The 72,089-nt window shown below is 44.5% G+C and overlaps 1 protein-coding gene across 11 annotated transcripts; it reads right to left on the bottom strand.

Moving 5' to 3' along the window:
• Window positions 1–37,680: 37,680 nt before the first annotated feature.
• On the bottom strand, window positions 37,681–63,027 carry LOC144374626 (uncharacterized). Of its 11 annotated transcripts, none has more exons than XM_078037389.1 (14): window positions 62,514–63,027; window positions 60,927–61,140; window positions 57,279–57,491; window positions 51,771–51,958; window positions 50,094–50,287; window positions 49,652–49,857; window positions 48,465–48,579; window positions 47,038–47,153; window positions 46,641–46,871; window positions 45,452–45,566; window positions 43,053–43,150; window positions 42,771–42,887; window positions 41,684–41,798; window positions 37,681–39,762 (listed from the first exon to the last, which is right to left on the bottom strand). In XM_078037389.1, exons 3-14 carry the CDS (start codon window positions 57,318–57,320, stop codon window positions 39,557–39,559), a joined length of 1,743 nt encoding a protein of 580 aa, XP_077893515.1. In that variant the 5' UTR covers window positions 57,321–57,491; window positions 60,927–61,140; window positions 62,514–63,027; the 3' UTR covers window positions 37,681–39,556. The 11 variants fall into 11 exon arrangements, 10 of the variants coding, with proteins under 10 accessions (XP_077893515.1, XP_077893512.1, XP_077893513.1 ...); XM_078037386.1 differs by lacking the exon at window positions 62,514–63,027 and adding an exon at window positions 62,247–62,363; XM_078037387.1 differs by lacking the exon at window positions 62,514–63,027 and adding an exon at window positions 62,247–62,363 and having other exon boundaries at window positions 57,279–57,404.
• Window positions 63,028–72,089: the final 9,062 nt, after the last annotated feature.

Genomic DNA, 72,089 nt, shown 5'->3' with positions numbered 1-72,089 from the left:
TTCAGGCTCAATCTTATTCTTGAGCATATTAAACTACTATTTGGATTCCTGTTAGCATCTCAAATTCAACTCATCTAAAACAGAACTCATCACTTTGGACTATAAAATGTATTTTGCTTGGTTTCCTATTTTATCAAATACACCATCAGTTTCCAAGGCAAAACATCTTCCTCTCTTTTCCACAGTACATCACCAATACTTTTACCTCCTTAATATTTCATAAACCCTCCTGCTTCCTTCTATTCAAACTGAGTGGTGCCTAGTTGTTATCATAGCCAGCATCGATTTCCTCTTCATTCTTCCTAATTGAATAGAATTCTAGAGTTCACCTTTCTCCACAAACCTTTTGTACCTCAGAGGAAATGGAACTCAACCCCAGTTCCAGGAATTAGCCTGACTGCTTCAGAATAAATTCACTCTTCTGAGCAGTTGTCAGGGTAGGAACAGGCATTGACTATCCTTTAGACAGTAAGGGCTGAGAACAGGCAAGCTGAGAATTCAGACCTGTAGAACATTTCTCACTCTCCTGGGATGACTTCAAGAAATCATCATATCACTTCCTCTGAAAGTCTAAATTGCAATTTTAGATAGGAAGGTGTCACAACAATTGCCAAAACAAGGAATAAGGTGCATTTATTGGGTAAATACCTATTATGTACAAAGCACTGTGGGGGGGGGCTAGTCCACATTGAAAGAAACATCAAAGAGGACAGTCATTGCTTTCAGGATCCCAAGTGCCACTTACCTTGGGAATTTCTTGATATTATTAGGAATTATCATATTCCTCAAATGAAACCAAGATTTTTTAAATACCTAGACAGGCATGGTGGCACACACCTGTAATCCCAGCAACTCAGGAGGCTGAGGCAGGAGGACAGTCCTGTCCCAAATTAAAATATAAAATGCACTTCAGGTGTAGCTCAGTGGTTAAGTGCCCTTAGGTTTAACCCCTAGGAAAAAATAATAAAAAAATATACAGAAATATTACAAGTATGTAGTTTGTTTTATACTAAAATTATATGTGCATTATTAGAACAATAAATTTCTCTATACTACTAAAGGCAAACTGTGATCAAAGAGGCCAATAGTATTTTAAAGAAACAAGTCCCATGCTCCTACCATTAGGAGTTCCAAAATATTAAAAGTTGGAGTTCATGTATTTCCTTCATTTTGAGCCAGGACACAGGAATGTACTTGGTCTTAGTTGAAAAATACCCAAAACACTGCATGTGCAATTCTTGCTCTCCTAGGTCACAGAATACAGTGAAGGGCAATCAGAGAACAGGAGCGGCAATACTCAGAGGAAGTGAAAAAGTATTGTCTTGGACCACTTAATTACTCAGTGACTTTGTGTAAGGGACTTTATCTTCTCAGAGACTGTTTGCTCATCTTTAATATATGAATAAGAATGGTGATCAAGAATCTCCATACAGCCAGATCAATTTTATAGCAGCACAATTCACAATAGCTAAACTGTGGAACCAACCTAGATGTCCTTCAGTAGATGAATGGATTAAAAAATGTGGCATATATACACAATGGAATATTACTCAGCAATAAAAGAAAATAAAATCATGGCATTTGCAGGTAAATGGATGGCATTGGAGAAGATAAAGCTAAGTGAAGTTAGCCAATCCGAAAATAAACAAATGCAAAATGTTTTATCTGATATACGGAGGCTGATTCATAGTGGGATAGGGAGAGGGGGGCATGGGAGGAATAGATGAATTCTAGATAGGACAGAAGGGTGGGAGGGGAAGGGAGGGAGAAGGGACTTAGCAAGGAATGTGGAATGTGATAGACATCATTATACAAAGTACATGTATGAAAACACAAATTGGTTTGAACATACTTTATATACAACCAGAGGTATGAAAAAATGTGCTGTGTATGTGTAATAAGAATTGTAATGCATTCTGCTGTCATTTCTTTTTTAAAAATGAATTAAAATTTTTTTGAAAAAGAATATAGGTCCTGACAAATACTGAAGTATCTTAGAATAAAATGATCAAATTTGCTATTTGCACTAAATTATTTCAGGTTAAAAAAAATGACATTCACAGTTCAGTGGGAAACAACAGTAAAAATAAGACCAGCCACAAGTTAGTAACTATTGAAGAGGGGTGGTTGAGTACTAGAAATGCAAGATTTGTGTGTATCTGGAAGTCTTAGATAATAAAAAGTTAAAATAATTATACAACACTTAAAATATCAATGCAGTTTCTGGAGTTGGGCTGGATTTTATTTCTAGCTTTTCTGTTTGTAAGCTTCATGATCTTAAGCATGTTCCACAGTCTCTCTAAATTAAAGTGTCCCCTTTTGTAAAAGGAATATATCAATAATATATGCTTATCTTTTATAATAAATAAATGGAATGAAATAATAAGCATAGACTCAAATGCCTAGAAAGCATCAATTACTCAGAAGTTGTCATTCACAGGGCACAGTGGCACATGACTGTAATTCCAGTGACTCAGGAGACTGAGGGGTGCAAGCTCCAGGCCAACCTGGGCAATTTAGTGAGATCCTGTGTCAAAACAAAAAGTAAAAAGGATTGTGATATAACTTCGTGGTAGAGTGCCCCTAGGTTCAATTCTCAGTACACAAAAAAGTCATTTAAAAAAGACACATTTATTTTTCCTCCCCCAAACTCTTACCAGAGTTTACTAGTATTGATTGTGTCCATTTCTCCTTCTTTCTCTGACTTCACCTACAGCTGCTTTCTTACAAACCTGGGCTTTATCATTTGACTTTCCATAGGTGCCTCAATCAACATACTGAAAACTCACTTTTAAAATCATTTTCTATGCCTGCTCTCTGACTATAAAATTGCACAGCATCCCCTCCTGTCTTTGAGTTGTTAAGATTTGTTTAAAATTATGATGTTCATTTCAGAACTGTCATCTATCTATCCTCATTTGGAAACTTGCTGACCCTGTGTATCCCCCATTTATCAACTCTCCAAACTTCTCACAATAACTGTTTCAGGCGTTTTCCACTTACTATGAGAATCAAACTTATTCTAAGGAGATGACCTTGCTCCCATTTTATTGAAATCAAAACACTACAAACACCCATCACCTATTTTCTAGAAGGGGTCTAGATAGCCCCTAAACTTGAGACACATACTCAACTGCTTTCTTGGCCTCTCCATTTGTATTTAAGGGGTACATATGCAATGTCCTATATAATCACCAATTTTCTGAATGGGTTCTACTGCCCTTCTTATTCCTTGGGGGAAGAGAGTAACCCGACAGTTAACTATCCACAAGGCAAAGCCCTCTTCCCTAGTCCTGCTCTTCCTCCAGCTTTTGCTGATCCTATTACATGGGCCAGTGACTATTCCATGAGTACTGTTTTCAACATGTCCCTGCTGTGCACACATGCATACTGAGCAGGTTCTTGATGCAAGGGGATTTTGGAGAAGCTCTAGGACAAGAAGTAAGAAGTATGAAAACCACCTCCTGGCAACATGCTATGAAGAGAGAGCTTAGGTCTGCTTGATACTGGGCACCGCACTAGGGACCAAGGAAAAGTGAGGAAAAAGGGTTTTGAGTTACATGTGTCAAAAATTGAGGCTTAAGATTTTTGTCCTATTTGCAGTTAATCCTGCCATAGTTTAAGGGATGCTGGCAGAAGGCACCAGACTCTGGGGTCAGAGACAAAGAACATTTTACACATAAAAAGAGCAGTAGTAAGTAGAAGAGCATTTTCCTAAAAGTCGATTCCCATGGAAAATGAAAAGACTAATTCTTAGCAGTGTACTGCATTAGAATAAAGGACTATGAGCTTACCAGCCTCTAATTTTTAGTAATGATCAGTAAGTCTGTCTCTTCTTAAGAAAGAGACATTGTCTTCTAAAGCCAGAACAAATCCAGACTTGTGTTCTAAAGTCCAGGACAAATGCAGACTTCTTGTAAGAGGGTAGAACCATAGAGATCCACGGAAAATTGTATCACAGCAGTGTAAAGAAAGTAACCTATAAAATTAGTAAAATTTGATATGTACCCTAGCTCCTATCTTTTACTCTGGGGGAAGAGACTGTGTTTCTTTATTCTCTGAATATCCTAACAATAATTAGTTAAATGTAAAACTTAATCTGTGAATTGTAGCACTCTATGCACACACACACATCTCAAAACAACAACAAAAAAACCTTAATCTCAGACTACACAAAACACAGCTGGCCGATTACCTCTGAAAAGTGAAGGATCATGTCTATTTTATATATCAGAATGTTGAACAGCATCTGGCACCTAGTAGGACCTCAAAATATATTGGCTTATCGTATGCGTGAGTGAGGTCTAGTGTGGGAGGCCAAACTAGCATGTGACCCTGTCTGTCTCCCCTGCTGATTGATGCAGCATCATAGATCACTCTGTGATCTGGTTGCCTAGGTACCCAGACAACAGCCCTGATCTTTAGGGTGTGGGTGATTGGGTCTTCCTGCATGGGCGTGCCTTTCTACAGCCCCGTGGGTCAAACTACGCTCACCTATTCCTTTGTGATATTAACCCTTCTCCTGTTTGGGACAGAATATTCCATGGAAACATCCTTTATGTGTCTCCTTCTCTTACTCTGCCCTTGGGTGTGGCCTTCCTAGAGGTCAGTCAACCTGCTGACAGCAGACATCATGAACCTAGACTCAGCCCCCCTAAACCTGACCCCTTGCCTCATTTAAATATCTTCTCCTCAATAAAAGGGGACAGCATGTGTGGGCGCTCTCTCTCTCTCTCTCCCCCTCTGGACCCTTAAGGTCAGAGGAGCCATCACAGTACCCCCAAAGAAAAAGGTATTTCTGTCTCATGTGGTTATTTCTGGGGGAAGAGATTGTGTTTTTTTATTCTCTGAATATCCTAACAATAATTAGTTAAACATAAAACTTAATCTGTGAATTGTGACACTCTATGCACACACACACACCTCAAAACAAACAACAACAACAAAAAACCCTGGAGTGACCCCTGAATGTTTTAGTCACAAGCAATAGGGCAGTGTAGAACAAGAGAAATTATTGTCTATCCTTCTTAGTGCTCAGATCAAATCTAGAGTACTGTGTTTAGCTGGATGCATCATTCAAAGAGAGATTTTCAATCTATGAAACTATGAAACGTTATAAATGCTGAAAGCCAAGGAAACATGTAACATGAACAGAATTTAAAATACAAATAAATGCGGTATCATGTATGTTAGGCCTACAATGAGAATCTCCAGAAATGAAAAAAAAAATTGACCAAGAGCCCCAGTCTCCTCTGCCTGAGTCCCACTTTCCCAAAAGGACCCCTCATTCTGCTTCCCACTGCCTCAACCACAGTGATCCCATGAACGTGCTCCTTCCCTTCACAACACTGGCTCAGCTTCCTACCAAAACTCCTCCTTTGCACCTACTGATCCCAGCTGAGACAAGCTTCAGTGTTTAAAAAGAGTAAAAATGACTAAGAAAAAAGTCTTGTGCAATTACCATTTGTTTCCACACTGCTACTTAATCCTGTGGGTCCCTGGCTCTCACAGTAGCCACACTCCAGACACACGAGTTCCCAGCTCCTGTTGGTACTCACCAGCTGAGCAGTTCCTTTCTATGAAGAGAGCTTTTGATACAGTCACGGCCTCATTTTACAGTACTAAGCACTTTTTACTAAGCTACTTAAGCCAGCTGATTTTTCTCTCCATGACAGTCTAGTCAACATATTTATCGAATTCTATTTCATGCAAAGCACTCTCCTAGGCACTTAAGATATAACCAAAAACCAAAACAGGCAGAACTACTTTATCCTAATGATCTGTTTTGTGTCCTGGAAAACATCAAGGAAACACAACAGTGTTAAGCATTGCTTTGGATTTTTTTGTTTTTCATATTTGTAAGTACACCCGTGTGTGCACATGAGTAATAATGTGAAATTCTATTTCTTGATACGGACTGAGGCTTAAATTTTTGCGAACCAGTAAAGCACAAAGTGCAGGGAGTAAAGTAGCATTGAAATACTAAATAGAAGGATTTTGATGAAGGATTTTGGTGGGATAGTGAATGGCATTTCACTAAAGTTTGTAGATTGTATACTCCTAAGGTCAATGTTGATCTCAGGCTACACAAAAGACAGCTGGCATTGTGAATACGTAAGTTAATGTCTTTTTTGAGGAAATATAGTGAAGTATTAGGGATCAATGAGCATGTCTGTAAATTACTCTTCATACTACAGAAAAGAACATGGCAAACACCAAGAAAGGATGATAAAGCAAATTAGTAAATTGGGCATTTGGATGAAAGGCATATAAAAATTCTTTACTGTTTTTACAAATTTTCTTTTAAGTCTGAAGGACTTAGTAAAATGGTGGATTATGGTGCAGGAAGAAAAATCTTCCATTTGTGAATTTCAAGTCACAGCAGAGAAAAAAGCTCACTAAAACACCAAATTACCATATTCAGTCATTAGGGTAGACCCTTATCCCATATAGAGGGAGAAAAAAGGGAGAAGTTTGGCCATAGAAATATGCCAAGGGAAATATCACCTTTTACAGGCCAAGAACAGATCCTTCCTTCACAGCCTCTGAGACAACCCAGTCTGCAAATATTTTTGGACTTCTGGTCCCTAGAATTGCGAGACAACGCATGTCTTTGGTCTGCGCCATCCATTCTGTGGTGTTTTATTACAGAAGCCCTAGAAAACTAATAAACCTATAACTTGACACAGTAAACACAGAGAAGCCCATCACAACTTAAAGAGGAAAACAGAATTGACCACCATGAACATCTGAGAATCATAGATATTTGTGTTCAAAATTGTTATAAAATTTTACTCAATAAACTAAAATATAATGCTGACTGGCTATAGCATGTTCATGTTACTCTAGAGAAAAATACCAGAAAGCTAATTTTTTTTTTTTTTTGGTCATGAAAACGAAAGGACTGTTTTGAGAGTCAGATGTCCTTAGTTCTGGTACTGTCTCTGCCACTGGCCATTTCGGACTTTAGCAAGTACCTTAAATTCTGGTTTCAGTTTCTTATGAGGTATAAAGGTCCGGTGGTTGGCACAGATAAACCAAACTCGATTCACTTCTATTCTAAGCATTATGTTTATCAAAAACATTTAAAATATATAATGTGGCTAAGCCACATCAATTCATGCACACTGGACTTTATTCATGCTTACATTAAAAGTTGTAACTAAAGCTATACCTTTATAGAGAGCCAAGGATTCAGTTTTCTATATAAAATTTACTACCATATTCACAACAAAAAAAGATCAGGCATCTTCCTGGACCCTCCCTAAGTAACAGGTGCATTCTAATAAACCTCTGCTGGAGATGATGGACCATACATACCACGCTGATATCTGTACCTATCTAGGGCTTCATAATTTCCTCAATTTACATTTTTTATAATATTGTATTTTGGGGGGACTGTTTGTTAACATAGAGCAGTCTCCATCTCTCAAAACAATGTGCTCAGTACCTCAGTACATATTATTGCACATTCACTGGCCCTATGTTTTGTTTCCATAACATGTTCAAGGTGATTTTTATTATCTTTTTGATATTTTTCCTAATAAAATATAGATATTCTTCCATAAATCTGTGTTACTTTTATGATTGTAAGGAAACATTCATTAAATAAATCTTATATAGATGTGTTAAGCTAACATATTATAAAACCAGAAGCTAATAGCCAGTTGATAGGATGTGAAATATAGAGAAGATAATATTTCTAAAATCAAAATAAGGTCTTTCAGGTTTGGTGGTGCACACCTGTAATCCCAGTGTCTCAGGAGGCTGAGGCAGAATTGTGAGATCAAAACTAGCCTCAGCAACGTAGTGAGGCCCTAAGCAACTTAGCAAGACCCTGCATCAAAAACCAAAACCAAAAATGGCTGGGTGGTCTTGGATGCTTAATAAAGAAATCAAGTGTCTCCCAGTCACAAAAAGGAGGAGGAGGAAGAGAAGGAGAGGGAAAAGAAGAAGAGAAAGAAGGAGAAGAACAAAGAAGAAGAAGAATCCAAAATCAGAACCAAAGAGGGAAAAAGAAAACTAAACAAGAGTCAGAGCCAACGTCCACTTCAAACCAGCTGCAAAAGCCACTGTGTCTGCCACCCAGAGAGGTGGGTCTTTGGCCCTTGGCAGAGGAGTTACATTGGGCATCATCAGGGGGACAGAGGAAAAGTGACATCCTAGGAGCCACCGGGCAAGAGGAAGAAGAGACACAGAGAGGCAAGAGAGACAGCTGTCCCGTGTGGCTTGAGGCTGGGGCGCCAGCAGTGGGACTGGAACCAAGTGCAGCGACCTGCCAAGGAGGAAGCTGCAGACATCAGTGGGCGGCAGGTGAGAGGACAGCTCTGCTCCAGAGCTGGCCCCGTGGCCTCCTGCCCAAGCTCCTTGCCAGCCCTCCTGGCTCTGCAGGGCCCGGGGCACACCCCTGCAGCCTTCCAGGGAGGCTCCAGGTGCCCCTCTAAAGACCCCATCTTCTCCCTCCTTCTCACATCTCTCTGGTCCTCTGGCTTGGAGGCTCCAGTTGGGTGGGGGAGCTGTTCCACCAAGGCTTCTCTCCTTACATTTTTTTTCCTTCACCCTCTACTGCACTCCTAACTTTTCTCCCAGTCTGTTTCTTGCCTCTGGAGCAAAGTTGGATTGAGGATTTGGGGTGCAGAGTAGGGAGATGCCTGCTCCACCCTGCATTCCACTGCTTGCTCAGTGCCTGTGGCTTCTGGCCTCCAGGGACAGAGTCCAGTGGGCCTTGGGGTGCTGAAGTGTGAGGCATGCCCAAACCTGGGCAGCAGGCTGTCTGTGGGGCAGGCCACTGGAGTTCAGCTTGACAACCAAGGTGGATAAAGCATCTCAGGAAATAGATGAAGTATTGTTTCTAAAAGGATCCCCTTCTGGAAATCTAATAAACCTCTCCCTTATTTTAATAAAAACCATAGAAATTAATGCCTTTCAGTATTTTCTTCCCTTAGACAGAGTTGCAAACTTTGTGAGTTGATTAGTGGGATGGAAACTATTACCAGTCAGGCCTCCTTCCATCTTCGGAGGGAAATGACTCTGGATTCATGGGAGAGGCCCCAGAAACCTCAACCAACTGGGAGAGGAGGGGACTGGCAGTTCGGGTACAGTTGACCTTTAATTCACTGGTGGGGCAGGATTCAAGAGAAGAGAAATCCAGGAAGTATCCCTACCCTGATGCTCTCGCTTTGTCTAAACCTCCTTTAGAGAGACAAATTCATAGTTTGAACATTTAAATGTCTCATACTTATCCAAACAGTATGATTTTAAGATAAATTGAGGGGAAAATAAAAACACACTCACACAGACATAATAAAGCACCCACAACACAAACTATTTTGGCTGTACTTGTTATTTAAGGGGGAACCCTGGAAAAGGAAGGACAGGTACCTAGAAGGCTCTTCACGGTGCAGTGTTTTGGATTGAGATCAACTGTTTAAGTGGCCTTTTGCCCCTGCCTTCCTGACTGCCTTCTCCCACCCCTCACCTTACCCTTTAGACCCAGATTGAATGGGACATCTCAAAAGCCCATCTGCTTTAGGCATTTATTGATCTCATTTTTAATCTGCCATATCAGGACATAATACATTAGCCCTCCCAGCAGATCGCAAGTGACAGGGAGTTCTTGTGGACACTAGGTAAGGGAGAGGGCTCTGGGAAACTTCTGGATAGTGCAGTCTCTGAGGCTGGAGGGTTAGATATTGGATGCTCTTTTTCAGGAGGGTAGAAGAGACTTCAGAGATACCTACTATTCTTTTCCTGCCATTTTATGTTTCTATTTCTCTTCTGGTCACCTCATTTCTTATTGCTACACCTGGGGAAAATTCACACAGAGATCTCCTTTGAATCTTCAGGATATCTGAAGCATCTCGACCTGTGTTGCACTCTCCACCAAAAGTCTTAGGTTCTTGTTTCATGCCTGCTGACTTCCCATTCACTGGAGGCCATCTCTACAGCTTGCTAATACCTGGATTGGTTTAATTCTCCTCCCAGAGGTTTGGGAATTGTGCTCTCAAGTTAGCAGGTTTTAAAGAGAACAGACATTACTTAAGGCCAAGGAAATGATGAACTTCTGCTCATCCCTGCAGTTTAGATTAGGAAAAGGAGCCAAGAACAAAAGTGAGGCCCTGTTCCTGTTTGTGCTGGCTCTGCAATTAGCTGAACAGGTCAACGTCCAGAGTCGAGTTTCCTGTCCATCACACTGTTTGTGCTCCTTTTTCTGTAGCAAGGCCGTAGTTTGGGAAAACTCAGGGACTAATGAAAAGACAAGGCTTTCATTACACAAGTCCCCTTTTGCCTAACAAATTTTAGATGAAGACGAGGCATGCACACAGTATCATTTTTGTTCGATGCCAAGTCAATTGCAAATACATTACATTAACACAGAATCTTGCAAGGGGATTCCCTGAAGCAGCATTTTTTCATTGCATATTTAATTACCATCAAATTGAAAAACTTTCAGGAAAAAAAATCACAGCAGTACTAAAAGAAGCTTGGCACACAAATAATTTTATTGCATTGCAAGTTGAGAACACTGTTTTTTAATATTTTTCACTTCTTCCAGATTTTTTTTTATTTTCTAATGTTATAAATGCAGAATGTCTTTGACAGCAGTCTCTAATCAGAGAAAGCACAAGTTCTACCTTCATGGATTCTGCTCACCCTAGAAGAGGGTTTTATAACCACTTTTCAGTAATTTTTAAAAAAATGTTTAAGTTTCACAAGTTCCATTTAAAGTGGGGGATTCTCATGTTCCATTGGGTGAGCTCTGGCAAGCAGCTCTTCATTATGAAGGGGCTCATCATTCCATCCACTTAAAAAAAATCACCTCCCCGAGAGAGCTGGCTTGATTACCTGGATATTCTATGAATAAAAACACCACATATTCACAGACTCCTATCTCATGATACTTTTTATTAGATTTATAATTTCTTATTTTTTTCCTACTCACTTGTTTCAGAACCTTTGTTTTCAGGAGAAATAATAGATATGTCGTTCAAATGGCTTTTAAGGCACACCAGGTTTTTAAGAAATGGTAATAAAAATCAGATATTTCAGAGTCCACTGTCCTTGCTGGACTCTGTCTGCAAACTACTTGGAAGGCACATCTGTGGATCCTGTCCCCTTTAATGACTATTTAGGGAGTGAGAGTCAGGAGCTGGTGCCTGTGTTCACTGGTTCATTTTTGTTCTAGAAATGATCTTGAGGACATCCAACTCAGGTCTGTTCTGGGAACATTTTGTATTCACACAAGCATGCAGAAAACAATGCAAAATCCAAGTGGGAACTGCTGATATGTTTCCAAAGCAAACTCCATAAATGAGATGATGAAATAATTTGAAGCTATTTGAAAGTCATTAAAATGGCCATCTGGAATCTCCAATTGTTGCCTCTCTCAATCTTTTGCATTATCTTTATAAAAAAAAAAGATGTCCCCTAGGTATCCTCAAATATTCTCAGACACCAAAGTAATGCCTAAAAATATTTGAAATTTTAGAAAGTAAAATTAACAACAGGCACAGCTGGATAATCCTACTAATAATACATCAATAATATTTTGAATGCCTAACAACAGGAAAACATATAATGCAAAAGTTTTAGAGCTAAGAGCTTAGAGAAATTACACAAGAAAAAAAATACGTGGATCACTTCTAAAAGCATTTGTCTTGGATTTTTCTCACCTAAATAAGAATACCCTTGCCATCTGTTTATTTTATAAATAATAATAATTAAATGCCCTGTATCTTCTCCCTCAGCCTGAAATTGAATCTAATAAGCTCTTTCTGGATCCACAAAGATTATAATGTATAACCTTTAAATTTAATTTTAGATAATGAAAGTGGGCATATGAACCCAAAGGAAACCATCCAGAAGCTGCAGGAGCTATCTTAGGGTCCAACATCAAAAACGTTATATCAGCAGCATAAGGAGAAAATAACATTGCATTTTAACAACACATTTCCTCTTGGCAAATAATAAGCACAGAAGCAGAAAAGATTTTTAAGGAGTTTTTAGGTCTTCTGCATCTCTTTTCAAAGACTATGCTAATTGAAAAGGTATATAATGTCCATTTATGCTAAAGGAAAGGTCTCATGTTTACACAAAGCTACAAGACACTAAAGTGGGTTAAAAAGAGGGAGGAGAGGGACAGCATTCTGCAGCTTCTGTTACCAAAAAACTCAGATCACTGAGCTGAATTAGTTGTGCTTTCAGAACTGAATGAATTCACTGAACTCATACCTGAACTTTCTTCTTAAAGCCCATCTAAGGCATTTCTATGGAAATAATATAATTTAGATATTAAGATGGCAGAACACAGTTATTGTTTATAATGAAAATAGTTACAAAGGGAAACAAGAGATAAAAATAGAGTTGGCAGCAGCCATTCTGCCTGTAATGAGTTTGCAAGGAACTTTCATATTCCTTGACTGGATCATGAAAAATCCGTGATATTAGACACACAAAAATGAGACAAGGGTCAAGGTTATCTATAGGGTAAAAAACATTGTGTAAACAAGAACAGCAGCATATAAATGATTCTATATAAAGTAAGCATGGGGCTTACTTTAAATCACTTCCATTGATCAGATCTTTGGAATTTTCTGTGTAATTAGGGGGCTTTCTCTTACACCCCCGGGAGATATGAATGTAGCTTCTGGGCTAGATGATGCTGTAGAGCTAAATCTGGTCCATGCGTTTGTTCCCATTTGGTATAGAAGAAATGTCCAAATGAAAAGCACAAAGTGGGCTTTATATCAAAATTGCCCTCAGGTATTTTTCTTTATTGGAAAGTTGGGTACACTGCTTTGCGTGTCTTCCTGTTTCCTCCTTGGGATTAACTTTTAGATTGTGGTTGGAAAGTTGAATAAGAGGAAGTGACTGAGGTTCTCGTTGCAACTTTGCATCATGCTGGAAGGTAGCCCCAAGCAAGCTCTGAAGATGAGCCTCACAGGAGAGCCATGAGGAACACAAGTCAGGCTGGTCCAAGTCAGATCTCTAGGTTCTGTCTCCTCATTGGCTGGGTCAGCTCAGTCAGCCAACTCAAATCTCTACCTCTACCTTTTAATCTATAAAACTGGGCCAGTGGTAGTTTTTTTTATGTCCCAGGTTTGTTGAAAGGGTTGTATGAGACTGGGTCTGAGAAAGTACTCAGAACCCAGTTGATCCCATGTGGATAGGAGGGAAAGTGCATTTTTACTCTAAATAGCCAGACCTTGGAAATTTCATACCAGATGGGAAATGAGCTACACAGCAATTATCATAGACCCAGGAGTCTAGGGAACTGAAGGAAATCAGGCATGGGTGCACTGGGGGTTTTAAAATTAGCAATACAATGGCTGAGAGATTTGGGAGCCTCTGGACTGGGACAGGCTTATGCTGGGCTGTCTGGAGCCCTGCAGCAGCTCAGGAAAACTTTCTTCAGGAACAGGAATTACAGTGCTCCCAACAGTCTAAAAAATAGAAATAATGACACCTGCTGAGACAACAGTTCTCGTGATATACCAGCACTGTCCCAACTGCTTTAACATTGACTTTACTCATTTAAATAGCTATTACTTCTTGAGTTCCTACTCTGTGCCAGGTCCTATTCTAATAGCTGGGGCCTGGGAGTGGACAGTATGGCTCTGATCCTGGCAGACTTGCCTTTCCGTTGAGGAGGCAGGAGAATATCCATGTAATGGTATAAAGAAAAAGGTAATTTTCATATAGAAAAATACATCATGATAACAATCATTTCATATAAACAAAATTATGAGAGCAGAAATTGGGACAACATAAGTGTGGGCAGTCAGGGGGGACCTCTCATTGGTGGGGAGACCTCACTGGGTCTTGGTCCTTATACCTTCCTATGCACACATGCAGATATGATCCCTGTTTTGCTGACAGGGGTGTGGATAACATGAGAGACAACTCATTTTAATCAAGCTGGGTTTGAAACTCAGCACTCCCTCTTTCCAAGGCCCAAGTTGCTCATCTGTTCTGATTCTTTATCTAGACTGGCCATGGCAACTTACCAGGAAGGACCCTTTTTTGCATCCATTGTGATGTCTACACCTGTGCAGGGGGTGAGGGATATGGACCTTTCTGACCAACTACTGTCATGAATGCACAAAGTTTATTTCTTTAATGTTTTTTCATGTATGTAAACATGTATTCATGCATTCATTCCTTCATCCAGCAAACAGTGATGGTGCACCTACTAGGAACCAGGCATCATTCTCAATGCTGAGGATATAGCATTGGGGAGGGGAGAAGAAACAATATCCCTTCCCTGGCACAGCTAATATTCTTGCGAGTCTAAAAAAATCTAATGCACAAAAAAGTTCAACAATGACTAAATATATTTATTGAAAAGTGCTAATTGCATTTCACAAAAGTAAACCAGAATTATTGGATTTTAGAGAGAGAGAGCTGGGAAGATTTTCTTTTAAATAGAGTAGTCAAGAGTGGAATTTCTCCAGTGGTGATTGTCAGAACTGAAAAAGTGAGAGTCTAGCAATCCACCGAGCTGGTAGAAGCATCTAGGGCAGAGAGAGCAGTAGATACCAACGACCTGAGTCCAGAATGGACTCGCTTGTCTGAGACCACTGGAACTGAATGGGTGAAGATGGGAGAGAGTGTTAAGGATGAGACAGGGGCAGAGTGAGGACAGCCTTCTAGATTCCATTCTAAGTGTGGTGGGATTCCACAGAGTGGTTCCAGAAGAAGAGCAATGCAGTCTGGTGGGGATATTACTGGAATATTTGCCTGCATTCCTAAGGTGCAATGAACCTGGGTATGTGTAGAAGCTGTTGTAGGACCAGCCTCCCAGGGAAGGTGAATGGACGAATGGATATATGGCAGGATGTGTAGGTGGATGGATGGATGGAAGGATACATGGCAGCATGGAGGGCAGGATGGAAGGATGGGTGGGTGGGTGGGTGGTGGATGGATGACTATGTGGCAGGCTGGCTGGATGAAAGGATGGGTAGATGGCAGGCTGGATGATGCCTGGCTAAAATGAAGGGTGAAAGAATCAATGGGTGAGTGAAGATGATCCACGGCTGTCCAGGAACTAGGGCTCATTGTGTATGTTTGTTTCCTAATCTAAGTGTTGATTTCCTGTGTCAACAATGGTGAGCAGTAATGTGCTGTGAAGCTCTCTTCATTTTCAGTTGGCCTTTTTTACTCCTCACTGAGGGTACTAATGGGGCCTCTGTGTTTCTGTGCCTTCCTTCCCTTTCCTTCCCTCTCAGAAACTGTCCTCATGAGACGTGCTGACATTTCCAGAAAACCCACTCTGTGCCAGGCATTGTCCCAAATGCCTTGGTGCACCTGACCTCCTTTGGTCTTCCTCTCAATAGGGAGTGGACACACAATGATCTGATATTCCAGATAAGAAAGAAACAAGGCTGAGGTCTCCTAAGTAATGTGCTAATACAGTAAACAGGGATGAGGTGCACATTGGAGGCCAAGTGTGTTTGACTCCAAAGCCACACTTAGTACACAACCCCGGCACCTTTAGAAGCCTGGGTGAGCCCTGTGGTAGCACCCCATACACCATGCATCTTCTGGTGACTCAGTGCAGCCCTGGCTCAGCAGCTGGGAAGAGAGCCGTGGGATGGGCTGGCACCAGGGCTCTCTCCTTGACTCTTTCCTTCAGAATCTCTGCACATGCTGGTTGCAATGTCCACCTAGCAGCATTGTCCGTGTGGCTTAGTGGCCTTCTTCCATGAACCCTGGCACATGATATGGAGGTTCCATGAACCCACATGTTTCTGCACAACCCCCATAATTAGTGACTGGCCTCTGAGCCACCAACCTCTGCCAAGAATATGTCCAGGACCTCAGGAGGCAGCCGTGTTGACGGCCAAAGCAAAATCAAGCTGGCATTTGCAGCACAAGGGGATGGATACTGGGCTTTGTACTGCCTGCTCTGTAGGGTTAGCATCCAGGCCTTGAAGTCAGTCAGACTGGGGTTCAAAATCACATTGTTATTTCCTTTTTGTCTCCCTTTAGAAAAGCTGTTTAAACTTCTCAGCACTAGTGTCTTAACTCAAATATCCCCCCCCCACTCTGTTATGAGATCACCATGTGTTTTATACAGGTTATATCTAGGGCATGCTGTATGTGTACCCGGTGCATAATAAGTGCTCAATAAATGCTAATGGGGTGTTTATGATGGTGAGGGTCAAAACCAGCCTAAGGACTCCTAGAACAACAGTGTGTGATGTCTTGAGAAGGAGATGCATTCTTTTGAGATCTTTGGTATATTTTTGTGCATAAGATTAATAAAGAAGCTTATGGGGAGTGGAAAATATAATTCCCTAAATAAGTCAACAGGATCGAAAGAACCACATTCCAAGTCCAGCTTACCATCTTTTTTTCCCCCCTTAGGGCCAAAAGTTCTTTACAACTTTCATTTCCTTTCAGGTTTTGATACATTTATTTATTAGGCAAAATGGGAAATGAAAACCCTAAAATGATAAAGATGCTCAGGATTTGAAAAAAAATTTCAAGTGTCAGGAGTGAAGGATGCAGGAGAGAAATGAGGGTGTCAGAGTCAGCTGGGTGGGGGGAAGCTGGTGAGAAGGTTGGGGGTCGCCTGCTTGCTCTCGGTGGACCTGGGATTGTTCACAGACTAACCAGTCAGACGCAGTTTGCTCTTTTGGACCGACACGTTCAGCGGCACACCTGTGCTCTTGAGGCATGAGAAGCCAGTTTTCTGGCAGTTTGTTCTGGATGGTGGTTTTCCCAGGCTCCTCATGCCCATGAGGAAGTGATGTGCTCATTTGGAGTGACGCTCCCTGCAACATGCATGTGCTCGTGGCTGAACTCCGTGTGTCTCGGAAGCCCTGTGCCCTGGCTGCTGCTGCCTTGGGCTGAAGCATGTGCAATGCCCTGTCCAAACTGCTCCTGGTGAGCAGCTGCTCACTCACTGTGCTGCACAAGCTGCCAGGAAAGGTGCTCATGCTGAACAGGAGCCACCTTGGATTTAAAGTTATGGAAGTGCTTATTTAAATGGAGTAGTGAGCAGGGGGTTCAACCTGTGCTTGGGGACACTCAACAAGAGCCTCTGGGACTGCTCACAGGGCAGTGTTCTGTGGGCCCATCTTTTTCTCCCAGGTGGTCTTAGAAGGCCTTGTGTACCTGGCAGGCGTGCCGTGGAGGCTGTGTGTCAGCAGCTCTCTTTCTCACCTGTCCTCCTAAATGTCACCAGAGAACATATCAAATCCACTTTCATCACCCTGACCCCTGGACCTGCATTCCTTTGTGCCCACCCACTGGCTTTTCCCAGTCACCTTCCGGATATCTCAACCCCACCATGACCAGCCTCCCTGGGGGGACTGCAGTGCTGAGATTTCTGACCTGGGTCTCAGCTTAGACATCAACAGCCAAGGTCAACAAGTTCTTTAATCCTCTAAGGACTGACTCTGAGATGCATTAGTGTTTGTAAGATTTCATTTCAATCTCATGCGTGGTTATCTTTGCTTTCCAAAGATTACCTGAACCTGTGTGTGTGTGTGTGTGTGTGTGTGTGTGTGTGTGTGTGTGTGTGTGTGTTTTCTTTTTAGCAAGCCTAGGATTTTTTTTTAAAAAAAGAAGCAAGTGTGGGTGCACAGGGCTGTCTCTCCACTGCCTTCCAGAATTTCTAAGTTGCAACCCGCAGGCAATGGAGTTCCCACTGGGAAAAGGCACTGTTCAAGGCAGTGTTAACTATGATTGGGGCTGAGTTGAATGTTGGCAAAAAATCAACAGCAGCAACCAGGAAAAAGCAAGGATGTCAACTCTTTCTCTCTCTCTCTTCCCCCCCGTCCCCCTCCAGTCTTTCCTTCCTTCCTTCATGTGTGTCTGTGTGTGCGTGTGTGTGTGTGCGTGAGAGAGAGAGAGAGAGAGAGAGAGAGAGAGAGAGAGAGAGAGAGAGAGAGAGAGATTTCCCAAGAATTCACAAGTTCCAGGCAGAGGATTTTTGCTTCATGATAATGGTAAGACAGGTCCATAACATCCAGAGGGGTCTTCGGAAAATCCCTTTTGTCTCTTAGTACAAAGACATGGCCTAAAAACCTTCCTCCCCCAAACTCAGTTCATGGACCAGCAGACTTGCACCTGGGAACTTATTAGAAATGCAAATTCTCAGGCCCACCCAGACCTGGAACCAGAATCTGCATTTTAGCAAGATGTCCAAGGGACCTGTGACACACAAAAATTGGAGAAGGACCAGACTCAGCCCCTGACTGCTTGGCTCTGCCACCTTCTGAGGTGAAATCTCCAAGTTTCCGAGCTGGCCTTGGCCTTCATCCTGTTCTCATTCCATGTCCAGCTCCAGCCTCCTTCTCTTCTAATGAATGCCTTCACATGGTCCAAATCTGGGCTCCAGTGGCACTTGCTCAGGGAACCATCCTCTGACTCCTTAGATTCCACGTCAAGTTCACCTCTGACTCTGACACAGACCTGAAGGCCACATAGACCTCACTGCCTTCATGTGTTCAGGGCTGTGCTGTAGGATTCTTGGCTCTGGTGATTCTCATCTGTCACCAGTTCCACACAGAATGTAAGTTTCATGAGGGCAAAAGCTGAGTCTGGCTTATTACCCCAAGTCCCAAGACCCTAGCACAGTGTCCAGTATGTGACAGAAGCTCAATAAATATATTTCAGAAAGCAGATGCAAGTTGTCAGACCTCGTCATTAGGATGTCACAGGCACACTGCTGGCTACTCAGTTTCTCTTTGGACATGTTCAGAGAACTTCTACAACTGTGGTCTGTTTATAAAATTCCAGGTAATAAGAGAAACCAACACATAGACCTACTACTTTGGGAGCTTCTGCTGCACATGGGACTTCATCCTGTTTAATCCTTACAGTGTTTTCTAAGTTTTATAAATGAATGAACCGAGGCTGAAATCCATGGTTTCAGACCAAATATCTGGGAGGAAAACCAGGCTGCATTCTTGATTGCTGCTTCCAAGACAGAGGAGGCTGGGACTCAGGCCCTGCCCTGGGTGGGCTGGCAAGTTGGCCCCCACAGCTAGATTGCTCCCTACTTCCGGCCCCTGTTAGCACAGGTCTTGGCTGAGCACACTGCCTGGCTGCCCTGCACTGTTCCAGGCCTTGGGAATACCAGTGGGCCAGCTGCTACCAGGCTCTGGCTCTCATGGGGAAACTAGAACACATTTTAGATACCAGGTGGTGAACAGGGCTGAGGAAAACTAAGGGGTGGTAAAGGGAGGGAGGTAAGGAAGGGAGGCTGTAGTGTTGGAGGACCTCTGCCTCCTCATGCATTGCTAGCACTTAGTGTGCCATTTAATAGCTCCTCAATGAACACTGGTTGACAACTGGCTGACATATGGAATCCAAGACTCACAAAGAGGGCAAGAACCACCTGTGACCATAAATCAGGGCATGAAAACATCCAATCTGGGGTTTGGAGTTGATTCTGTAATTATGAGATTATGCTCTCTCTGAGCCACAGGTTTTTGGTTGGAATCATCAGATTTTCCTCAAGAACTTTAAAAAAAAATCACTAATGCTCAGCTTATTCCTTGGACAACTTTTGGAATCAGAGTTTCCAGAGAATGAAAACTCAGCCTGTTAAAGAGTGATCCTACAGTGGAATCCAAGTACTTGGAAAGCTGGCATGTCCTCCTTTGAGCACGTGAGGAAAAAACACTGTCTCCCATTTTTTCAAGCCTACTGTGTGTCAGGCAGAGTGCTCAGGACTGCCAGACCCTGGAAAGAAAAGGTGGTAAGGACGCTGGTGATGGATCCAGTGAACGCCGACTGGGGCCAGGTGGGGTGCGGGCCACCAAACAACTCTCCTCTCCTCCTATCCCTCCTGTGAGTGTTCTTATCATGTTCACTGGCTGTTTTAAGAAATTTCAGAGAAGGCTCAAAAACACATTGGTTTTGTGATTTAAATCAGAGACTATGGCCCCTGAGCCCTATTCAACCTACCAGCTGTTTTTTATAAGACCTGTGACCCTGGCTATTTTATTGTGAAGAGATAAGGAGAAAATGTTGAAATGTGTTTTTACTAGTGGCATATAAATACCCACACAATATCCTTGATTTATGCTTTTTGGTCTACAAAGCCTAAGATATTGACTATTTGATACTTTACAGAAAAAGGTTTACTAGTCCTTACTCTATCATTTCCAAAATTTTGCAGTCTTAAGAGTCATATTAAAGGTAACTTTAAGTGGTATAAGCATGAATAGGTTAATAGTATTTTAATTTACTGTGTGTAAGAAGGGGAAAGTTTAACACAATAAATTTATGATTTCATGTTATTGCTAAATACAATGTAAAGAAAAATTAAATATATATTAAATATAAATATATATATATATATATTACATAACATTGGAATTTGAAAAACTAAAATCAGAAATGTTCCAAAATCAAAACAATGGATTCCCATTGTTATGATACAAGTAGAAAATTCCACACACAACCTCAGGGAATGGTTCACAGTCAAAACACAGGTGCACAAAATATGTTGCATGACATGACCTTCAGATTATGTGTAAAATCGCATCAGCAGCACACAGGCATGTCCTTTTTAGACTTGGGTTTCATCTGCAAGACAAGTTATGCAATTGAAAATATTCCAAAATTGGAGAAATGTGAACAATTTCTCCAAAATATTTCAGCATAGACCAACTCAAACTATCTATCTCTCAATGAGTGTGTGAGCCATTGTGTGTGTGTGTGTGTGTCCTTGTATTTTTCTATGTCATGGCATTTGATATTTCATTTCTCCCATTGAAAAATTGACCCAGATAATGCCATCTGCCATATTCCTAAAAACAAAATTTCTTTGTGATCGAATGAAACATTCCTCCCTGTTGCCTTGGATGTGTGCTTTAAGAATCACTGCTATAATTAATATACTCAAATCATCAAAGTATCAGACAAGAAATATATATATATATATATATATATATATATATATATATATATATATATATATTAAAAAGTACTTGGTTTAAACAACAAACACATGATATAGTAATGAATGTGTTTACTAAAAGGAATAAATAAAAAATATCTAATGTCAAACTACAGATTAGAACTTCAAAATTTTGAAGCAAATATTAATAAATGTAAAAGATGCTTCAGTGCTGCCCAGCCACACAGCACCTGGGCAGTGTTCTTAGAAGGATCCTGTGGAGAGCTTGAGCCTCCTATGCTCACAAAGGGGAGGTTTGGGCTGGATCTACTTATCCTTCTCATTTGGGGTGTTCCTCTTCCTCAGTACAAAGCTGTATTGAATGTGGGGGTTCATTACATAGAAAACATTGGCAAGGTGAGGAATCTCTAGCTCTGGGAAGAGAGGGGTATATGAAAAGAAGGTGGCACTCAAGAGGTGTCTCATAGGACACCCCAACATCTGAGAGCCTCAGCCTGGAAAGGCCAGAGCCACACACCTGAAAGCTCTCCAATTCAGCACCAATACCAACAAGACAGCCTCCACAGTCCTCCCTGAGGAAGAACTAGGCAGAGCACTTCCACAGACCTAATGTCGGTTCCTACCAAAGGCTTTGGACTCCAGAACATCCCAGGTCCTTTTGCATCTGCCAAAGCACACCACTAGATTTACATCTGAAATCTCCCACAAAAGGCTCCTGTGCCGAAGATTCAGTCCCCACATGAGCCATCTTCATAGGTGGGTTTGGAGGGAAGCACTGGATGGTGAGTGCTCTGATGTCAACATGAAATTCTCATTCAAGATAAATACACTACTGGGAGGTGGTAGGATCTGGAAGAAAGGCTGGGCATGGTTCATATTCCTGAACAAGGTGGTGTCCTAGGCAACAGTACCTTGTCCCTGTTGGCTCCACTGAATCCTCATTCTCCAAGTAGAATTTCTCCTCCTCCTATCTCTCTCTCTCTCCCTCACCCCAAGGCTCATCCTCTGTCTCCCATTCTATGCCCGTTTGGCAAGAGCTGAGTAGAGCCCCACTGCCACACACTAAGACTTTATGGACAGCCTCAGAGCAGAACCAAATGGAAAGCTATGAAATCTGAAGGAAAAACATAGGATTCCACTCTAATTCATTTTCCTCAAATATAGCCACAGTGAGGCCAGGCTGACCAGTTACAGATGCCACATTGGAGCCATGCTTCTGCCATTGTCGGTGCCCACTTCCACGTGGACCAGGCTTCCTAGAATGGAGGCCACATCTCAAATGCTGTTCTACTGAGGAACATTGCTCCAAAGACCAGCAGAGGGACTGCTTCCCTCCAACACGGTGCTTTGGTCCAGGGATGCCATGACCCCCATGGGGTTCAGACAGCCAGCTACACCTACCTATGAACACCTGTTTCCTGAAGCCCTCTTCTAGCCTAGAGCCTGTTCTCTATCCCTTCTGGGTAGATGTGTCTCTGCTATGAGTTTCTTAGCCTACGAAGGCCACAGAATTTCTCTTCCATAAGACACTACTAACCAAACAGACTTAGTAGGTTAAGGTATGAGAGAATTTAATCTAGAATGTGTAGAGATGGTGGTTTTCAGTGTGGACAGATTGCTGTGGGATCACAGCTGCTGTGGGTATTTGGCTCACAAAAATAGAAAATAAAAAAAACACTAGCATTATGAACAGATCAGCTTTGTGTCAGATGTGTTGAGAAAGCCCTCATCTGACTTTAGTTAGGAATAATAACCTGGTTATTGTGATCACTTCTGGTGAACTCAGGTAGAGACAACTAGAGAATACAAAGTCAGACTATTCAGGCTGTCTCCCAGCCTGTAATTTCCTTCCAATTTAGTCCCATTTCTGCTTGCTAGAATCCTGGCCATGCTCTGCCCAGGCAGTGGTTTCCTGGTCCTACATAAGGCTTTCAATAGCCCTGCTTCAGTGCACAAAACTGTAAGTTCCATCCTTAGCCCATGCATCCCCATCTTCCTATCAGAGAGACCTGGGCCACAGTGGCCCTGGAAGGAAGCCTTCCTCTTTGCTCCTCACTGATGTCAGCACTGGAGGCCTGCTCAGGACCAGGAGAGGATACCTGGCGTCACACTAGAGTAACACCTGGAAACATCACACCAGCATTAACGTAGTTTTCTTTATGCATGAGCCCCAACACACCCTGTTTGAATGTTCTTCTGGGTCAAAGAGCACTCTTTGGTGCTATGAGTTGACTGAGTCCACTTCCTAACCTTGCTCCCCACCATATGAATCCCCCACTTACTCTGACAGTTGGAGATGATCTGGCCAAGCTCAGTCTTCCAGCTTCTCTTCATTTAGGAAGTGTAGCTTGAAGGCCCTGTGGATGATGATGAGCCCTGTATTGACAGGTAACCTGGAGCAGCATGGGAGACAGGTCTTCAGGAAATGGGCCTTGAAGTGGCTATTCAAGGACTGTGGACAGGTACACTCAAGAGGACAGGTACACTCAGTTCTAAATATCAGGGCACCATCTTAAGACACTACTACCCAAGGAAGACCTCCTGGTAGTCCTGTGGGCTCTTCCTATGGACCACTAGCCCAATCCCTGTACAGTGATCTGCCTGGACCTACCATTACCCTTTGTGGAGCCATATTCCACTCATGGTAAAAGGAGCACACAACCTGTATACAAACACAATCTCATCCCATCAAGATGGGAGGAATGGGACAGTGCCCCCCAAGATCCCACGTCTGCTTGAGGAAGCAGGCTGCATCTGGTGTGGCCCAGACACAAAACCTAGAGGCTTGGTCCTGATTGCCAGGGCCAAAAACAGACTCAGGAAGAAGACCACACACAGGAGTGCTGAAAGACAGCCACGAGAGCTCCTGGCCCCAGAGGCTCAGAGCTGCTGGGGTGTCGTAGGGCACCTCATCCAGCAAGGGTGGTCATTGGAAAGGGTTCCTGTCCTGCAGTCACCTGGACATTTGGTGTGCTTGCTCCACATCCATATCGATTCTGCAGAGACATCCTCTCAGCTCCTTGTTCAAGAAACATGAAAAATCTCCTGTTGCTGTCCTCCCCCATGTGTAACAATATCCTCGATCCCATAGAGTGGAAACTGCAACCTAGATCCTGTCCTATTCTCATCTCCCAAAATACCTGTCCCTGCACTTTTGGCCTGCACACTGCCACCTGACACAGACCCTCTCAGACATGGCAGCAGACATGCTGTTGCTCTCCTCATCTCAGATCAACCCCTTAACATTGACCACTTTCTTCTTTATTCCCATCTATTCTTCCTGAACACCCAAAAGCTCCAATTCAAGAGGGCATGAGTAGTCCATTGTATTGGACTAGTGTCTGTTCCCCACCTAGGTGTAAGCACCAGGGGACAATCAGCAGAAATTCAGTTTGAATAAAGTAGGTGTTTTCCTCCTTCCCCTTGAACCAGGCTGTCTTCATGGTGGGGCGTTTTCTCAGGATAAAATGATACTTCATTCCCGGATTCATGGACAGATACATGACTGCGTGGTCAGGGACCTTGACTTCTGCAGAGAGAGGTGGAGATGATTGGTAGGTGACACTCAAGAATTATTCCACAAGACACCCCCAACCCCTGAGAGTCTTTGCCAGGGCAGGCCTGCGCCACAGACTTGAGAGCCCTCCAATCCAGCTACAGTGCCACCAAAGACTCCCTCAGTGATTCTTCCCTGGAGGAAGATGATGCACAGGATCTAAACCAAAAGAGCACCTGGCAATGGAAACAGCACCTTGGGCCCCAGAACTTCTCAGTGCAGGTTGGATCTGCCAAAGAGACACTGCTAGGCTTTGCATCAGGATTGGCCCCCGCAAAGGCTCCTGTGCTTAGGCCTTTCTGCCCAGGGCAGCCATGCTCACACATGGGCATTCAGGGAAGCGTTGGATGGTGGGTGGCTGCACATCACCAATGGATTAATCCAGCCATAGGTGAATACACTAATGGGAGGTGGTGTAAAATTAGAGGTACACTGAGCAAAAAGATGACCTCAGCAAGACTATGCCCTGAAGAATGATATTGTTTTCTAGATGAGCTCTCCTTTCTCGTTTCTCATTATGATCTCTCTGTTTTAGATTTTTATTCTGGTTCTTGTTCTACTTCTGGTTCTTTTTGTCCTGCACGTTCTTGTCCTATTTCTGGGTCTTTTTCTTGTTCCTATATTAATATTTCAAGATTTCTTTCTTGCCCATTCACCACTTCTCATCTTCGTGCTCCTCCTCCTCCTTCTCCTCCTCTTCCACATCCTCCTTCTACTTTTCCTTCCTTTTCTTCCTCCTCTTTATGTCTTTATCCTCTTCCCCCTCCAGTTTGTCCTCTGTCTCCTCCTCCACCTTCTCCTTCTTTCTCTCAAATCTATCACACTATCTGCCCAGATGCAGCCTCTGTTCAGGACCCCAAGATGAAATCAATTCTCAATGAATGGCAAGTAGAGAAACCAAGACAAAAGAGAACTTACTCCCCTTTCTTTGTAACTGTCACAGTCATGAAAGACTGCCTAACAGACACATACCATTTTGGTCATGCTTCTGCCTGTGCTAGTCAACACCTTATCTGGACTAGGCATTCAAAAATAGATGCCACATCTGATAATGAAAACAAAGTTTTCAAAATCTAGGAGACAGCCAGCATCACTGACATTCTCCTGCCATAATGCAAACATGCTGTCACACCTAGGTGTTCCAGGCACCCAGCTAGTTCTTCTTTTTGACTTTTGTTATACACAAACCTCCACTGGTCTTGAGCCCGCTCTCAATTGATGCTTGGGTTGAAACTGGCTGATTCTGAAATCACCTTCATAGACTCTCAGTTTTATAATTCCTTATTGAATGATTTATTTTTGTACCACGGATTAAAACCAGAGGCACTTAAGCACTGAGACACATTCCCAGGCCTTTTTACTTGGGTAGAGGGTCTCCATAAGTTTCTGAGGCTCTTTGAACTTCTGACCCTCCTGCACAGCCTCCAAAGCCACTGAGATTCACAGCCACTTCCACATTGCCCATTTCCTTGATCTATCTTGAGCTCAGCCTTCCTTCTATGTGAGACACAGCCAACCCAAACAACTTGGTGTATGAAAATTGGAGAACTGATCATACATGCCCTAACGTTGGTGAGTTCCATTGTGGACAGGCTGACATTGTGGAGGCTAGGAGTGGCTGGCTCACAGGAAAGGAAAGAGCACTGGCACTGTTGACAGATCAGCATTGTGGCTTCTCTGCTTCTGATGCCCCTCTTTGATGCTGGAAGCAATAAGAACTTGGCTATTCTGATATTTTTATGAGATGGGCACCCAGAAACAGAGGACTTGAAATTATTTCAAAAAACTACCCAACCACGCTGTCCCCTGGCCTTGACTTATTCTTCACTGAGTCCTGTTCCCAGTTGCTGCAATCCTGACATTCTTCCTTTCTGACATCCTGGCCATGGTGCTGCATCAGTCTACGTCAGTGCTGATCCCACTTGGGCCTTGCTTTTTCCTTATGCTCATTAGAAGACATCCTTATGAGTGAGTCATAAACCAAACTGCCAATTCAACCAGCCTCTCTTCTTTGACCCTCATGGATATTAGCTTTGCCACATCTGACCAGGCCCAGGGAGAACACATTTAGGAAGATCCAGTAGCCTCTGGGGCCTCACTGAGAACCTGCAGATATGACTCACCCGTCACTGCAGTTTCGGTTGTGCACAAGGCCCAATTTCTGGCTGTTTTCTGGGCCAAGGCCCACTTTTTTGGACTGTGGGTTACCCTGAGCCCCTGTGGATCATTCCTCCCCACTGAATGTCCCATGTACTCTCATGCTCAGAAACCACATTGAGCAGCCCAAGTCTTCTGGATTCTTGTTGTTGAGAAAATGGTGGTCAAGGCCCTGTGGATGATGCTCGTACCCACCCCCTGGCAGGTCATCTGGATCAGGGGAGGAGAAATGTCATCAGAGAATGAGTTTTAGAACAGCTAACCAGAAGAAGGTGCTCAAGGACATTCAGGGGACACCTTAGCTATGTATACAAGGGCATCATCTGGTTATCTTTTTACCTGAGCATGTCCTCTTTATAATTCCCTGGGTTCTTGCATGGTGCTGCCAGACCAATCCTGGTATAAATAAATGTTTGCCTGTATCTGCCATCTCCCAAACCACCCGACCCCCATGGAGCCACAATCCAGTCAGGGTCAAAGGACCCAACTGTCTGTGCATAGACACACTCTCATCTCACTGAGATGGGAGCAATGGGCCAGTGGCCTGTATGCCAGGTTTGATCTGGGATGCAGCCTGCTTTTGTGGGTGGACTAGGCAGATACATTGGAAAATTTGGGACTGACTGCCACTACACAAAACAGACTCAGTTATAAGAGCACACACAAAAGTAGAAAATCTTCCAGGACAAAACAGAATCAACTGGGCCCAAATCCAATATGTGATATTCTTGTAGAAAGAGGGGCGCTTAGACCCAGAGACGAGGGAGACTGGGGGAAACAGACTGTGTCATTTTTGAGGCAGAGACTGGATGCCCCACAGAGGAACCACAGATTGTGGGCAGCAGTAGGAGAGTGATCAAGGGCTGGGAGGGTTGGGGGGGCACTCCGCTTGAAACCTGTGAGGGAGTGTGGCGTTAGGATAGCATAACACCTGTTGTGTTACGCCTCTGAAGCCAGAGAAAAGCCCCTTCCTCCGCTGTAGGCCACCCAGATGGCAGGATTTGGTTGCAGCAGCCCAGGACCCGCCTGAGTCTGAGCTTGTCGGCCATGCAGGTCGGATCTGGGACACAGACACACTCTGATGACTACATGGTCTCACCCCTGAGGCAAGACAGGCGCCAAGCCAGGCCAGGTGGGGAAAGGGCTAGGAACACACTGTGGGGGCTGGTGCCTGTGTTACTGGATCATTTCTGACCTTTTTCCCTGATCTGCTGCCAACACAGACTACAGAGGAGGGTACAGGGACACAGAGCACGGATCTGCCCCACTCAGAATGCGCAGACAAACACCATGGCCAGGAGCCTTGTGTCATTTTCCCATCCTGAGAGCTCTTCCCTCCCTCACCTACCACTACCTCCCCATTGCCTCTGGCAATATCTACTCAGTGCGATGGCAACATGCCTGGGTGCTGCTCTCTATTGAATGCACAGGGAGCCTGTGAGCCCAGGAAAGTGTGTTTCAAACACCCAGATCAAACGGGCCACCTGGAGGCAGGAAACAGAGGTGGCTGAGGCAGAATGCCAGGTGTGGACTTCTGGCACTTCATTATTTATATTAAAAGACAAACAAATAAACAAACAAACAGGTTTTGGTGTTCGATAATATTTGATGTGCAAATCCTCATCCCCCACCCCCAATATTTTAATTTTTTATTCAACATATGAGATTTTACCAGTATGAACTTAATTTTGTATTATAGAAAATTCATTGAAATCACATTGGTATAAATAACAAATCACCAAACCTTCAATGTTTGTTCTCCTTTCCTTTTAGAAACCACTTTTCTACAAGAGAACAGAGGACAGACTCATGGAAATGCTTGAAATGACAAGAAGCTCCCACTCAAGCTCAGCATTCAGTCCTGGACAGGGTACGACCAGGCCACTTTGACATCTACTCCAAAGAGTCTACCAGACACATTCTTCTGACATCACTGACTGAGCCAAACGAACTGACTAGAAAAACCTTCATATCCTGAATACATTCATCACTTCAGGACACTTGAGAATGAATCAAATCCATTTCTCATTACCTTGCTCCACAGCCAACAATTCTTTAACAAATTCAAAGGAGCAACTCATATAAGCACATCCAGAGTAAGGTTAATTTTAAATATCTATGTGTAAAAAATACAGCTGGTATTTCTTCTTTATTCTAGGTATAAATGAAATCTCCCCCACATTACTTCCACAAACCAAATAAAAATATTTGTGAAATTCCCATGTAGAAGACAAGATACACTTGCCAAGGAGGCAGTGCCAAGAATTTTGACACTCCAAATGTAGAGTGTGTGTTTAGGAGGCAGTCACAGTTTCCATAAGAGAGTCCCATGAAATCAATTAGGAAGATCCATGCTCTAGCCCTACCATACAAGTGATGTGACCTTGAAAGAGTCACTTAGTCTTAGCAACCATCACCACTAACCACTAAGTCAATGAATAAAGGTCCTCAGGTGTCAAGCTACAAAATGTGGGATGAGCATGGATGAGGATGGGTGGGAGAAGTCTCCCCCTCTAACACAATTAGGGAAGGCTGTGCCTGCCCTCAAGAGGTTGAGGGGCCTTGGATCCTGCCACAGAGGGGGATTCCAAATCTCACAACCTCTGAACACAGGCGAGAAGACCAGGTAGAGTCCAAGGACCCTGGGGTGGCCCAATGGTAATAAAGGTCAAAAGGAACTAGGGATCTGCCTGGACCCTCAATCCTCTACTCTGAGCAGGGCTGCATGATGAGGCCAGAGGCCTTCCACAGCAATCTGCCTTTACAGGAAAACAGGGACTGCAGGCTGCCTCTGGCTCACTGAATCAGGGTGGTGTTTTCATAAAGCATGACCACTTCCTCACTTTTTTTTTAAGAGAGAGAGAGAGAGGAGAGAGAATTTTTTAATATTTATTTTTCAGTTTTCGGTGGACACAACATCTTTATTTTATTTTATGTGGTGCTGAGGATCAAACACAGCACATGCCAGGTGAGCGCGATACCGCTTGAACCACATCCCCAGCAGAATACTTCCTCACATTCACCTGCAGCTGCCTCTAGCATCGAAAATGCTGCAGAGACACTTGGCTACACCACAAACAAGCTCTGCCATTGACTTCAGATCCTTCCCTGCTAGGAAAGGAGGCCAAATGCTGTCCAGATGCAGCTAATAGAATTTTCTCTGTTCTCTGGCTTTGATTCTTCAGAATCAACACACACACACACACACACACACACACACACACACACATACACAAACGCACACACTATCTCTCTCTCTCAATGAAATAAAATTTGGACCACAGCACACATATCAATATGGTAAATACTAATTATTTACAGAAGAAGGTTCTAGACCATGTGTTTGCTTGATGTTATTGTTTTTATTATTTTCTCAAGAGGCTAGGAGCAAAGAGGATCCTGTGGTTGTCCTCCTTAAAGTCTTCCATGGCTCTTCCTTTCTGGCAAGTCTCATGGGTTGTACAGCCAGGAAGGGGAATAAATTTGGAGGCCAGAGCTAAGGACAGCCCAGCCTATGAAATCAGATTTGGTGTTTTCTGGCACAGTTTGGAACACTGACACCTGAGCCCAAAGATCTGTCCAGAGAGTCAATTTTGAAAACACTTGTCTTTACACATGAAAGGCACATTTTCAGGGAAAGATTAAAGGAAGGAAATGTGACTTATAATTACTGCTCAGCATGTGTTAGCAATTGTGTATACTAACATGTCCCATGAAGAATGCCAAATTTATGCCAAGTTTCCAAACCACACACACACACACACACACATACAAATTCTAACAATTAAAACATCCATGACACCTATCAAATAATTGTGAAAAATGGGTAAAATTATATGTATACAAAGGAATTTCAGAATACGCTGCTGAATTTGTAAAATGAATCAATATTTTTTCTCTTTAATTTTTATTGTTGGTTGTTCAAAATATGACATAGTTCTTGACATATCATATTTCACACTTTGATTTAAGTGGGTTATGAACTCCCATTTTTACCCCGTATACAGATTGCAGCATCTCATTGGTTACACATCAACTGTTTTACAAATTGCTATACTAGTGACTGTTGTATTCTGCTGCCTTTCCTATCCTCTACTATCCCCCATCCCCTCCCCTCCTATCTTCTCTCTCTACCCCATCTACTATCATTCATTTCTCCCTCTTGTTTTTTTCCCCTTTCCCTCTCACTTCCTCTTATATGTAATTTTGTATAACCATGAGGGTCTCCTTCCATTTCTATGCAATTTTCCTTCTCTTTCCTTTCCCCTCCCACCTCTCACCCCTGTTTAATGTTAATCTTCCTCTCATGCTCTTCCTCCCAACTCTGTTCTTAGTTACTTTCAAAGAAAACATTTGGCATTTGTTTTTTAGGGATTGGCTAGCTTCACTTAGCATAATCTGTTCTAATGCCATCCATTTCCCTGCAAATTCTATGATTTTGTCATTTTTTAATGCAGAGTAATACTCCATTGGGTATAAATGCCACTTTTTTTTATCCATTCGTCTACTGAAGGGCATCTAGGTTGGTTCCATAGTGTTGCTATTGTGAATTGTGCTGCTATAAACATTGATGTAGCAGTGTCCCTGTTGTATGCTCTTTTTAGGTCTTTAGGGAATATACCGAGAAGGGGAATAGCTGAGTCAAATGGTGGTTCCATTCCCAGCTTTCCAAGATATCTCCATACTGCTTTCCAAATTGGCTGCACCAATTTGCAGTCCCACCATCAATATGATTTCTCTGGGTGAGGTATATCAAATATATGTTTATTCAGTGCAAAGTGTTTGTTTCCTTCAAGAAAATGTTTCATGATACATATATGCCAGGAGCCAAAACCTAGAAACTTTATCAGTTGAGAGAAGCCAGGAACTTTGTGTTTCATTGGAGAATTTCTGCCTAAATCTCAAAAGAAGGACCTCAATGACATGACCAGATAGTGGGTTTATTGGAGAATGTCCCCCATTCCTAAAATGATAGTATGGACTATATCCCGCTAGGCCAAGGGTAGTTTGGGCTTCTGCCTTCTATTTGATGCCATTTTTTCCCCCTCTGCTCCCCGGCACCCCAGCTCACTCTTGAAAGGCCTTCTGTTCTGCCAGCCATAGTGACATCTGCTGGCGGACATGGGAAGTCACAAATCTGGGGGACCCTCTCAACCAAACCTTGTTAATGCTGCCATTTATCACAGGGGCAGGGGTGCGGGCTCTGGAGGGCTGGGGTTCCTGTCATTTCTCCCACACCCTCTCCCAAAAGAGCAACCGTGTCTCAAGCAGCCAGTTCCCACCTTCCATTCACAGAACTGAAAGTCAGGCAGATGCAAACCCCAATGCTAGCGTGGGCCCTGGAAAAGAAGACACCACTTCAGGTGACAATAGACTTGACTGGATGCTTAGGGACTGAAGCAAGGCAGTTCTCACCCACCTCTGCTCCCTCCTCATTTTCAGCAGGCCTCTGCCTGCGGCTAGGAGAGGAGTGGAGCTCTGTCCCCCACCTGGCCCCGCTGTCTCAGCGCTGCTTTAGGGGCAAACTTGCAACTAGGTGAGTTGAAAGGGGATTATTACAACTCAGAGTTTCTTTTCTTCTGATCTAACACAGAAGATGTCCACTTTGTGTTTCTGAGAACTTCATGGTGTCCTAAGAACTCCACTTCACTTTGGCTACTCAAAGTGGAGTTGCTTGGTCAGCAGCACCAGCATCCCTGCTCAGAGCCTGTGAGAAACACTGCCACTAAGAGGTGCTGGAGTTTTGCACTGACAGAAGACACTTTGAAAGAAGCCCCGAGGCTGTAACTGCACACACCCAAGTTCATGTGCTTGTACTCCACACTGGGTTCCTCACCTTGGCGCCCTTGGCCCATCAGGCCAGATCCTTCTTAGTCTGTAGAGGTCTTCCCCGTGCAGTGTAGACATTCAGCAGCACCCATGGCCTCTACCTGAGTTGTGCACCAGCACCCCTGACTTGTGATAACACAAAAGGTCTCCAGGCATTGTCAAATGACCCGAGGGGAGGGGGAAAGTCACCTCTGTTGAGACCCATCAGCTTCAGGGCCACCTGAGACCTTGTTACAAACACACATTCTCAGACCCCACCCCAGACTGGCAAAACCAGGAACTCCAGTGGGGCCCAGGAAACTGGTTAACTCTCTGTGAGACACAGGCACTCTGAGGTGGAAGAGGACTCGGGAAAGGCCCTGCAGTGAATCACTATTTGGTGACAGAGAAGTCACAGTGGCCACAGCATGACCAAGAGATTACAGGCTGTGGGTGATAAAGAGCCCAAAGCTGGAGCCACCTGGGAGGGTTTGCAGCCAACACTTCCCCCTGTGCTGTCTCCATGACCTTGGCCAAGTGACCTGATCTTTCAGTGCCTCAGTTGTCACCTATGGAAAATGGGGATGACAGGAGAATTTGAAATAAACAAATGACAGGAGAGTTTGAAGTAAACATGTTTGGATGAAGAAAGGTGCCTAAGCTAGAAAAGTGTGTGAAATAGATAAGGATATAAGGTGAACATATTTTGATGTATTTTAGTACAAACAAAGGTGAGAATTTAGATAAGCAAGATGTAAGCAAGATGTGATGCAATATAGACACAATCTGTTAAGATAGGATAAGAAATAGAAGTTATAAAATAAACAAGTTTTTGGTTTGAAGTGTTGTAAACAACTATAGTATTTAAAGGCCAGGAAGGCTGAGCTCTTTGGCCAGTTCAGACCCACTATGTCGGTGGGTCAACATTGAGCGAACTGAGTCCCGCCAGCCTCTGTTCCTTTGCCTCCTGTGATGTGATGAACCTGGCGTGAATAAACCGAGCATTCGAAAAGGCATCTCGTGTGTAGCGGCTTTTTCTTCAGGACACAGATCGTCGGCCGGGAGCGGTTACCTGGGGCAGGGCTGATCTTGACTCCAGGACCACCCGGGAGTGATCAAGGGACCTCGCCGCAGTCTCCTACTCGTGTCAGCAGACAACCAAAGCACTGTTCCTCCTGCAACTATTGAGGGATGAGGAAGCTTTTATGATAAGGTGCTTAGAAGAGTGCTTGGCTCCAAGACCTTCAGACAAGTCAACTAACTGGTCTTGTCTTCACCATCACTGGCCTGTCTTCCCCCCGATTTTTGAGTCCCCTACAAACCAGCCTGGCATGTGCTTCATTCTCTGCCACATCCTCAGCAGGGAGCCCTGGCCTGGCCTGGACCAGGCTCTCAATGAACATCGGTGGAGAAAGGCATTGCAGTGCCCATGAGGACATAAGGACAACAGCAGAAGCTCTCTGTCTCAGGGCTTGAATTTTGCTGTGGATCCTGTATGTTCTGCAAAGGGACCCCAGCTTCCTAGATCCAATTCTATTAGAAGGTGTCCTTGCAAATGTGGCAACTGGGCAAAAGTGAGCTTCTCCGTCCATGTGGATTAGACCGGACCTCAGGTAGATCTACAGGCATGCTATAACCAACAGCCAATCAACACATGCTTAGAAAATCATGGAAAGACTAAAGATGGGGGCGGGGTGCTTCACAGATGCTGTGGGTTTTCTTCTTCTACTTCTAGGATTCTCTCTACCCACCTCCTGAAGTCAGTCATACAACTATCCCCATTTCAGATATGGAAACACTGAGGCCCCAAGAGGTTACAGAACATCCCCAAAATCATTGTCCAGTAAGCAGTGAAAGTGTTCTTCTCATGCTGGTCTCTGATTCCAAACCCATACCTGCCTTTCTTCCCAGGGCACTTCCTGGTCTGCACACAGGGATTACATGCCTTAAGATTGGGAGGACAATCCTAATTTCAAACCTTCTACCTCACGTTATGCTGAAGACCATCCTTAGTAGCAGAGCACGTGTCTTATTTGGTTTAAAAACTCCATCTCTGGTAGTAATGAGATCTCTCTGCCACAGCCCCATCAGACAGCCATTTGGGACCACAGGAGTGTGAAGAAAGAGTGACCACAGGAGTGTGGAGAAAGAGTGACCACAGGAGTGTGGAGAAAGAGAACACAATTCAGGAAAGCAAAATACGAAGAAGCAAGAGCTGAATACACTAGAAAAGACAGGACCAGCAGAGAGCCCAGCTGAGAGAGGCCTGGAGCAGGGCTGGGGCGAGCCAGCGCATTCTAAGGGTATTGATGAAGGTCTGCTGTGTGCCTGGCACTATGCTGAGAAGTAGACGCTGCATTGAGTACAGTCTCTGTCCTTGCCCTGCTAAAGATCCCAGTCTGGGGATTCAAAGCTGGATGACATTGTCCAGCACTATGCCATTTCTTCACACCCCAGCTGACCTCCAGCCCCCAGCACCATAGCCCATTTGCCTACAGTGAAGGCCAGCAGCAGCTTCCCGTCATGGCTGGCAGGAGGGGGTGGAGAACTCCCAGCTCTCTCACCCTGTAAGAGGGCTTCTATTAGCAGCATGATCTACATGGACACCCAGCACTCCTTAGCAAGACTGTGCTTAGTCACTTAGTGACAACAACTGGTAGTTCCTAATCACTTCCTGTTCCCACCTGGAGTTTTCTAGCATAACCTCCCAAGAAAACTACTTGCTAACAAATCTGGATCACAGAGTCTCCACACTTTACCTCAGGGAAGCCAGAGCATGAAAGAAGATTCTAGAAAGATGTACAGTGATCCCAGTCTATCTGGCCATTTTATGCCTGAATTTATAGTACTCCTTGGCTGCTCTGACTGCCCTGATAGGTTTAGGAGAAAAGACAAGCCATATTTTGGCACGTAAAATGCATTCAGGCCGAGTCACTTTCACAGAACCTACCAAGTAGGGTAGAATCTCATGAAATTTTAAGTACAACAGAATGTCAAATGACTACTCATTCCAGTGAAGACATGCTGCAAATAAGACTTAGAAGATGTGCTGCAAACAAGACTTAGAAAAGTGTCCTCAGAGAAGATTCTATCATTCTGCATTTGCTTCTGAAAGTTGAAGCACACAGTTCTAATGAGCCCAGGAAGACAAGGTTGATACCCAGTTGAGTTGGCATATGATGTACCAGAGCTCAGGACTTCAGGGCTGCTGTCAGGTGGTTCCTGGGCTCTTCTGGTCCTCACCTACACTCAGTGTCTTTTTGTTGGTGATGTAGTTCAGCAATAAATTACTGGCCCAGAGACTTGTTCAGTATTGCTCAGCAGTAGCAAAACACTGTCACCAGTTGTAGGTAGCCAACTCCAGGTGAGAAACTTGATAGATGTTAATGCTCATGGCTTCACACCAGCAACCTGCCCCTCAGTGATCATGCTCTCTAAAATATACACCATGCTAAATTGTGTGGAAGCATTCTACGTCTAGCCAAACCACACGAGCTTTCAAAAGCAGCCCAATAACATTTAGAGGATTCACTCTCCATAGCAAGCTTGCCAATGCCTGAGTGCCCACACACTCTATTGGCGCCAACTTCACCTCATTTTAGAATGCACACATCCACCAAGATATCACTGCCTGTGGTGGTTGAGCGGCCTTTCCAATGGACGAGGTGGATGTGAATGTAACACGTGAATGAATTAGCATTTACCAACAACTGGAAGAAACAAATTCACACTCTATGATATGATGATGGAGCTCCTCTGTAATCTAGACCCTCCACCTCTCCTGCATCCTCTCTCTTTTCCTTTGCCTGGATGGACCTCCAACTCAACCCAGAAGGATGTGTCTTTGTCTAGTCAGAAGCCCTGTCATGGCTTCCAATTCCAGGCCCTGATTCTGGTTAACACAGCCAGAACTCACTTTCAAGGTAGTCTCTTCAGATCCCTTCCCTACCCTAACCACAGTGTGGGCTCTGGCCCCACCCTTACTCTCTACACCACCATTCCACATTATGGTCTTCCTGTCCCTCTCTGTGACCCAGGACTTCCCATGACCGACCCCACCCAACAACAAGCTGTTGAACCAGGTGCCATCAGAGGGAAGAAATGACCAGAGATGGCTAACTTGAAGATTTTACAGAATAGTTCATGAGACGAGGAATATCCTGAACCAGTGAAATGACATAAGAGGAAGTCAGTGAATTCTAACCTCAAGGGAAAATCCTACGGTACATTGGCTCTCAAATTCAGCTGCACACTGGAGCCACCTGGGAGCTGTACATAGTACTGACCGCTGGACCACCCACTGGCCCTGGGCTGATGGAATGGCTCTGGGCTAAGATGGGACACTGGGGTTTGTAAATTACCAGTTGAGTATAATATAAAGCAAACTTTGGAGACATTGCTTTTTCTCCCACATGAAGAACTGTGTGCATACACATGCAGAAGTACACAAACCTGCAGCATAAGGCTCCTTGAGGCCCATAGATTAAAAGCACTGCAGTCACCAGTACCCTGGCTACGAACACCACCAGACCCCTGGAAGCCTCCTATTTCCACCTTCCAGGTGATCACAGCCCTGCCATCCAAGCATGGAGGAGTCCTCCCTGCTGCGAAATTTCAGTGTGCAGAATGGAGAGCCCTCTGTCCTTGGAGTCCCTGCTTTGAAAACAAGTGCACTGGAGAAGTTTAATTCAAGTGGGAGGCACATGGGCAGGCTTCCTGGAAGAGGCCCTATTGAAAGGAGGATGGGATCTGAGGAGTGAACCAGAGAGAGGAAAGATGGGAAGTACAGCAAGTACATTCAGAGCCGAGGTCAGGCCCAAAATACAATGTGGGCTGACAAGAGAGTCCTTGCACCAGGGTCACCAATTTTGAGAAGGCAATGAGGACTGCTGAAAAGAACAATTCTACAAAATTCCATGGAAACTCACTCATCAGACTTTTCTGAAAACACTGGAAATGCAGGTTTCATGCAAGGAACTCTGGGTGACAGATGGCAAAGTTTGCCAAATGCAAATATGCCTATCAGCTCTGAGAAGCCGTTCTCATTCACACTGCTTCAACCAGGGAAAAAATCCCCATGTGCTTACTGAGAACAAGTTAGCTTGTGCCACTTGAAGCTGCTTCCACAAACAGCTTCACTTCTGCACTTCTAAGCTGTTCTCCTCAAGAACTTTCAGAGCACAGTTCAGGCATGAAACATGAAGGGTGCCAGAAAGAGTTCTCTTGAATCTAGCATCATCAACTTGCAGGGAAAAAGAGGACCAGCTGAGAAGATCAGTTCTCCAAAGTCTCACTGACATCTATTTGTCACACTTGTTTACAACATTCACTTGAAGTGCAGGTACCCACATGAGTGAACTGTTTTTGATCAATGGCACAGAGGATTCAATGTGAAAGCATGCCTGTCACCTGTAAGAAGCACTTTTGATATCTTCTAGGTCACACAGAAAACAAATAGCATGTGCTCACTTACAACAAAGTTAATCAACAAAGCAAATTGAAATTTCTTGCAGCAAACAGCTTTCTTTCTCCCATTCCCCAGCTATTTTCAGCAATCACATCCAGAGTCCAATTCCAGCCCAATATAAAATGTGTGCTCCCAAGGAAGTCTGTATAATTGACATCACCCAACTTGGGGAGGCAAGGGGAATGCTGAGAAGATCAGTTCTTCAAAACTCCTACTTTTTCAGAAAACTCATTGAAAGTCAGGGCCCCACTTGCAGCCATCAGTGGTTGACAGATGGCACAGAGGCTTCAATGTGAAACCATGAATGTCAATCATTACAAGTGCTTCTGACACTCTAGTTCAACCAGGGACAGCCCAAAGTGCTCAACAAGAACACACTTTGTTCCTGCAAGTGGAAGCAGCTTGCATGAACTGCTTCAGTCAGGAAATTCCAAGCTCTTCTCAGCAAGCACATCCAGAGCACAGTTCTGGCCCAATAGAAAAAGAGTCCTAGCAAGAGGGTCCAACACCTACGATCACCTTCATAAGGTAGCTTCCCATCTTCTGTGTAGAAGTGGGTTTCTCCTTGGCATTTATGCTGTGGAGGAGACCACTAGGAGCTAAACTTCATGCAGGACCATCTGACCTGGACTTTTTGCAAGCCCTATGAAGCCCTCACACAAGATCAAATGCTACAGGATTTTGCAGAATAGTCCAGGCAACAGTAGACATTCATTCATTGTCTAGAGTCTACAGATTCCTAGATGCATGGCATTCATTATCATCAAATGCACAATTTTGATCAAAAATCATATATATATATATATGATTTTTGATCAAAAATCAAATTTTGATCAAAAGATATATATATTGGAAAGATATATATATATATCTTTCCAATCTGAATCAAAAAAAATCAGAAATATCCCCAAATCCAAAGAGTGGATCCCCATTGTGATGCTACCAGTGGAAAATTCCACAGCTGACCTCAAGGGATGGTTCACAGTCAAAACACAGCTCCATGAAAAATATTACATGACATGACCTTCTGGTTATGTGGAAAGTGGCATGGGAAGTACACATGCATGTCTTCTTCAGACATGGGATTCATTTGCAGGACACCTTATGCAATTGAAAATACTCCAAAATGGGAGAAATCAGAACCATGTCTCCAAAGTATTTCAGAAGAGACCAACTCCAACAGTTTATCTATCTCTCATTGTGTGTGTGTGTGCTCTAGTGTGTGTGTGTGTGTGTGTGTGTGTGTGTGTGTGTGTGCTCTAGTGTGTGTGTGTGTGTGTGTGCTCTAGTGTTTGTGTGTGTGTGTTCTCTAGTGTGTGTTTTTGTGTCTTTGTTTCTGTTTGTACCATGATAGCCGATACTTCATTGCCCCCATTGGAAAACTGATTCAGATAATGCCATCTGCCAAACTCCTAAAAAACAAACTTCTTGCTGATACAAGGAAACATTCCTTCCTGTTGGTTTGGATGTGTCCTTTAGGAATCACTGCTACATTTAGTATACTCAAATCATCACTGTAGATCAGGTAACAAAAACATATATATTTTAAAATAATAATATATTAATGGAAACAACAAATACAGGATAGATTAACAACTGTGTTACTAAACAAGGTCAAGGACAATGGCAAACTATAGATTCAAACTTTGAAGCAAATAGTAATCAATGTAAATATTCCTGGGCTGCCTCAGCCCTGCCCAGGCACACAGCAGCAGAATGGTTTTGCAAGCATCCTCAGGAGGGCTGCAGCCTTCTTTGTAGGATGAGAGGGAGGTTGAGGCTGGATCCACTCATCATTCTTTTGGGAGAGGCTCCTTTTCCTCAGCACAAAGTTGGATTCTGTGTGAGGGTTCTTTGCATAAAATACGTTGGCCTGCGCTGGAATCCTCAGCTCTGGGGAGAGAGGGGTGTACAAAATAAGGTGGCTCAGGAGGTGCTCCCTAGGACACCCCAACATCTGAGAGCCTGTGCCAGAAAAGGCCAGAGCCACACACCTGGGAGCTCTCCAATTCAGCACCAATACCAACAAAGACCACCTCCACAGTCCTCCCTGAGGAAGAACTAGGCAGAGCACTTCCACAGACCTAATGTCTGTTCCTACCAAAGGCTTTGGACTCCAGAACATCTCAGGTCCTCTTGCATCTGCCAAAGCACACCACTAGATTTACATCTGAAATCTCCCACAAAAGGCTCCTGTGCCGAAGATTCAGACCCCACATGAGCCATCTTCACAGGTGGGTTTGGAGGGAAGCATTGGATGGTGAGTGCTCTGATGTCAACATGAAATTCTTATTCAAGATGAATACTCTACTGGGAGGTGGGAGGGACTGGAAGAAAGGTTGAGCATGGTTGGAGGAAGACCTAAACAGGGTTGTGCCCTGGGAAAAAATACCTTGTTCCTATTGGCTCCACTGAATCCTCATTCTCCATGTAGAGGTCCTCCTTCTCCTCTCCATATTTCTCTCTCTCCCTCTCTGCCAGCCTCGTTCCCTCTCTCCCACTCTATGCCTTTGTGGCAAGGGCTGAGGCGCTCTCCACTGCCACACACTAGAGCTTTATGGACAGCCTCAGTGCACAACCAAAGAGAAAGCTATGAAACCCGGAGAAAAAGGCCTAGGATTCCTCTTCTGAGTTATTTTCCTCAAGTATGGCCACAGTGAGGACAGGCTACCCAGCACAGATACCACATTAGAGCCATGCTTCTGTGTTGGTGGAGCCCACCTCCATGTGAACCAGCCTCAGAGAATGGAGGCCACATTCCAAATGCTGCCCTATTGAGAACAATGGTTCCAAAGACCAGCAAAGGGAATGCTTCCCTCCAACATGGTGTATGGCCCAGTGGTGCCATGACCCTGGGTGGGGGAATTGAATAGCCAGCTTCTCCTTCCTCTGAACACCTGTTTCCTGTCGCCCTCCTCTAACCTAGAGCCTGTTCTCCATCCCTTCTGGGTTGGATGTGGGGATCTCTGCTATGAATTTCTAAGGCTACCAAGGCCCCAGACAGACTTCCTCTTCCATAGATTCTACTAACCTAACAGTAGGTTAATATAGGAAAAAATTGATCCTAGAACTCATAGGGATGGTGGTCTCCAGCATACATAGGCTGGGATAATGGCTGCTGTGGTGTTTGGCTCACAAAAAACCAACCAATCAACCAACGAAAAAGCGCTGGCATTATTATCAGATGAGCTCTGTGGCTACGTGCTCAGGAAGCCCTCCTCTGACTTTAATTTGGGATCATAACCTGGCTATTGTGATCACTCCTTGGCAGGTGGACTCAGGTACAGACAACCAGGGAGTTTGCCCAAACACAGATGATTCAGGCTGTCCCCCAGGCTGTGTTTTCTTCCCAATTTCATCCTGTTACTGCTTGCTAGAATCCTGGCAATGCTCTGCCCAGGCAGTGGTTTTCTGATCATACAGAAGGCTTTCAATCCTACTGCTTCAATCCACAAAATGCCAGTTCCCTCTTTAGCCCATGCATTCCCATGTTCCTCTGAAACCACTCCTATCCCAGACCACAGAACCATACTGCTCCTGGAAAGAGGCTTTCCTCCTCACTCCTCACTGATGTCAGCTTTAGATGCCTGTTCATGTCCAGGGGAGGCACCTGGAGGGGAGCCACAATATCCACTGGGGTATACCATTGGACCTCGAGACCTTCCACCAGCAGAAGTGTAGTTGGCTTTGTGCACGAGCCCCAACACACCCTGTTGGAGTGTTCTTGGGGGTCAGAGACTACTCTTTGGTGCTAAGAGTTAACTTGAGTCCACATCCTGACCCTTGCTCCCTGCCATCTGATTGTCCCACTTACTCTGACGGTGAGAGATGATTTGGCCCAGCTCATATTCCTCCGGCTTCTCCTGAGTAAGCAAGTGTAGCTCGAGGGCCCTGCGGATGACGACAGGAGCCCTATTGTGGCAGGTCACCTGGAGCAGCATGGGAGACAGGCCTTCAGGAAATGGGCCTTGAAGTGACTACTCAAGGACAGTGGGCAGGGGCATTCTGGAGGCACCTCCACTCTAAATACAAGGGCAACATCCATGACCCTACTACCTGAAGCTGGCCTCCTGCTCATCGGGCGGGCTCTTCCCATAGGTTATTAGCCAAATCCTTGTACATAGGACTTCCTGGACCTGCCATTGCTCTTTGTGGAGCTGCACTCCTCTCGAAGTGAAAGGACCCCACTACCTGCATACAGATGCAATCTCATCCCAAAAGTTGGGAGGAATGGGACAATAGCCTCCAAGATCCCAGGTCTGCCCGAGGATGCAGGCGGCATTGGGAATGGCCTAGGCACAAAACCGAGAGGCTTTGGTCTGGATTCCAGGGACAAAAACAGACCCAGAAACATGACCACACACAGAAGTGACGAAAGATAGTCACGAGAGCTCCTGGCCTCCAGAGGCTCAGTGCTGGCTGGGGTGTAGGAGGGCACCTCATCCGGCAAGGGTGGTCATTGGGTTACCTGGACATTTAGTGTGCTTGCTCCACATCCATATCGACTCTGCAGAGAGACCCTCTCAGCTCCTTGTTCAAGGAACATGCAGAACCTCACACTGCTGTCCTCCTCCATAGACGTCAACATCCCATACAAGGGAACCTGCAACCTAGGTCCTGTCCTGTTCTCATCTGTCACCCATACCCGCCTCTGCCCTTCTGGACTTCATGCTGCCTTCCGACACACAGATTCCCTCAGACATGGCGGTGGATAAGCTGCTGCTCTCCCTCATCTCAACTCCAGCCCTTCACACTGACCTCTCCCTTCTTGATTCCCATCTATCCTCCTGATCTTCCAGAAGCTCCAATGCAAGAGGGCATGAGTATTCCATGGTATTGGACCAGTGTCTGCTCCCCACCCAGGTGTAAGCACCAGGGGACACCCCTGCTCCCAGGCTTACCAGGACCTTCTTGGCCATCTTTGGACTTTGTGTTTCTAAGTGGACGTGAATTAAGCAGGTGTCTCCCACCTGCTTGTGGAAAAGCGGCCTGGAGGACTTGCAGGTTGATTCTGAGAACTGTGGGGGATGGAACATCAGCAAACCCAGAAACAGAAAGCCACCCAGCCTGTCGGTTGGCTCTATGGGCTCCTAGCACATATGTCTAGGTGATGAGGCTTCTTATTTCCCCAGGTGGGAGTGGAATGGCAGTACAAGTACAGCTTGAATAAGGTAGGTGTTTACCTCTTTTCCCTTGACTTCGGGGCGTTTCCTCACGATGAAATATTTTATTCCCAGATTCATGGACAGATACACGAGTGAGTGGTCAGGGACCTTGATTTCTGCAGAGTGAAGTGGACAGAATTGTTAGGTGGCACTCAAGGATTATACCACAAAACACCCACACCCCCTGAGAGTCTCCGCCATGGCGAGCCTGCACCAGAATTGAGAGCCCTCCTATCCAGCTACAGTGCCACCAAAGACTCCCTCAGTGATTCTTCCCTGGAGAAGATGATGTACAGGATTCTAAACCAAAAGAGCACCTGGCAATGGAAACAGCACCTTGGGCCCCAGAACTTCTCAGTGCAGGTTGGATCTGCCAAAGGGACACTGCTAGGCTGTGCATCAGGATTGGCAAAGGCTCCTGTGCTTAGGCCTTTCTCCCCAGGGCAGCCATGCTCACACATGGGCATTCAGGAAAGCGTTGGATGGTGGGTGAATTCATCCCCTTGCCCTGGATGAATCCATTCATGGATGAATACGCGGAGGGGAGGTGGTATCCATCAGAGGTGTGTTGGGCATGGACATGGGAAGACTTCAACAGGGTGGTGCCCTGGAGAACTCTATTGTTTTCTAGGTTCGCTCTCCTTCCCCTTGTTTCTCATCATGAGCTGTCTGCTTGGTACTTGTATTCTGGTTCTTATTCTACTTCTGGCTCTTCTTTCTGTCCTGCATCTTCTTGTAGTTCTTTCTGGGTCTTTTTCTTGTTCTTACATGATTCCTTCTTGTTCTTCTTCTTGTGTATCTCCCTCCACCCTTCCTTTTGTTTCACCTCCTGCTTTTTCTTCTTCTTCCTCCTGATCTTCATCGTGTGATCCTCTACCCACTCGGGAGTGTCTCTTTCTCCTCCTCCTCCTTCTCCTTCTTTCTCTGGCAATGGTGGGGCATCCTCTGAAGAGTTCAAATCTATCACACTCTTCTGCCCAGATGCAGCCTCTGTTCAGTAGTCCAAGATGAAATCAGTTCTCAATCAATGGCCGGGAGTGAAACCAAGACCAAAGACAAGTGACTTCCTTTCTTTGTCATTGTCACAGTCAGGAAAGACTGGATAACAGACACCACATTCTGGATAGGCTTCTACCTGTGGTAGTCAGCACCTCATCTGGACCAGGATTGCTAAAATAGATTCCACCTCCATAAAGCTTCCCCAATGAAAACAAGGTTTCCAAAATCTAGGAGAGGGCCAGCATCACTGCCACCTTCCTGCCATAAGGCATAGATGCCATCACACCTAGTGGGTTCCAGGCCCCCGGTAGTCCTCCCTTTTGACGTCTGTTACACACAAACCTCCCCTGGTCTGGAGCTTGCTCTCAACTGATGCTTGGGTTGAAAGTCTGTTTCTGAAATCACCTTCATAGATTCTCAGTTTGGTAATTTCTTATTGATTGACTTAATTTTTTACCAGGGATAAAACCAGAGGCACCTAAGCACTGAGACCATTTCCAGGCCTTTTTACTTGGGTACAGGGTCTCCCTAAGTTTCTGAGGCTGTTTGGAAATCCCCATCCTCCTGCGCTGCCTCCCAAGTCCCTGAGATTCACAGACACTGCCCCTTGCCCAGCTCCTTGCACCTCAGTCTTCCTCATGTGTGAGACAGAGCCAACCCAAATGAGGCGGTGTGTGAAAATGGGAAAACTCACTTACGTGCCCGACAGATGGTGGGTTCTACTGTGGACAGGCTGGGATGGTGGAGGCTGGGAGTGTCTGGCTCACAAAAAAGGAAAGAGCACTAGCATTGTGGACAGCTCAGCATTGTGGCCTACGTTCTTCAGAGCCCTTCTTTGTTGCTGGAAGGAATAATAACCTGGCCATTCTGATATCTTCAGTAGATGGGCACCCAGGCACAGAGGACTTGGAATTGTTCCCAAAAGAACCCAAACAGGCTGTCCCCTGGCCTTGACTTCCTCTTCACTGAGTCCTGTTCCCAGTTGCTGCAATCCTGACATTCTTGAGTAGGCAGGACTTCTCATATCCTGGCCATGGATCAGAACCTGTGCTGCTTCCGTCCACAGCAATGCTGATCCAATCAGGACCCATGTTCTCCTCCTCTTCATTTGAAGGCATCCTTATCAGTGAGCCATAAACCAAACTGATGATGGATTGAGCCTCTCTCTGCCTTGCCCTCATTGATATTAGCTTTGCATTGCCAGACCAGGTCCAGGGGAGAACACATTTAGGGAGGTCCAGCAGCCCCCTGGGGCCTCATTGAGCCCCTCCACATTGGACACGCCCATCACTGCACTTGGTTTCCTGCACCAGGCCCACCACACTTTGGTATTTTGGGGCCAAGGTCCACTTTCTCTTGGCTGTGAGTTATCCTGAGCCCACTGTGGATCATGTCTCCCCCCTGATTGTCCTACTTACTCTCATTCTCAGACATCATTCTCAGCAGCTCAAAGTTGTCCACATCCTCATGCTGCAACATATTTTGGTCCAAGGCCCTGTGGATGAGGCTTGTCACCGTCTCCTGACAGGTCACCTGGATCAGGGTGGGACAAATGTCATCAGAGAATGGCTTTTAGAGGAGCTACCCAGAAGACTGTGGTCAAACATTCAGGAGAAATCTCAGCTACATATACAAGGGCACAATCTATCCTGCTACCTGAGTGTGGCCTCCATATACCCCCTGGGTTCTTGCAATGTGCTACTAGAACAATCCTGGTACAAATATCTGCCTGTACCTGCCATCTCCCCTCCCCCTGGGGAGCCACATTCCACTCAGGTCAAAGGACCAAACTGCCTATGCACAGACACACTCTCATCTCACTGAGATGGCATCAATGGGCAAGGGATCTGCACACAAAGTGTGCTCTGGGATGCAGGCTGCCTTTGTGGGTGGAAGAGGCAAATGCACTGAAAATTTTTGTCCTTTATGCCACTACACAAAACAGACTCAGATACAAGAGTGTGCACTTGAGTGCTTCATGATAGCTTTGATAGGCCCTGGCCTCTGGAAGCTCGGTGCGAGTCTGGTTGTAATGATGTACTTGACTCAGCACTGGCAGTCACTGAACATGTCTCCTCTGCAGCTGGACACCTGTAGCATTAGCGTGTCTACTGCACATCCATAGAAATTCTGCCAAGAACCCCTTTAGCTCCCTATTCACATACATGCAAAGGCTGACATTCCAAAGCTTTGGCATGACCCCCCAGGTGATCCCGACCCCAAATTCCTACACCTAGTCATGCTAAGGAGGTTCTCTTCCCTGCCACCAGGAACACATCCCCTCCTACACATGTGACAAGTCACTGCCACCTCCTCTGCTCCAACCTCACTCATTGAGAATACCAAGTTGTAGGCACTGCAGCCTGCACCCTGGACATATCTCTGCCTTCATCTGTCCACAGCACTTCCTTCTGCACTTCTGGCCTGAAAAACCCACAGTACACAGGCCAACTCACTGCTGGAGCTGGGCATGCTGATGCTCTTCCTCCTCAGGTCAAGCCCTTAAGACGGACCTCTCTCTATTTCCCACCACAGCCCCGGGGTTGGCTGTGTCTCCTGCCTTCCATTGTGTGGACACCCAGGAGGCAGCCCTGCTGTTGGGCTTACCAGGATGCGCTTTGTCTCCCTCAGGCTCTGTCCCTCTAGGAGGACGTGAACAAAGCGGCTGTCTTCCACCTGCTCGCTGGAGTGAAGCAGAGAGGAGCTGCTACTGGTGACTTTTCTCATGCACCACTCATTGCTTTGGGTGGCCTGGGGCAATGATCCTGCAGCCACTGTAGAGCTGCTGCTCACAGCTGCTGGGATCCTGGATGCCACTGCCACAGAAGGCTCCAAGAACTGTGGGGGATGACAACATCAGCAAAACCCAGCAACTGCACCCCACCCAGCCTGGAAGTTGGCTCTGTGGGCGTTCTGCAACATCCATCCAGAACCTGAGGTTCTTGTCCCCTTGGAGGATGTGGAGTGGCACCAGGAGTAAAGACTGAAGAAGGTGGCTGTTTACCTCCTTTGGCTTGACCTTCAACGACTTGCTGGCATCTGTTTCCCGAAGAAGAAAGTTATAATTCACTCCTCCATCCAGGGCATAATATACTTTCCCATCAGCAGGGATCCTCAGCTCTGGAGAGGCAGGGGCAGAGGCGTGGTAGGTGACACTCAAGGAATACACTACCCAACATCCCCCACAACTGAGAGCCTCTGCCAGCTCAGGTCTCACACACAGACCTGAGAGCCCCCAAATCCAGCTACTGTTCCACCAAAGACTCCCCACTGATTCCTCCCTGAGGACCCTCTATGCACAGGAGGTCCACTACAGGAACACCTTTCAAGGAAATAGCCCCTCGCACCCCAGAACCTCTTAGTTCACGTTGGACCCACCAATGAGAAACAGCTAGACTTTGTATCTGGATTGGTCCCCAAAGACTCATGTGTTGAAGGTTTTCTCCCCACTGCAGCAATGATCACATGGGTTTGGGGGAATCACTTGATGGTGGGTTCCTCCACCTTGCCAGTGGATTCATCCACTCATACAGGGCTACACTAATTTGAGGGGTATGGTTTGGAGGTGTGTTGAGTGTGGGTGGAGGATGTCCACAGCAGGGCTGTGCCATCCAGAGCAATATATTTCTCTTGAGTTCCCCACTTCTGCATTTCCTCCTCATGAGTATAATTCTCATTCACATTTTTAATCAATTTATTGTTATACTTCTTGTTCGGCTTGTGTTTCTCCTTCTTGTTCTTGTTCTTCTTCATCTTCTTCTCATGCTTCTTCTTATAGTATCTTGACCTTCTTATTCATTGTCTCCTCCTTCAACTTATTTTCATTTTTCTCCTCCTCCTCCTTCTCCTCCTCCTCCTCCTCCCCTCTCCCCTCTCCCCTCTCCCTTCTCCCCTCTCCTCTCTCTCTCTCTCTCTCTCTCTCTCTCTCTCTCTCTCTCTCTCTCTCTCTCAGAAGAGTTTACAAGCTGTGGAGGGTTCTATTCTACCACACACTTCTCTCTAGAAATGGCCTCTGGTCCTAAATGGACTCAGTTTGCAGTGAATAGAAAGATTGGAAGCCAGAAATGATTCTTCATTGAACTGCTTTTCTTATGTACTCATCTAGGTCAGGAAAGGCTGCCAAAGTAGGCACCCTGTGGTTGTCTGTCTTCTTTGACACAAGACAAAGAAGCCTCTCTTCTTGGCCCCTCGTGGATAATAGCTTTGCAATGCCTCCTCAGGCCAAGGAAAGAAAACATGATAGGCAAGTCCACAGCCCCTGGGGAACATGAAGAACCTGCAGATTTATGCCCCATCATTACACTTTGTTTTGTGCACAAGTCCCACCATACTCTTCCTGGGCATTGGGCCAACGTACACTGTGTTTTGGCTCCCAGTTATCGTGAGCCCACTGTGACTCACTGCTCCCTACCCTCTGATGGTTCCACTTACTCTGATGGTTCGAGACAATTTGCAGAGGCTCGTAGTTTTCTGGATCCTCCTGCTGGAGCAAGTGTGCATCTAAGGCCCTGCGGATGATGACTGGAGTCGTGTCCTGGCAGGTCACCTGAGCAGGGTTGGAGAAAGCTCATCAGAGAGGGAATTTGGGAGTAGCTACCCAGAGGACAGTGCTCAAGGACAATCAGAGACAAGTGAGCTCTCAACACAAGGGCACCATCTTGATACCCTGCTACCTGAGGCCTTCATGTGATCATGTGGGGTCTTCCTATGAGCCTCTAGTCCAATCTTGGTACAAAAGTTTGCTTCAACCTGCTATGCCCTACAGGGACAAGGGAATAAGGACCAAAAGGCTTTGTACAGACACACTCTAGTCCCATCAATATGGGAGGAATGGTCCAGTGGACTTCCATATCCCTGCTCTGGTCTGGGATGCAGCTGCATTTTTGTGTGGACCAGGCACAAACCCTAGGTGCTTTGGTCCTGACAGCCAGGGCACAACACACACTAGGACTCTTTAATGATAGGCATGGAAGTTGCTGGGCTCGAGAGTGTCAGTGCTTTCTGGGGTATCAGGAGGTTCGGACCCAGCAGGTGCAGTGGTTCAACATGGCTCCCCTGGAGGTGGACACCAGAGTCTCATGATGGATACTCCACACCCAGGAAAATTCTGCAGAGAGAGCCGCTGAATATCTATTCATATACATGCAAACTAGAACACTAATGGGCCCCTCCAAGGCCCCCAGTTGTCTGTGACCCACACCTACCCACCCTAATCATTCTACAATGGCTCCCTTCCCTTCAACCAGCAACATATCCCCTCTCACACACAAGAAAATGACTGCCAACTCCTCTGCTTCAACCTCCATGGTTCAATATACTCCTCCTCAATACCAAGGTCAGTAGAGGACGGCCTGCACCCTCGATATTTCTCTGACCTCCTCTGAACCCAGCACTCACTCCTGCACTTCTGACCTGCACACCCCAAAACACGCAGGTCCACTCGCACCCAGACCTGGCATGCTGCTGCTCTCCCACCTCTCTCTTCCTCACTTTCTGCTCTCCTTCCTGACCTTCCAGAAGCTCCAGTTCAAGAAGACAGGCCTAGTCCAAGGTGTTTGCTGTGGACTCGGTCTTCCCCAGTGTGGGCTCCCAGGAGACTCCCCTGCTCGAAGACTCACCAGGATGCTCTGATACTGTGTTGTCCTTTCGTTTTCCAGGTAGACGTGAATGAGGCACCTGCCTCTCACCCGCCTGTTGTACTGGGGCCGTGGGGAGTACCGAGTGGAGACCCCTGATGTCCTGGACTCCAGCTCTGCCCCTTCCCAGGGAGAAGGCTCTGGCTCTGGGGTTGGCTTAGGAGCCGTGACAGGAACTGAGCTTGTAGCTAGAGGAGAAAAGATGCCAACATGACTGCCTTGCCCTGACCTTCGCACAGACAGACAATACCCCTGCTCCCAGGAAGAACTCAGGCCCTTAGCCCACACAGGACCTCTTTGAAGACTGGGGTCACTTCCTGAGTGGACAAAGGCTTATCCTAATTTCCAGCACAACACCAGGCATACAGACTCCCTGCAGTGGGACAGCATTCGGACCTTTCCTCATATACCCTTAGGTACTCACCATAGTCCGCCTGGCTCTCAGGCTCTGCCTGGCTTGATATGCCATCTTCAGTTGGGGCCAGGAGGTGGTGTGCTTGGTGCTCCAGGAAGAGATACATATACGGCAGCAGAAGCTGCAGACTCAGAGAGCCTGGAGGCTGATGGGAAGCCTCGATGAAGAAGTTCACCCAGGTCCCCAGGAAGGAAGGTGAGGCACTGTGGGGAGGCAGGTGTAGAGTAAGCAAAACCCTGGCCTTGCCTTCGCCACGGCCTCCAGAGCAAACCTCTGACCCTACACTCCTGAACCGTCCCTGGCTCTGAAGACACCAGTCCACCCCAGACAAGTCACAGTGGCTGTACAGGCAGGGACAGGACAGGTCGCCACAGGCAAAGAACCTTCAACGAAGGAGCGCTAGATCCATGGTTTGACCAGCTCTCCCCTCCTCTTGGCAGGCCTGACACTCTTCTTCCTCTTGGCTACCTGCTCTCCAACCTGGAATGCACCTTCCAGGAGTGTCTGTCCTCCTGACCACTCTTCTCAGGGCTCAAGAGACAACTCCTCCCCTGGCGTGGGCTGCAGTGCTACCTCATTCTCTGTGAGCTCTCACTGAGTCCCCCTGAGTAGCAGTGGACCTCTCTTTTCCCATGAGTGCAGACCACATCTCTGTGGCCCTGGGGGAGGACAGGGAGGTGTGGTGTGGGGGGATCCATTGTCCCAGGGGCTCTCCCAGAGGACCATGACTACCTACAACTCCCCGCCTTACCCCTCCTACTGTTGAAGCCCCACACCTTACACTGCAGGCAGAAAACAGAATTGGGGAGAGCAGTCTTTCCTCAGCCTTCCCAAGTCAAATCACCTTGCAGGTCCCTATTGTGGAAACAGGAGCCCACCCTCTTGACCCCAAGCCCATTCCATGTTGAAGTTGGTCCAGGGGTCCACCACAGTCACTGAAGAGGACAATGTGCAGTTATGCCTCATGGAGTCAGGAATGCATTCACATGTAGGATATGTACTCATGGCACCTGTGGTTTTAGCCTGACCCCCATGAAAAGGGACACAATGGCAGTCATTTGCACCTCATTTTTCACTGGATTATGAAACATGACTGAAAACGTGTCTTCACACAGTGGGTGCTTTCTCTGTGTTCATCAGTGAATGAGCCCAAACTGCTGATTCCCACATATCTCTGGGTGTGGGAGCTGCCATGTCCAAAGCCCCTGTCCAGCTATGTCCCAGCTAGGACGCTCTGTCCCACTATGGAAACTAACATGTCTTTATTAATCCAAAAGTGCTTTTCCCAAGGCCCGAGTTTTGAGACGCCTCTGGCACAGATCTACATTCTTCACGAAGCCAACATCACACCAGAAAGACCACCTGGCCTCGCTGAGTCCACCTGGGAATGAGCTCAGTGCACACCATTGAGCTGTGGTGCCCAGTGTGTGGGGACTGCTCCACGGACCTCTGTGGATCAGCTGGAGTCAGGATGGTTTCTCTCCCTGAGAGGGGAGTTCACTGCCCTTGCAAGGCTGTGGCAGGCACCTCCAGGACTCGTCCCATTCGGGGCTGACTTTCCACTATGAGTGTGGTCCTCTATCTCATTAGGTATTACAAACCTTTGGGTCCCTGAGAGGTACATGGCAGCCCCAAGACCCAGGCATGAGGGGGCTACACACTTGGGCTTGGTGGTCTGGTGCTTACCTTGGGAACAAGAGATCCAGCACGTGCTGGGTGGGGATGAAATCCCAGGAGATTAACCCCATGTTGCTGCTGAAATGTAGGTTCCTCCCACCAATGTCAGGCAGGAGCTCATTCCTAAGCTGGTCCTGCCTGTAAGGTTCAAGGCTTTGTATGCTGAAGGGCTCCTCCGTGTTCTGATCATTTTCACCCTGGGTTGGGACCAAGAATGGTGGGTTCAAAATGGAAATGGTGACAAACAGAAAAATGACTTGTGCCAATACACTAGAGTCAAAGCACAATGGGACAGTTCCCATCAGTACACACACACACACACACACACACACACACACACACACACACAGTCAGAATAGGAGTCCTGGGCCATTCATCAGGGATCAGACTAGAGGGCCTGCTGGGCTCACCTGTCCTGTCCTACTCACTATTACTCTTGAGCTCCTCTGCGACAATCGCCAGAGGATCTGGCGTCTAAGATGAAGCCTCACCCAGTGTATCCACAAAAGGGCTAGTTGGCCCCCCTGAGATTCCTGGGAGCCTGAGGCTCGGCATTGTTTGCAAGGACAGGGGAACATCCTTCTCACTCCAGTTTCTCCAACCAAATGAGCTCGGATGGCTTGGTCAGTGAAGTGGGTGCCTGGATACCAGGGTTCCATGTTCTGTTTGATCCATTGTCAAGGCAATGATGTCATTTCCTGTGCCCATACCTGAGCCTCTTTTCACATAAGACCACTTTCAAAAGCCCTATGGGCTGCTGATTTCTCCTCCATGCCTTCCCATCTCAGGTGCGCATGTGTTCACCAACAACTACCCAAACATCCCCACCAGCATCTGCCCTGCTTGGTACCACTAGAGTTCCAGCTTGGAGCCTTCAAAAATGCATTCACAACCAGTCCTTCCCTCTCAGCAGCTTTTGGACCCTGGTCCCATCATTGTGCAACTCATGGTGTGCCCAATCTTTTCTGGAAAGTAAGGTAGCATCTAATCTCTAGGGTTTATTGTGTCTATTGGCCCATAACACTCTCTATTCTCTCTGAAACCAGAGATGGGACTCACAGGTGGCTAAAGCACAAATGTAGAGATGGGGCAATCAGAAGAAGGAGAGAGAAAAATAACGCACCCTAACTCAATCACGCCTGTGTCCCACACAGGGACGTGGCCAATGTCCGTCCTATCCTGGCTGCAGTTCCCTCTCTACACCATGGCAAGTTGGAGGGCACTGAGATGCAGAGGCTGCTCCCCTCTGCCTTACAACTTCCCAAAGCTTCTCCTAAGATTTCAAAAGGGCCAAGTGTGTCTAGTGTTGGGGTCTCACAGAGACTCCGAGGTACCACAGCATCCTGCTGCCCAGAACCGGTTCACCCCTCACCTCAAGGGGGCTCAGCCTCCTGATTCATGGGAATTGAAGTGGGTACAGGTGATGGGATATCATCTCCAAGACCGAGTTATGCCAAGTCCATGACCCCTGTCTGCATCCCTGTCTCCAGCACCACTCCCCCCTCTCTTTCCTCCTCAGAGCAAACAAATCCATTTAGCAAGTATGTCCTGTGATAAAGACATGACAGTCACCCATCCTCTCATTACAAAAACACTGAGGCTCAGCCAACATGGATCCTACTAGGAACACAGGCATAAACTCAGATTCTGATCCTCCCAGCTGAGACTCAGTGGAGCCTGGACTCCCAGCCTCCTGAGTCAAGGAAACAGAGGTACCTAGCCAAGCCACCTTGGATGCAGCTGCACACAAACTGAACTCATCAATGCCTCTTGCTCTCAGTTGTGAGTAAGAGGGGAGGCAGTGTTTCACAACCCTGGACATCAAGTGCAGTCCCCAGGCTTTGGGGTGTGCCCTGGCCTCTCTCTATCTGCCCAGGCCCTCCAACCCACACTGGCCTTTTACCCAACCTCCTCCTAGGTCCAAACTCAATCCTGCCTCTCAATTTCTGCTGCCTTCCCCAACACACTGCTCCCCAAATTGAGCAGGGCTGGCTCTCTGTTATCATGCTGGTGCCAGCAGCAATGTCACCCCACTGACATAATTCTGAGTCCCAACCTAGGCACTCCAGCTGTCTTTGCCACACCTGGCCTGTTTGGGCTCTGGCTCTTGCTCTTTTCTTTCATGTGCATGTGTTTCGAGGTTTTGAGTTTCTCCCACTGCAGAACTGCAGCTGTAGCAGGGTAGAGCTCATGAGGGTGACATTCTGAGCCACGTCCAATCCCATCAAGACTGTTAACTGGGGTGATGCCGGAACACAGTGCTGAGTGAACACATGGGAGGTGGTTGGACCCACCTTGCCTCTGAGTGGCTTCCTTTCAGGACAGGAATGTAGGGATGGGAGCCCCTGGCGTGGGATGCTTTGCACAAGGCGTGACCATGGGCTCCCTTTCCTGGCAAAAATGGCTCCACTCAGCATGGAGAGCACTGTCTTTCCTGGTGGCTAACAACAGCCCTGGACCCCAGAAAGGAACCCACACTCAAGACTTACGTCTGAGTGTGCATGTCCTCGAGGAAATGAGGTCTCCTGATCCCAGGTGCAAAGAGGTAAGTCCTCTAACTCCAGGGGCCATGAAGGGACATTTGAGTTTCCCTTGTCCTTCTTTCCCTCTTCTGAACCCATGGTGTCCTCACACTAACCACAGTTAGGACCCTGGCCTCATTCCCCAATGAGGATCATTAGGCTCCATAAAGAACAGTCTCTAAGATACTCAGTGGACCAACAACCTCTGCACAATGTATAACCCTATTCATCCAAGATGCAAGAGGATTTCTATTCAGGAAAACCAGGAAAGGGAGAGCCTTTGTCAAGGACACAAGGACATTAGTGAGTGAGTAGTGATTAATGGATGGAGAACTATTTCCACCACCAACTTCCAGGAGCATATATGGCCCTTTGGAGAATTCTGCAGTGTGTTGGTGATTAAGGAGAACGTGTGAATCCAGGTGTCACTAGGTCCTCTCAGCCATAAGGAGGGAAACTGCCATAAAAGAACTAGGACAAGGGTGTGAGGAATGCTCACTGGGGAGAGATCGGAAGGAAGGAAAGTGTACTCATTACAAAAGTGTCGCCTGAAAATTCTTAGCCAGCCAAATGTCGTGCGAACTTGTGTGGAAAAAGAGTCTTTGCACAGTGATGAAGCTAAGAGCTCACATGATGGAACACAGCCTCAATTGGGACCAAATACAATATCTGATATTCTTGTAGGAAGAGGAGAGTCTGGACCCAGATACCAGGAAGACTGGGGAATACTAGCTATGTGAGGTTGGAGCCAGGACGGGATGCCCATATGGGAACCACAGATCGTGGGCAGCAATAGGAGAGTGGGCAAGGGCTGGGAGAGTTGGGGAGACAGTCCCCTAGGAACCTGTGAGGTGTTTTGGCAGTGGGACCGCCCAACACCTAGTGTGTTGAGCCCCTGGAGCTTGAGGGAAGGCCCTTCCTCTGTGGTTGGCCACCCAGTTGACAGAGTTTGGTTGTAGCAGGCCTAGGACCCAGCTGAAGGTCTGAGCATGTTGGCCATGCAGGATGGATCTGGACCACAGACACATTCTGATGACTGTAGGGTCTCAGCCCTGCATCAACACAAGCACCAAGTCAGGCCAGGTGGGGAAAGGGCTAGAAACACACTCTGGGGGCTGGTGCCTATATTACTGGGAGCACTTCTGACCCCAATTCCCTGATCTGCTGCCAACACAGGCTACAGAGGAGTGTAGAGGGACACAGAGCATGGATCTGCCCCACTCAGTGGGCCCAGGCATGTATCATGGCCAGTAGCCTCGTGCCATGCCCGGTGAGTCCTGAAGCGGCCCCCTCTTCCCATCCTGAGAGCTCTTCCCTTCCTCATGTGCCACTACCTTCCCACTGTCTCTGGAAATATCTACTTGGTGTGGTCCTCTGGCAGTTTATTATTTAAGTTAAAAAAAAAAACAGGTCTTGGTGCTCAAAAATATTTGATTTGCCCATCCTCATCCCCCAACCCCAATATTTTCATTATTTCCTCAACATATGAAATTTTACTAGCAAAAAGTTAATTTTGAATTATACAAAGTTGATTCAAATAACATTGGTATAAATAATCAATCACCGTACTTTCAATGTTTGTTCTCCTTTCCTGTTAGAAACTGCTGGGAAAAAAGAGAACAGAGGGGGCTGGGGATGTGGCTCAAGTGGTAACGTGTTCGACTGGCATGCGCGAGTCAGTGGGTTCGATCCTCAGCACCACATATAATAAAATAAAGATGTGTCCACTGAAAACTGAAAAAATAAAACAAACAAACAAACAAAGAGAACAGAGGACAGACTCATGGAAATGCTTGAACTGACAAGAAGCTTCCACTCAAGCTCAGCATTCAGTCCTGGACAGGGTACGACCAGGCCACTTTGACATCTACTACAAAGAGTCTACCAGACAGAATCCTCTGACTGATCCCTGAGTGAGCCATAGGAACTGGCTAGAAAAGCCTTCACATCCTCAATACATTCTTCACTTCAGAATACTGGACAAGCATTGATATCCATCTCTCGTTACCTTGCTCCCCCACCAACCATTCTTCAACAAATTCAAAGGAGCAACTCATGCAAGCACACAGAAAGGGGTGTTTACTACACACGTCCATGTGCGAAAAAGACAACTGGTATTTCTTGTTTGGGCTATTTCAAATAAAATCACTTCTGCATGACCTCCACAAACCAAAGGAAAATATTTGTGAAATTCCCATGTAGAAGACAAGATACACTTGCCAAGGAGGCAGTGCCAAGAATTTTGACACTCCAAATGTAGAGTGTGTGTTTAGGAGGCAGTCACAGTTTCCATGAGAGAGTCCCATGAAATCAATTAGGAAGATCCATGCTCTAGCCCTACCATACAAGTGATGTAACCTTGAAAGAGTCATTTAGTCTTAGCAACCATCACCACTAACCACTAAGTTACTTAATAAAGGTCCTCAGGTGTCAAGCTACAAAATGTGTGATGAGCATGGATGAGGATGGGTGGGAGAAGTCTCCCCCTCTAACACAATTAGGGAAGGCTGTGCCTGCCCTCAAGAGGCTGGGGGGCCTTGGGATCCTGCCACAGAGGGGGATTCCAAACCTCACATCCCCTGACCCAGGCCAGAAGACCAGGTAGAGTCCAAGTACCCTGGGGTGGCCCAATGGTAATAAAGGTTAAAAGGAACTAGGGATCTGCCTGGATCCTCAATCCCCTACTCTGAGCAGGGCTGCATGATGAGGCCAGAGGCCATCCACAGCAATCTGCCTTTACAGGAAAACAGGTACTGCAGATTGCCTCTGGCTCACTGAATCAGGGTGGTCTTTTCATAAAGCAAGACCACTTCCTCACATCTGACCAGCAGCTCATGTGCTGACAGCACAAAGGCTGGCTTGACTCAGGCCCTGAGAAACGAAATAGAAAATTCATAGCAAATCCATCTTTAGCTCATCCACATCATCAGGGGCTCTGATTCATTTCCGTCAACAAAGTGGTCTGAAATGGTGTCTAAACATGCTGGGGACTCACCTCTGTGTGGAACTCTTCAGGAAAAAGGGGATCAAATCTCATGAAGCAACTCTTCTCTCCTCTAGCCCATGGGCAATGCAAGGAACCTGCATGATATCAGAGGCTCACTCTCTCTTCTCATGTCTTCTGGAAAGGAATCATTAATGCTTACTTCAAGGTGAAGCAGAAGCCTGAATTCCCAGCTGCACAGAAGTGTTTGAGTGCAGTGTCTCCCTTAAAACCCAAAAATAAAAAAAAGCAGGTCATTAAACAGGCACATGGATTAGAGTACATGATCAATGATCCCTCCTCCCTGGAGCCTTCCACATGCCCATCTTCCACATTCACAGTGCAATGCTTGGCCATTCTCAAGACCAGAAGACCATGATGCTCATCAGGAAGTCAATAAGGAACATGAACAAAGCAGCATGGATTGCAGAAGGTGGCACACCAAGGATCTTCAGCTCTGCTGCTAGAACACAAGAACTTAACTTCAGTATTGACTTTCTGCCAACTACCAAGTACGATAGCAGTGTCAAGCCCAACATGCAGATATGCAAGTAGTAGGTGACACCCCGCATCCATTCACAGAAGTGGGCAACATCTGCAAGGAAACAAGGAAGTATCTTATCCTTTCACATAAAAATCATCAGAAACAAAATTAAATGGATGCAAGACTTCTCATTTCACTATTACGTAGCTGTTGGAATTCCCTATTAAATAATACCTCCTCCAAAATAAAAAGTATCTCAGACATGTGTCAACTATTCAATGGATGACAATTTAAAAACTATGGCCTTTACTTAATATTTATGTATGCTATATCCCTGCCTAAGGCTCTTTGGGAAAGGAGCACATAGAATTGGATCTTTGAAAATCTCACATTTGCTGATAAATATTTCTGCTGATCTCAGGCATGGCAAAGTGAAAAGTGGGACTCTGGATATTCAAAGAACGCAATGTTGTGGGATTTGTGTCCCTGATCAATACATAGCAATGGTTTCTATGAAATCCAGTGAGGGAGCAGGAGTAACAAAGCAGATTGCACAGATGACCTCAGGGAATACTGACAGGTAGGCCAAATGAAAAATATGTTCCAGCTGACCATTGGTATTTGGGCTTCTGATCCCAGTCCTGTTTTTAAAAAAGGTGCAGACAGGCAGTGTTCATTAAAAAATGTCTACCATGTAAAAGTGGGTAATTTAAATGACATCTAGTTACACATCTGATAGAATGGTCTGGCAACATATGAATTTCATTCTAACAACAACAACAACAACAACAAAACATAGAAAATGAGACATAAAGATAAAACCTTGTCTTTACCAGGATGCCTAAAAATAGGTTTTATTTGGCTCATGCAAATATCTTTCAATAGAATTTCTGATTTCTGAATGAACCCATTCAATTTTATACTGCACAGATCCCAAGGTTTCTTTACACAATATTCTCTTCTTTTTAAAGCCTCACATAGAAAATGTCTCACAGGACATAGGAGGGGAATGATCCAAAGGATGACAGAATGGCTGGAACCATTCTCAAATGTGCACATACAGTCAAAAGTTTGAAGGCACCTAATTATACTCTAAAACAATTATGAACCTATTTGATCCACTAATTAATAAATATCACCACTTTACCACTTGAACCAAATCACAGAAAATTGGAAACAGATGATAATTGGCTTTGATACCTTTACTTCCATTTCATTACCCAGAGATGATCAGAATGCCTAAGATCCTGGGGATATATTTTAGCTCAGCCCATGGTATTGCTTCATTGTTTTATTTTTTTGTAAATAATAAAATATAACTTCATGTTGGATGATATATTCAAGCCATGAATATATCATCCAACATTGTTCTTCCCAAAACATTAGCCCAATTTCTGTGCATGCTCACTTACTATTTAGGAATTTTACTAATTGTTTGAACGTTCTAGAGGACCTGTTAGACTCGTAATGGACAAATAATCCAACATACTCTTGAGAACGTATGAGTGCCATAAGAAGAAAATAAAGTCAGCCTACAGCAATGGGCAGCTGCCTGCCCTCGGCTGGGAGGAGCACTGGAGAGGACACCAGGGCTGCTGGGCAGCAGAGGCCTCCACAGCCCTGCAGGGAGCCTGGAGCACAGCTCTGCAGAACCATGCTCAGCCCTGGACAGAGGCACATGAGTTCCCATTACAGGCTAGAGTGTGACAGTCCCAGGTGGACGCCTGTCATGCCAGCCACCAGGGAGGCAAGAGGAACGTTTGATGTCAGCCTTGGCAATTTAGACCCTGTGGCAAAGGGGAAAGACATTTACAGGGGTCTCTGAATGTGTAGCTCAGGTACATCACTTGTCTAACAGGCTTAGGGTCCTGGATTCAATCCCCAGAACCACACATATACCAAAAAGTGAACTTGGAACATCATTTAAAATGATGGGTCAGGTACACAGAAGGATTTCAATATCACCTCTCAGAGGAGCTCAACTTGAGATTAGAAGGCAACAAATGACCACCCGGACCATTGACTCAGTGTCTGAAACCCTCTTTGAGCGTGAGAAGAACTGCTGGCAAGATACCAGAGGACCAGAATACTGTGGCCCCTGTAGGGGTGTCTCTTGGCTACTGACAAAGTTTGTTCCCCTCCTGGGGCAGCTGAGAGCAAGCTGGGCCTTGATGCAAGGACTAGTGCTTTAGATATAGACTATGCAAACAAGGGACAATGTCTTTAATAAAACTGGAATTAAGAAGTCACTTTGATAAAAATAAAAAAAAAGAAGAAAATAAGGTCAAGTAGAGGAACGGGCAGAGGCATCCAGAGGAAGCCCATTTTCACAGGAGAAAATCCCCCAAAGAAAAGCATCAGAATAGATATCAAGAAAAATACTGGGCTGGGGATGTGGTTCAAGCTGTAGCATGCTCACCTGGCATGCATGCGGCCCGGGTTAGATCCTCAGCACCACATACAAAGAAAGATGTTGTGTCTGCCGAAAACTAAAATATAAACATTAAAATTCTCTCTCTCTCTCTCTCTCAAAAGAAAAAAAAGAAAGAAAAGAAAAATACCAACAAAAACAGTGTCCTCTCACTTTGTATCTACTCAACATGCAAAAGTTAGAAAGTTAGATAATACAATCCTGGCCACATACAGAGCTATTCAGAAGAGCCACTTGGCAGTGCTTAGTCAAAGAAGTAAACATACATACTTTGACCTAGAAATTCCACCTGTCTATAGATTACCCACATAGTGCTTAAGCAGTTTCAAAAGGGGACATGCACAGGGAAATTTATCCTCATGTTCCTTACAGAGTTGTCTGTGCTTACAGGGAGTTGAGGGCTGTCAGGGTGCCCATAGGTGGGAAAGTCAAAAGCTAAAAATGTAATGGATGCCAACCTGGATATATTAATAGAAATAAATGAAAAACAATAGATTGATACATGACAATAAAATCCCTGAGTTCAAGTTCTTGCTATCCTACCTACCAACAATCATGCTTGGTCAAGATACTGACGTACTTCAAGGCAAAAAAGAAAGAAAGTATTATGCCATCATTAGTTTTCTTAAATGCAAAAAAGGAAATGGTAATATTTACTGAGCCATGACCTGTCATACATAATATGTGAGATTATTGTGGACATGTTGGTAAATGATTATCTACTCAGATATGTTCCGTGACTCACCAAATGCAAAGGCCATGAAGAATTAGTCTCCACACATGAATTCTTCCTCAAAAGCCTTGAGTCAACAGGGGCTTCACAAAATGGCTTCTTGGCCAACTTGATGACCTCCTCCTCAGGCAATGCTTCCACCTGAAAGATGTCTCCAACTTGTTCTCGCTCACATTTCCGCAGTGCCGTCAAAAGAAACAACATCCGATACTCTATTGAATAAATCCTGAAACGGACCAAACACCGTACTTCCTTAAATATTTTAAAATTATCAAATGCAACTTCAACTCAATAACTTGTATTAGGCAAAATGCAACCTTAACCTCTTACACTGTGCTCTTTTACAGACTCACGTGTCCTAGGTTCTGACTTAACCGGACACTGAGCAGTCAGAACACGTGCTACTTCACATTCCTTACAGGTGTTCAATTCATCTCTGCCAGGCTGAATACAAATCCCTGGTCACTTGAGAATGGAAGCATATCTCCCACAACAGCATGCATCAGGAAACACTGAGGTTTTCATTAAAATACCCTTTTGAAAATCACCTAAACCCTGCCAGCTCACTTTTCTCATCTCTAAAACGACTGTCCACCTCGTGATTTCCCTGGAGTTTCCTAGAAGAATCAGGCTTAGGTTGGTATCTGAAGCCAAGCATGCAAACAACCCATTTTAGCAATCAACCGCCGTCACTGGGAATCATCCCAGGGCACATTCTGCAAAAGCTGTCCCCAGGCGACTCTCTCACACACAGTGGAGAACCTGGGGCCCCAGGACTCCCTCCCCTGATGCCCACCCTATCGGTGCTCTCTCCATGGCACTTCCAGGAACTGCACTGCTTTGCTGAGTCCTTAAAACCCGCAGGGTCTCTTCCCATGTCCACCAGGAGCAGGAAGGAAACAGGACTTAAACCCCAGAATCCACAGGTGCCACAGGAAAACAAAAGGACACAGAGTCAGTGACACCTGAAACCTGGGCGGGTCTCCCTTCTAAACGCCTCCTGCCCCCAGGTCACCTGGGCTCCCCTCCCCTCTCCAGGGGCCTGCGGGTCAGGCCCCCTCTTCTCCTCTGAGGTCCGCGGCGCAGGCCACCCGGCTGAGGCCACCGCGTCCTGAACAGGACCCTGCAGGTCAAACTCCACCCGCTGTGAACAGCAGGAGGAGGGCCCTCAGGTGAGAACCGGGACCGCGGGGTCCGCGGTGGGCGCTGAGAGGACCGACCCGGCGGCTCCAGGGGACAGGCAGCCGGGACCGAGGCTCCAGGGCGGCGGCAGAGTCCTCCAGGTCCCCCCTCGCGTGGGCACCTAGACCGGGGCCGCTCCCGGCCACTCACCTTCTCCTGTCACGGATCCCGGGAGCTGCACCCTCCATCCGGGACCCGCAGCCCCGCCTCCAGGGCGCTACTTCCGGGCTCCTCCCTCTCAGAGCTCCCCGCGACCTCGGCTCAAAGTTCCCGCCCTGCACAGGCCCCGCCCCCGTCTCCCGGGGACGCCTGAGGCGCTTCCCCTTTGGTCTGCGTGCTGGGGGCGGGGCCCTGCGCCCTTGCCGCCTGCCCTGCTGTCACCCCAGCTGGGGACCTAGGGTGCCGCAGTGTCCTCACCTGGATACAGACCCCCTCGTGTGAGGCCTGCGGCTGCCCCTCGTGGCCGTGGGACCCTGTGGACTCTGCCCCGATGCTCGGGTTTCCTCAGCCAGGGGGAGGGGACTGCTGCCCAGGAGGACAGGGCCCTGGGGAGGCGCCCGCCACTCCCCTGGCTTTAGGGACCGCCTCCGAGGGCCTCCTGGACAGCCAGCTGCGGGCGAGGGCTTTCCTGGGCAATGTGGTGAGCTCACCCCCAGCCTCAGGTCGGGAAGTGGGACCTTCCTTCAAGCAGGCACGACACTCAGGGTAGCACTGCCCTCTGGTGGCCCTGTGCAGTCAGCGATGTGGTAGACTCTCCCAGGGTACTGGGACTAAGCACCTAAGAAAAACTAAACCGAAAGAAAGCCCAGGACCCTGCTTCCCAGGCTCCCCATGAGATGGGCCTTGGAGTCCCCAGAGCTGCTTCTGTGCCCTGATGGGCCCTCCAGTTCCCCAAGCAGCCTTCCTGCTGAAGTCCGGAAGAGTTTGCTGTCACCCTGACCTTCCACCAGTGTTCCCCATACAATCCCATAACAAAGGTCACCTGGAAAGATGACTCAGTTCCCTGTATTTTCAAATGGCCAAAAGGATGCGAAGAGGCAGCATACGGTATGGATCAGATAGATGGTAGTTGATTGTATTAGGTAAAGGAAGTGTCAACTAAAAGAGAATGACTACTGGAGACATTAGGGTGCCCTCTCTATCCTCTACTCTTCACCTTCTATAGTGTGTAGCATTCTGGTGCTTGGCTGTGGTTGGTCCAAGGATAACAGATGTGGTAAGATGTACAGTCACTGAGGTTGGGCACTTCTGCTTAATATTTTGGTTTAATCGTAATTTTTTTTAAACCTTTGATTGCTGCCTTCAGAATTTGCCACTACAGAAGAAGGCAGCCTGAAGACAAAATTGCTAAGAGGAAAAAGGCAGGCCCAAGATAAACAGTGACACTATTATCTGTATTCTTTCCTCTTAAAAATGTTTTTTGGAAAATTATAGCATTGACTCTGATCATTTGAAGAAGATAGTTGTAAACTATTATCCTTGTATGAATGGGGAATTATATCTTATAAATGACACTGCATTATACTATATGATTTTCAAAAGGACTTAAATATTAAGAAAATATATATTATAAAAGATTTGGCTTTTTCTCTTAGATTTCTGTGTGCTTATGATAATCTTGTGTAAATGTAATTTGGATAAAGAATGTAAATATGCTTGCAAATAATTTTCAAAATAATGCTGATCTAATAGAGTCGTGGAACATGTCTACCCATGGAATCAAGACATGGACATCTGGCCTTTGTTCTAGAAAAGAATATAAATGTAATAATGTGTTTAATTTAAGCTTTACAGTGCTGGAGTAAACTCTGGGATCTTAAAATATTTTCTTGATGGTATATGCCAATCTGGAGTTCCAGGTACAAATTGTCTTTCCTGATCTATTTTGTTCCTCTACCCCTCTTTTTCTCTCAAACACACACACACACACACACACACACACACACACACACACTTGCACACAATAGCTTTCTACATAAAATGTTTTCTGGAACATATGGGAGTTGGTGGAGGTGCAGAGGAAGATGAAGGATTTGCCTAAGCTAACTTCAGACTTAAAGTTGGTAATTATACACACCATAAGGCAATTTCATTAACATATTAATTTCAGGAGGTAACATGTATCTAAGAGAAACACATTAGAAGTCACAAGACCCAGATTCTATTTCCAGCATTGCCATTGACCTTCTTGGTGACCTTGCATAAGTCACTCAACACTCAAGAGACTTAGTCTTCTTATTTAAAAAAAAAGAAGAAGAAAAAAAGCTAGAACCTACAGTCATCTCAGAAAAATGCTATGGAGTAAAAATTCATTCAGAGTGTTTTCTTCTGGGATATAATGAAACCTACTTCACTAAAACTCTGATTCACTAGAATCCAACAAATCAGATCCTAACAGAATTGGAAGAAGTAAAAAATCATTCCCAATTTACTTAACAGAGTCTTCCAAAATACTATATTCCTTAAAGATCAAACTTGCTCTGCCACAAAGAAGAATCATACCATGTTAAGTACCATGTTTAAAATTCACCTTCCCCACTACTCCCAAGAGAATCTTATGGGCATTTTGATCAGACACAAGGGCTGATAAGAAAATTGCTTCCGACCACTTTTGAGCACTTTCAAAAATATTTTAGGCCTTTCAAATAATTAGGATTGTGATTGGCAAAATACCTTGCAAGAGCCATTCATTCAGGATGAGCGATCTTTTTGCCAAATCTGTGAGAAAAGCACAGAAGACAATACATAGCCACTCAAATACTCTGAGAAATGCTTGCATTTAATTGTGAGCTCATTTTAAATCATACATACAGAAAATGGCAAGTTAATTATAATTGTGAAATAATTTCCTATCATGAAAGAAACAATAATTGTAGTCATTCTGGACCAGCATTTTAGTCAGAAAAATATACAATTCCTAAAATAAAAGATATAAAGATATTCAGGGAAAAAAAGAATAGTCAGATGGATCATTTGAGGGTTAAAATGACAAGAGAAAGAAGCAGCCTAAGCACTTTAAGCAAATAAAGATGCATTAAATTATATAAATATTTCATGGTATACTCACCAAAGAGAAACAAATTGGAGTTGGGCTTAGGGAATTTTGACTTATGTAATTATTCTAATGGAAACCCGACAAGAAATTTATTATTAAGAAAACAAAGAGAAATCATAATGATGTGTCCATTGACAGCTCAGATCTAACATCAATGATAATCACAACTTTCCAAAGTAATCTCATTTTTCTCTTTACAAAAGACCAGAAGCTTTTTTTCAACCAATGTTTATTCATAACAATTTCTCCTAGACTAATTGTTAAAAGTCCCCCCAAATGATGGCATTTTAAAAAAACAAACCCACACAAGAAATTATTTAAATATTTACTATGACCATGAAAATACAAAATGTATTATTAGCCAATTCACAGAATTATAGACACAAATATCACTAAAAAAGGTCATTTACTAAAACTCCTCCCTGATTTTCACACAAGTAAGAATGTAAAGACTCCGAGAGTTTAAGTGATTTGCCCAAGGTCACACAGCTAGTAAATGGCGAGTTCACAGGGTATGCTTTCCCTCATAACAATATATCATCAAAAACAAGCCACATGATAGCACTTTCTTGTTCAATCTAAGTTTCAAAACTAGCTGGATAAAAAAACTCAAACATAAAAACACACATCTGATATATGCTAACATAACTTTTTACATTCCTATACAGATATTCAATGCCATCTTTGTTGTATAGGCAGTTATGTTTTCACTAAAGCATTTCAACATATGGCAGATAAGAAATTGTTTACATTTGTCTCTTGCAAGTGTATAAATATGTAAATGAGATAAATTTAGTTATGCTATTCACAAAATTAATGAATGGATCAACTGGAACTTATTACATGAGGCACAATAAATAATCCTGAAGTTAGAACTGGTACAAAGTTTTAATTTAGATTTTATAATAAAAAATTGTAATATATATTGATATATGTTGTTAGAGTCTGTAAACAAGTCTGGATGGCGCCTGGCATTTTGACAGAGAGAGTGGTTTGTGAGGTAACGCCAGCAACCCTGAGTGTGGAGATTCCTTATTGGTTGACTGCTATATCTAGTTTATGTTAATTAAGATGAGCTGTGTGGAATGAATAAATACTCCTTCTGTCCTACAATAAAGGGCTCTCACTCCTGCTGTATCAATGTACACAAGTTGTTCATCACCCCCCGGGATTATTTTGCTGCAGCTGGACTGCGGCAATATGTCATGTCTTAGGTAGCTAAAACTTTTATATTATGGACATTTCAGCATCCCAGAGGTCACACCTATTAAATATTACCTATTCAAGATTATCTTAACAAACTAAATAATAAAGTTATTAATTTGATAATTTTATTTAAATTTATCATTAAAGTACAATAAATCTTTAGCATATATTTTTAAAAAGCACAGATCTGTGTAATTTAACATGTTTCATTCAATTAAAAGCACTTAAAAATAGCCAGTGTTCAAAAAAATTAAAAAGCCACTGTTCAATGGTATCTTAAACCTTTAGTAACCATTTTTTCCTTACACTAAAATTTTTATTCTAGTATGGGGGTTAAAGGAATTTTACAATTAAAATATTGACCAATACAAGAAAATTTTCAGTAAAGTCTAAATAAAACATTGACATGTTAAAATTAAGCTGTGCTTTTACTATTGTAACATCCCTTCTGCACAGACACCTTGACAAGCTTTACTGAACCTACTCAGTGTTTCACAAGCCTGACCCCATGAAGGGCCCCAGGCATTCTCTGCAAGTTCTAGAGAATAGCATGATTGTTGTAGTAACAAGGGAAAAAGGAAGATTCTGGGCAACTCAGACACAAACTTTCCATTTCATTATCCAGACTGCACTAGGCAGGGTTCACTTTACTGCTTTATGCTTCAGTGTGTTTTATATGCATAGTGAGCTCACATTTCATAGAGGAAAGAGACAGGACAATTCCTGGTACCCTACTTAGCATTTAAGTTTATTCCTCAGCATGATGGTTCTGTGGGGTGCAGTTAATATGCATAGTCATATAAAGTCTCTTTGGGGGATATTAATATAATCCTTATTACATTAGAGTTATGGCCTTTTAAGAAAAATTACCCCCAAAATAAATAAATAAATAAAAGTCTACTCATACAAGGATGAAGATCACTACTTGGGAAGTAAAAGATTGGTCTGTCAGCCAATAATAATGAAGCCCACAGTAACTATATAATTATCAGAATATTTATTATAATGTTTGATTTTTTTCCTCTTTTATTTCTTATTTTAGGACTGAATATTACAAAAAGTTTCTCTGGTCTCAAACATCTTATTTGGGTTCCACATAATCAAAGTCATTTATTTCACTAAATCATCAAGCAATGAACCCACTCCATGCCACACTATGTTAGATAGTAAGATCATACCGTTGAGTGAGATATGGCTGATTTTTTTTATGGTGAAATATTACTTTTAAATTAAAAATTCACACTCTTGCAGTTTGAGATTGATAGTTGTTGAGAGCCACAGCCGAAGGGGCCCCAGAAAACTTCCTCTGAGGAGCCAATCAGCTAGATGTTGCTGGGGCCACTGTGAGCCAATCATCAGCTGGAAGCTGGAAGTTTGCTGGCAGCTGAAAGTTTGCTGGAGCCCCTTCGGCTGTGGCTCTCAACAGATAGTAATCAAATGCCAACCACCAGAGGTGCAAAAGGAAGACACAACTACACATTAGAGTAGATCCAGGCAGCCTTCAAGACAGAAATTACATTTTTTTTTTGAAAAATAGGTTAGGGAGAAAGAATGTGCAGAACTTGACGTGCATACAGAGGGAAGGTCTTGAAGCTTACTCCAAGGTTTTAAGTCTGGATGATTGAGAAGTTAGAAATGCTGTTTCTTTTCTCTTTTTTTAAGAGAGAGAGAGAGAGAGAGAGAATTTTAATATTTATTTGTTTGTTTGTTTGTTTGTTTATTTATTTATTTATTTTAGTTTTTGGTGGACAAAACATCTTTGTTTGTATGTGGTGCTGAGGATTGAACCCGGCTGCACGCACACCAGGCGAGGGCTGCACGCATGCCAGGTGATCGCGCTACTGGTTGAGCCACATCCCCATCCCATGAAATGCTGTTTTATGCCATACTTTAGGACCTGCTAAATGCTAAAATGAATTCTTCATGTCAAAACAGCACACAGGTCCCATATTCATTACAGTGCAATATACTTGCTCTCTAAAGGCTTTAAAAACATCTGACAGACAACTAAATTCTGAAGAGTGAGAGGTCCTCTCTTTGCAGCAACTGAAAACTGCTGTTTCTAAATTTTCAGAAAGAAACCCTGAAGAACAACATTTGGTATTTTATAATACTATGTTACCAAAAAGGCAACTCTTTGAAAGATGAAACTGACACATACATTTGTGCTTGTGCACACTGCAAGACTAAGGGGATGGCAGCAGGGTTAAAATGGGTGCAGTCTCATTTTTCAGTAATCCTTTTCAAGTGTTCATACTGACAGATTGTTCTTTATCTTGCTTCCAAGTTATTTTTGACACTAAATCAAAACTAAATCTCAACCTCTCCTTTTTAGCATTATTAATTATAAATAACTTTGTCACAAACTAGCCTTGTCACCTGAGCCTTAATTTCTTCAGCTCCAAAATTAGGATAAAAAACTATGGTCAACACTTTCAGAATTCCTATGAAGATCAAGGAAATCAAGTTAGTATAATAGACTAAGCAGGTGCTGAAAAAATGCTCAAACTCTTAGTAGAGAGTTAAAGAGTCTTTTAGATAGATCTTTTGTCTCCAAAAATGAAATTTTGACATAATAAGAGGTTTCTTTTCCTACAACTGAGTCAACTACAAAGTATTGTATACTAGCAATATACATTATTTTGAGTTTTACTCAATATTTGGGTAGATTGAGAATACATTTTGTCACTCAAATGGATATCAATATTTTAAACAATAAAAACAAAATAGCCATTATTGTGATTATTACTAACATGTATGTGAATACCTAGGATGTGCCAGGTGCTGAGCTGTTTTCCATTTTACCTTCACAGCTATGAGGAAGACATTGGTGATTTATTTAATAAATAATGAAACTAAGACCAAAAGAACAGACTGATAAGAAATGGTGTCAGAGTTCAGCATGTACAGCAAAAAAAGTTGCCTACATCCATGAAGTCCATAAGCCAATAAGCCAGGGTCACAGTCCTATCTCTCCAAGACACTCCAATCTACCCCTCCACAATATTCAGTCTCATATTGTCCATATACTTAGAAACAACTCTGGCATGAAAAGCTATATTCATTCAGCCCTATGCATTTGTTCCATTAATGTGCTAAACAAATATATATTGAGGACTTTATTTTCTACTAAGCACTCTGCTATTTGCTATGAGAAATTCAAAGTTACTCAACTTTTAACTCCTATTTACCACAGGATCTGATACACAGTGATAGGTAAACAATTAGCCAAAATAGGGTTCCAAGAGGGATCTCAGCAGAAAAGGAACATTCCACCAGACAATCTCTGGTTCCAAGCCCATATTTCAAGTCTCTTCATCCACTTGAGTTCAACAAAAGCTTCTTAAAGTTCCTCCAAACACACCTATAACCCCATCTGTTTGGAATTATGTCCATTACTTCACTAACCCCCACAAATCTTTTATGGCTCAAGTCACACCTCTTTTGAAAGTTTCATTTTTTCATGCATCATTCAAGAGTCTCTCCTTTCCATTGCAATCTGAGAACTAAAAGGTATATAGAAGGAGGGAAAGACAACAAACGCAGGTCCATGAAGAGCTAGGTGCTACATATATGCTATTTTATAGTATTTTAATAAGCCTGCAGGATAGGTATCCTGTAACAGATTCCATCTATCTCTGATTTTTTCTGTTATTTTTTTACTCCTTATCACACATCATATTTGAACTTTTGAATGTGGTATGTCTAACTTTTTTACCCATTTAACTGTTTATTTAGTAGCTTTATATTAAAAAAAATTATAAGGCAAATGAATGCTTTTTTGATTACCAAGTCCTACAGATACTTTTTTAGCCGACCAATCTTCTGCTTTATACAAATCACAACTTTCTCTGTCTTTTCTTCTATTCTTGTGCAGTGTATTATTATATTACCCATTTGAGGCAGCTACCAGATTCATCCTCTCCTTCCAATAACCAGATCAAAATTCACACCATCAAGAGTCAGTCTTCCATCTAAATTATATCATTCCTTGTTTTGTACTTTTTTTACTGTTTTGCAGACTTAAACTTTTCTGTTTTTCATGTTTTGACTTGTACTTACTCATTCATTGTGCTTTGATAACTTATAAATCTATTCTTAGTCCCTTGTTTTTTTTTTCCCTAGAAGAACATAATTCTTTATAGTGGAACCCAGGCTCTTGTTTCCTTTGCTTCTCCAAGAACACCTAGCAGAGGGCCCTCTGTACACAGTAGGTATTATATTCATGTACAATCAATGTGGAGAGAAACTAGTCACTCCAGTTACACATTGGAAAAGCTTCCTTTCTTATCTTAACAATTGTTAGCTTTATGATTTATTCTTAACAAAAGCATATGGTCTTCTTTCCAGGAACAATGAATATTCTTTTGCTACCTGACTTAGTACATTGAGTGGTCACTAGAATGAACACTAAATCAAGTACTATCCTAAGAACACCAACTTCTGAGAAAGCCTTAAAATAGATTGTTGTGGCAATTAACATATAGCCTAAATAATTAGACATAAACTTAGAATCCCTAGTTCTCTCAGCTCCTATCACTCTACTAAGACACTTTATTTCCCTAAAGATGAGGCATGTACTTGACAAGCTTTATCTCATCCATTACTAGTCCATTCTCCCCTTCACCTCTAATGGTATCTCTTTGATCAGGAATGTCTAGAATGTCTCAACAATTTAAACAATTTACAGTGAAAATTTTCTTCTTTCAGAGAAAGTACTGAATAACATTTAAGTCACAGGAATGATACATATCACCAACCTGCAGTTCATTCAAGTGTTTTAAATTGTGCCTACCAGATCTATACTGGAAGTTGTTCCCCTGCCTTTCAAGGAACTACTAGGCAGGATAGATACTGCCTAGAAGAGGCCAGGTGGATACTTAAAAAATACTTATAACAATGTGTTAAGTTCTATAACTGACCATAAATAAAGTTCTAGAACCCTAAAAAGTAAAGAACTTCACTTTATCATGAGATACCAGACAAGTGTCCCAAATGGACAAAGGATTCAGTACTGAAACTGATTCCAGGTTAGAAATAAAGAAAACAATAAAGTTAACCTGGCAAAACATGGAGGAAGGGGTAGGCTCACTCTCTCTCATGCTGAAGATTTTGACCTCGCCCTGGAGGGCAGAGATACTTGATTAGGGATGAATTTTATTTCAGTGAAGAAGATATTCATGATTTTTCTAGGAATGCTGAATAGAAACAAGAATGGTCAGCAACACATAGAAAGGCCTGAGAAACAGAAATTACCAGATCAGGAAGGAAAACTTTCAGAAATGTTAGGCAGGGGAAAACAGCAGCATCAACTGGCCAAATATATGCAAAAGTCATTAGTTTGTTTTCTGAATAGTATGAGCTTCCAAAAAATACAAATAATAAACAGAGAAGACAGAAAAATATAAACATTTTGCCTACTCAGTCTTCAAAATTTCTTTACAGCTATTATTTAGAAAAGTTATCAGAAATTTCAGAGAGATTAGATCAAAGAACAAGCAAAGCAAGTGCCTCATGTTTCCCTCCAAACTTAAATTACCATAAAGAAAAAAAGAAGGAAGAGGAGGAGGACAAGAAATAATTTTGTTGTTAAAAGAGAAGATATTTTACTTGGGGGCTGGGATAAAAAAGATAATCTGAGTAGACCATAAATTAAAAGAACTTTTAGAAACTAAAAAGTTATTGAAATTAGATTGCTTAAAATATATGTGAGTAGCAGCTAGAACCTGTAC

This window comes from Ictidomys tridecemlineatus, unplaced genomic scaffold (genome assembly GCF_052094955.1).
Source record: "Ictidomys tridecemlineatus isolate mIctTri1 unplaced genomic scaffold, mIctTri1.hap1 Scaffold_78, whole genome shotgun sequence".
Taxonomy (NCBI): Eukaryota; Metazoa; Chordata; class Mammalia; order Rodentia; family Sciuridae; genus Ictidomys; species Ictidomys tridecemlineatus.
Note: the sequence above shows the minus strand (reverse complement) of the source record. Positions and strands in the feature narration are given on the sequence as shown.

What these genes read in the sequence shown, in the direction of transcription:
- LOC144374626 (XM_078037385.1), bottom strand. Translation starts at nt 52,063, where the DNA reads ATGGGAACTGTCCCATTGTGCTTTGACTCTAGTGTATTGGCACAAGTC. An exon ending in AATTGTCTCGAACCATCAGA is followed by an intron (nt 47,154 to 48,464) that starts GTAAGTGGAACC and finishes CTGCCTCTCCAG; the next exon opens with AGCTGAGGATCCCTGCTGAT. An exon ending in AATCATCTCTCACCGTCAGA is followed by an intron (nt 39,763 to 41,683) that starts GTAAGTGGGACA and finishes CTCTCTCCCCAG; the next exon opens with AGCTGAGGATTCCAGCGCAG.